Source organism: Schistocerca serialis, chromosome 4 (genome assembly GCF_023864345.2).
Source record: "Schistocerca serialis cubense isolate TAMUIC-IGC-003099 chromosome 4, iqSchSeri2.2, whole genome shotgun sequence".
NCBI lineage: Eukaryota > Metazoa > Arthropoda > Insecta > Orthoptera > Acrididae > Schistocerca > Schistocerca serialis.
The window spans coordinates 22688116-22760204 of NC_064641.1; the positions used below are offsets into that span (position 1 = coordinate 22688116).

Genomic DNA, 72089 nt, shown 5'->3' on the forward strand with positions numbered 1-72089 from the left:
ATAATCGCTAGTCTGTCTCTTTTTGTGCCAGCAGCCACTGGGACCAACGGAAGACCTTCATACCATAAACAAACAGCAAAGGGTAAACAGTGCTGACACCCCGATTCTGCAGAAGGGAGCTGTGCCGGCCGAAAAATGTCACACCGCATATTCGATGAAATGTCGCGTTGTTCCGAGCCGAGAAGGACCGAACGAAGCCGAGACAGGTGCGGCTTTGCCCCGCACGCCGTCCGCAAATACTGCGCGCGTGAATTTTGGCACGCCTTGATCTGCACAGAATCCTTTTATCGACTTAATGTCCTGCAGAGCTAGTTCGGAAACAACAGGAGTGGTAGTGTAAAAGGGAAAGAAAAACAGTAATCACATCTACAAAAATATCCTGACGTCTACCTAATGTTGCTGTTGAAACTGAAGGTTCCTCGCAGGCCCATCTCAGATAATGGGATGAGTTTTAACCCTGCCTTTAGCCTGTTTACAGCCAGCGGTCACGCAAGCTCGCTGGCGGTAGCGTAGCCTGGGAAACGGAGGCCATTGCAGCGCGCGGAGATGCGGTAAGGTCGGGTGCCAGATGAATCCCCGTCATCTGGACGGAGAACCACCATCCAACACTTAAACTTATATCAGTCAGGTTGCCCTCCATGGGGCGGGTGCACGCAACGGCTGTGGTTATATTGGGTCAGATAGAGCAGCAATCAGTCGTAGAATTAAGTTGCTTTAATATGACATATATAGTCACAACGATTTCGACCTGTGCCAGGTCATTATCAACGCTAAAACAAATACAAGAGTATATATTACAATGTGATTTACAAAAGTTATAAGTCCAGCACATCGTTGTCTTTTAATGTTAACATTACATACCAGTGCGGAATTGTAGCAGTTGTTCGTGCTCAAGCGAATGCTTACACAGTTCAACCATTACTGTCGTAAAATTATATGTTGGTTTCACAGTACACATCGGTTTTGCGTATGGCGCCCTCTATTAGCTGCACCTGAAGTTTACAGTTTTGACGACATTTTTTGTAATATTTATGTTGTATAGTAACTAAGTAGTAACATGAAATTATTATGAGTAAAACTATGAAAAATTACAATTCTTACTTTTTCTCATGTCTGTAATGTGCCAGATGTTTAAAATTACTATAGCACGTAACAATGACAGTAGCCATATCAGTTTTATAATTAATTTTAGCCCATGTGGCGTAAACTGTCATTGTTACGTGCTATAGTAATTTTAAACATCTAGCACATTACAGACATGAGAAAAAGTAAGAATTGAAATTTTACATAGTTTTATTCATAATAATTTCATGTTACTACTTAGTTACTATACAACATAAATATTACAAAAAATGTCGTCAAATCTGTAAACTTCAGGCGCAGCTCATAGAGGGCGCCATACGCAAAACCGATGTGTACTGTGAAACCAACATATAATTTTACGACAGTAATGGTTGAACTGTGTAAGCATTCGCTTGAGCACGAACACTGCTACAATTCCGCACCGGTATCTAATGTTAACATTAAAAGACAACGATGTGCTGGACTTATAACTTTTGTAAATCACTTTGTAATATATACTCTTGTATTTGTTTTAGCATGGATAATGACCTGACACAGGTCGAAATCTGATCTGCGTTGTGACTATAAATGTCATATTAAAGCAACTTAATTCTACGACTGATTGCTGCTCTATCTAACCCAACTTATATCAGTATTGTTATTTAGCCAGTCGACAAACAGTACTAAGTGGCGAAACGATTTATACACTACTGGCCATCAAAATTGCAACACCACGAAGATGACGCGCTACAGACGCGAAATTTAACCGCCGCGTGTGACAACCTTAGTGGTACTGCTATCAAATGAAATGTCACCCCAGACCATCACTCCTGGTTATCGGGTCGTATAGCTGGCGACAGTGTAGTTGGTATCCCAACACTGTACGAGGTCTGCAGACACCTCGTCGCTGGTCCCTCGCAACGCAACGGTACGTCGACGATATTGTGCTCCCTGTTTCTTGCCCCTCATCACAAGCCATTTTGGGCTTACATTTCAGCAACATCAAGCCCTTCCGCAAACAGCACTTGCCAAACCCTACCACGGTCGGCAGGGTCACCGGATATCTCCCCAATTGAGAACATTTGGAGCATAATGGGCAGAGCCTTCCAACCACCTCGAGATTTTTGGGCTCTCCTACCGGCTCGCGATGTTGACGATATAACTCGCCAATTGGACAGACGTTGGCACCATATCCCTCTGGACGACATCCGACAAACCTATCAAAGTCATGGACTGTGCGGCTGGTCCCGGCGGAGGTTCGAATCCTCCCTCGGGCATGGGTGTGTGTGTTTGTCCTTAGGATAATTTATGTTAAGTAGTGTGTAACCTTAGGGACTGATGACCTTAGCAGTTAAGTCCCATAAGATTTCACACACATTTGAACATTTTTTTTAAACCTATCAATCAATACAATGCCAACTGCCGACCGCTGTGGTCGAGCGGTTCTAGGCTCTTCAGTCAGGAACCACGCGGCTGCTACGGTGGCAGGTTCCAATCCTGCCTGGGGCATGGATCTGTGTGATGTCCTTAGGTTAGTTATGTTGAAGTAGTTCTAAGTTCTAGGGGAGTGATGACCTCAAATGTTAAGTCCCATAGTGCTTAGAGCCACTTTGAGCCAAATAACTGCTTACAGCCGGCCGAATTGGCCGTGCGGTTCTAGGCGCTGCAGTCTGGAACCGCGCGACCGCTACGGTCGCAGGTTCGAATCCTGTCTCGGGCATGGATGTTTGTGATGTCCTTAGGTTAGTTGGGTTTAACTAGTTCTAAGTTCTAGGGGACTGATGACCTCAGAAGTTGAGTCCCATAGTGCTCAGAGCCATTTGAACCATAACTGCTTACACAAGGGCAAGAGATGGACCAACCCTTTACTGAGTTACTCAGTTTGTGAAGTTCTTTCTCTTGAATAAATCATCCAATTTTTCTGAAATCGTTATCTATTGCTTGTCTGTACATGTGTACCACATCTACCGACTTCCATCCTTTTCGAAAAATTTCTTCGTTGTGCTACTTTTTTGGTCATATAGCGTATTTTCCGAGCGAGCAGCAGACGAAGATCTTGGCAGGAGAAAAAGCATTACAGAAATATCGGGCTAAAGCTACGGACCGCGGAAATCCAAACGGTTTTAAAAGAGAAACACGAAATACATTACACCACGCTAAGGAACAAATCAGCGCGAAACGAAGCTATATCCATAGCAAAAATGGACAGAACGAAGACGCTGACAAGATAAATAGTGATAAGAAAGCTCGCATACTTAATCTGCTGGCGTTCGAAATGCTGTATTGGGAGCTATAACTAACGGTCGACGAAGAGATGACATTAGTTCTACTAGTCCAGTGTAGTGGACAGCGACATGAGACCTATTTAACAGTAGAAACATTAGGCTTTCAGATCTATTTGTGACTTTTGAGCGGAGTGAAAGGAGCATACCTCATCAGTGCTGAGAACATGTCCGGTTTTGTAGCTACAAAACAGCACTTATTGGACGTGTTACTTTCCCACTTTCGTCTCAACAAATCTGTTGCGGGTAGTCTTCATTTGGTAGCCGAAGTGTACGGAGAACATGCTCTGTAGGGAACAGCGTGTATAGATTGCTTTCGACGATTTAAAAACAACGATTTTGAGATGAGCGACAAAATACGGCCTGATAAGTATAGTGTACCACGAGCTGCTAGAACCAGATGAAAAGATGAAAAATGGTTCAAATGGCTCTGAGCACTATGGGACTCAACTGCTGTGGTCATTAGTCCCCTAGAACTTAGAACTACTTAAACCTAACTAACCTAAGAGGCAGGATTCGAACCTGCAACCGTAGCAGCAGCGCAGCTCCGAACTGGAGCGCCTAGAACCGCACGGCCAGCGCGGCCGGCTGAAAAGATGACTCCTGCACGCAACGAAGCATGTTGTTGTTGTTGTGGTCTTCAGTCCTGTCACTGGTTTGATGCAGCTCTCCATGCTACTCTATCCTGTGCAAGCTTCTTCATCTCCAAGTACCTACTGCAACCTACATCCTTCTGAATCTGCTTGGTGTATTCATCTCTTGGTCTCCCTCTACGATTTTTACCCTCCACGCTGCCCTCTAATACTAAATTAGTGATCCCTTGATGCCTCAGAACATGTCCTACCAACCGATCCCTACTTCTAGTCAAGTTGTGCCAACAACGAAGCATAGTTGCTCAATTTGTAAAGCTCACTTGTAGACAAACTACCGCAATATGGTCAGAGAAATTACCAACTTGTTCTGTTTCATGACGATGGCAAACCACATGTTGCAAACAGAGTGAAGGAAACATTGAAGAGACTTCGATGGGCTGTCTTACTCCATCCACCATATACCGAGCGAGGTGGCGCAGTGGTTAGCACACTGGACTCGCATTCGGGAGGACGACGGTTCAATCCCGCGTCCGGCAATCCTGATTTAGGTTTTCCGTGATTTCCCTAAATCGCTCCAGGCAAATACCGCGATGGTTCATTTGAAAGGGCACGGCCGACTTCCTTACACGTCCTTCCCTAATCCTATGAGACCGATGACCTCGCTGTCTGGTTTCCTTCCCCCCAGAACTACCCAATAGCCATTCACCATATTGACGAGACATCGGCCATTCCGTTTACCATTTTGATCTGTGCAGTATGGCCAATCGGGACAACACTTCACATGTTTCAATGATCTAGGGAACTGGTTCCATAAGTGGATGGTCTCTAAAGAACATGAATTTTTTTATAGCGGACTCCATTTGTAGCCCGAAAAAGGAGAAAATGTTGTAGCTACGAAGGATACTACCTTCAGCAGATTACCTTGTACAGTTCCATTAAAATTAACATGTATTTCTGTTCAGGTGATAGCGGTGGACAATTCTGAATATGAGAAACATTAAAAAAGTTCTGATGCTATTAAAGTGAGAAATAGATACTCTAAGCTGCAGACGATACTGAAGATAACAGCGTAGACAGCACAAGAACTGATCACACTAAAAGCCAGCAAGGCTGCCGGTACAGGCTGGGTTACTTTACAACTCCTCAGTGATAACGATGGTATCTGTTCTTTTGGACATGTACGAAACAATAGATACCATCGGTGACCGTGCAGCTCTCTAGAATAAAATGATAATTAAGTCAAGACCCTAAGCTGCCGACAGGTGTTCATATACATCAACGGGGACAGTTGAAAACGTGTGCCCCGACCGGGACTCGAACCCGGAATCTCCTGCTTACATGGCAGACGCTCAATCCATCTGAGCCACCGAGGACACACATTTTAAACTATCGCCGTTGATGTACCGGGTGGTCAAAAAGTCAGTATAAATTTGAAAACTTGATGAACCACGGAATAATGTAGATAGAGAGGTAAAAATTGACACACATGCTTGGAAAGACATGGGGTTTTATCAGAACAAAAAAAAACAAAGTTCACAAAATGTCCGACAGATGGCGCTGGACAGCAAAAGGTCAATGACTGCGCATGACAATCGTGTATGAAAGGAGCTGTAATGAGAGAGAGAATCAGCTGCGCCAGCAGTCGCAGCATGTTGACGTTATCTGAAAAGACGCTTTTAGTGAAGCTGTATTATCAGAACGGGGAATGTGCTAGTTCAGAGTTACGATCCTATCACCATAGGAAGGGGATTCGAACGGGTAAAGGTCCGTTGACAAATGCAGCTGTGGCGAGAATGATTTCGAAGTTCGAAGCTACGGGTTGTTTAGACGATAGACCGCGTAGTGACCGACCGAGAACGAGGCGTAAAGCTGCTGAGACAGTTCAGGAAGAAATGGAGATTGTAGCGGGTTCGTCTATGCACAGGGAAGTCAGCGCTCGTGCATTCGCACGTCGCACCGGCATTCCATACACTACTGTTTGGTTGACATTGAGGCGTACCCTCCGATGCTATCCTTGCAAAATCCATCGGCATCATGAACTGTTACCTGGTGATTTAGTGAAGCGGAGGGCATTTGCGGTGTGGGCGTTTCAAAAGATGGCGGAAGATGACGATTGGGTGAGTAAAGTTTTGTGGATCGACGAAGCTCATTTCACGCTCCGAGGGTCTGTCAGCGCCCACAACTGCAGACTTTGGCCAACCGAAAATCCTAGAACTGTCGTGGAAACTCCATTGCACGACGAGAAAGTCACGGTGTGGGTTGGATTTACCACATCTACCGTAATCGGGCCTTTTTTCTTCAAGGAAATCCGTGATTCTGATTTTGTAACAGCTACCGTGACGGGTGAGAGGTACGCCGATATGTTACATAATCGCATCATCTCCAGCCTGGCTGATAAACACCTGCTGGAACGTACGATGTTTATTGCGGTCCACCCCGTATTGCTAGACGCGTGAAAGATCTCTTGCGCGCGTCGTTTGGTGATGATCGTGTGCTCAGCCGCCACTTTCGTCATGCTTGGCCTCCCAGGTCCCCAGACCTCAGTCCGTGCGATTATTGGCTTTAGGGTTACCTGAAGTCGCAAGTGTATCGTGATCGACCGACATCTCTAGGGATGCTGAAAGACAACATCCGACGCCAATGCCTCACCATAACTCCGGGCATGCTTTAGAGTGCTGTTCACAACATTATCCCACGACTATAGCTATTGTTGTGGAATGATGGTAGACATATTGAGCATTTCCTATAAAGAACATCATCTTTGCTTTGTCTTACTTTGTTATGCTAATTATTGCCATTCTGACCAGATGAAGCGCCATCTGTCGGACATTTTTTGAACTTTTGTATTTTTTTGGTTCTAATAAAACCTCATGTCATTCCAAGCATATGTCTCAATTTGTACCTCTCTATCTACATTATTCCGTGATTTATTCAGTTTTCAAATCCGTACGGACTTTTTGATCACCCGGTATATCAACGCCTGTCGGCAACTTAGGTTCTTCATTTGATTATCATTTCATTCTAGAGAGCTGCACGGTCACCGATCTGTTCTTTCGGACATGTCGGAAAGAACAGATACCATCTTCATATATAGTTAAGACTAACCGGCCATTGACCTTCTCCTCCTGTGCTGGATGCACACGCATTGCCCGAACTCTTACGGGACTCGGTAAGATTGTCTGCCGCCAGTAATGAGTATAATGGGCAGGGGCACTACGAACGTAGTGTGCGGACATTAAGCTGGGAATGTGGGTCTCACGGGGAGCGTGCAAGGGATAAATCCCTGTGCAGCCGCACCATCGTCTGTTCCCTCGGTGGCTCAGCGAGATGGCGCAGTGGTTAGCACACTGGACCCGCATTCGGGAGGACGACGGTTCAATCCCGCGTCCGGTCATCCTGATTTAGGTTTTCCGTGATTTCCCTAAATCGCTCCAGGCAAATGCCGGGATGGTTCCTTTGAAAGGTCACGGCCGACTTCCTTCCGCGTCCTTCCCTAATCCGCTGAGACCGATGAGCTTGCAACCCCCCCCCCCCCCCTTCCCCCTCGGTGGCTCAGATGGATACAGCGTCTACCTCGTCGCTATTGCATTAGCATTTTTTGCTGCATTATTTGTAATCAGTCTTCGTACACTTGGAGAAATACAAGTTAAATAAATCTGTTTACTGTGTTAACTTGTTGGTTAATCATTTCCCGCTCTCCTGTGCCGAAAGTTGCTGCACCATTTGCGGGGGCGCGCCCTTTCCGTCCCTTTACGACGAACCTGCACCTACCTGTGAACATTGTCTCAGCATATCATCAGTAGGGAAGCCGAGCGAAACCTACTGTACTTCGACGTGAACCAGGCTGCAATTAAGGTCACTAATCTACGTTTCGGGAGAAAGTTTTCACACGAAATGAAAAGTTGGAAATTTTGTCCTCAATTAATATATTCTGAAACTTAGGTGATCAAGTATCACTGCCAAGTCTGTGCTAGCCTTAACACAGTCACCCACAATCCCTTTCACTCACGTTAGCAAGTTTATGGTGTTGCATTTCCCGAAAACGTAATAGCTACAAAAATACGTATTGTTTTTGGTTGAGAATGCTCGCCAAATATTAAGTCTATCGGTACCTAATGCAGTCACAGTTTTTAGCCACCGACCTGCTCGATACGCCACGCGGAATTTATGTCACAAAATTCACTTAAAAATTCCGAAGTTTCTACACGCCCATCGGAATAATTATGCCGTCACTTTACAACACTTTTGATGTATGAAACACTGCTGGATCCGCCAACTTATCATTTCCATCGGAACTACCACTACAGACGTCGAACTGTTTCATGAATAGGCTCCGACTCTTCTCTAGAATATTCTAAGTCTTCTCTACCAGCTGAGGAAGGCGCGCGAAGAATATTGCTTTACCACTGGTCAGTTTACTCAACAGTCAATAACAAAACAACATTCTCCCTCGTTAGTCTGCGCTTTTCATCAACAACCAATCGCAAAACAGTAAACCTAACGACTACACTTTTTGCCGACGTAATTATCTAATACGCTGAAGTTTTGTTTATGCATAAAGTTATTTACTATTGTTATATGCACCTGAATTAACTTTCCCTTTACCATAAACTTACCTTACAAATCTGTTCTACAAAAATTCCCTTTGTCCACATCCATACTTCTTCGAAATGCTCCCACACTAAATCCCACTACATAACTCGCTAAACGATTATCTTCATATTAACCTTAAACCACACTCACGTATCATTCATATTGCTAAAACACATTTATAACATTTTACCTACACAAAAAGACATAATAACACTTTATGAAAATGCTAGAACAGTTTATGAAAAACATCGTAATACTTTAGTGCACTCTAGTGGGCACAATCGAAACTAAAATCACAGTCGCCCTATCCATTACTGTGCTCTATCGGCTGATACATAAACTACGTGCGCGTCCAGTCTCGCGTCACCATCTGTCACTATCCAGCTCTGAGACACATCTCCCACTTACCCGCCTCCAAGGCAGGATCGTTATACGGCGCTAGGCCTCACATTCTGTAGGTCTCCTCTTCGTACCTTTGCGTATGAAGGCCTACACAACAGTGGCATTTTATCAACAACAGAGAGGAAGTAAAGGGATTATATACATACAAGATCTCTGTAACAAGAAAAGAAAAAAAAGGTAGAACAGATATGTGAAGAGCTTACAACAGTAGCAGTCTAATGCTCTGCAACAATGGTACAATACTGAGACAGAAGTTTTTGTGTCAACAGCTGTTTGGAGCACACATCAACATACTAAAGTATATCACGCACAGTGCAGTGGGAATAGCGAGGAAGAGAAGCAAACGTTGTAACTTCGCTGCTTGTGAAGGCTGCATAAATTTAGTTGGTAAAGGGAGAAGTGTAAGATAAAATAAAAGATGAAAAAAGTGCACTAAATATTAACGCGAGGAAGAACAGCATACTTGCGCGTGTACCAAGTCTTCTACGAGGAGTTTGTTATACAGGGAGCAGCGTAATGGAACATCGTGTTTGGGCCTCGTACGCTTGACACTTACCGAAATTTGATTTGACGAAAAATGGTTCAAATGGCTCTGAGCACTATGGGACTTAACATCTGTGGTCATCAGTCCCCTAGAACTTAGAACTACTTAAACCTAACTAAACTAAGGACATCACACACATCCATGCCCGAGGCAGGATTCGAACCTGCGACCGTAGCTGTCACGCGGTTTGATTTGACAGTTGCGTAGAAACGGGAAGGGGCATGTAAGACAAAAAGGAGTCAGAGATAGTTATAGCCCAGTCGAAACATTTTTGTTCAAAGTTTTCAGCGGCGTCGGCGTTCCGTAAGTAAATGGCTTCCTCTAATCACCAATCTTGCTTGGCACTGGAATAATTACTCGTTTTATGTGGATGCAGTGGACAGTTTTTGCTCTCGCTGATACGCCTCGGAGCCAAGTGAGACAGACCTGTCTCCCATCCACGTGTTTTTCACGCTTTTAGCGGCCCTCTCCCCAGTTTCCAGTCCTTCCCTCGCAAACTCGCAGCTTTTTGAAAGCTCCTGCTTAGTCACACAAATTAATCCGGTTCGTCGGTTTCACAAAATTAAAGCGAGTCGTTCTTTGAGAGGGCGCAATCGAGTGGGGACCAGGAAAGTGGATATCATAAATTATGTTTTCGCTTTCTGTAATTAACTTTCCTCCCAATATTGCTTGCTCAGCTGCATCCACCTGGCTTTGCGACCAGCCTGACCCCGACAGTAACGACTTTTATTACATTCGCTCATCTGCTCATTTCCACTTCACGTGAGGGGATAACATTGTTTTAGAATTGATATACAAAAAATTCATCCTTCAAATCAGCTTTTTAAGTAAGTTCATTTCACATTATTAACACAGTTTCCTTTTAAATTAAATGGAAATGACAGGACTCTGAATTTTTGTTTGAACGTAAAAATGTCGTGCAATTTATGAGTAATTTACTAATGACCGACTAATAAAAAAACGGTAAGCAATGTTGAAGCGGAACTAGTTTTTCCTCAGACTTGTTCTTCCCGCCTGGGGAAAATACGTTTGGAAGCAATAGAACACATTCATATTTCTTCTTCTGCCTAATAAATCTGCCATAAACCGATACTTTTTTTACATATCACTCTACAATTTAAAAGGAATATCTGATTGTCCCATAACTAGCCACCTCCTAATTGGTTAAAAAAAATGGCTCTGAGCACTATGGGACTCAACTTCTGAGGTCATCAGTCCCCTAGAACTTTGAACTACTTAAGCCTAACCAACCTAAGGACATCTCGGCCAGCCCACCGCCTAACTGCTGCTCGTACGTTGGCGGGGTCAACTTTGTATTTTCAAATGGAAACCCCCCACCTTATTGCATACTCGGATTCTACGACAGAAAATACATACTGTTTGCTCAAACCATTGTTTCCTATTCATAGTGTGCCTATTTTTGCAATTAAGAACCGACGCATTTGATTGTACATTCCATTCACGATGTAAATTGAAACCTTTGTGTTCCAACGGTTGATACCCATGACCAAACGTTAGTTGAGTGTTGCAAATGTGATTGTACAGTACACTAATATGGCTGCACACTGACATTTCGGGTAAATAAGCTACTTGTGTGGTAACAATTTTCTGTTCCCTGCGGGTCGATTGTGGTGAGTCCGTAAGCCACCGGAATGCTTGATTTCGGTGGCCGTCCTCGAATCCCGCCATCATTGTAACTGATTTCGGTGTGTGTTTCCATCCAACCGTTGTAACTCCCGCGCTAGCCGCTATTTGGCGGCTGGCGGAACACAAAGCACAACGCTATAATAAGGGACACTGAAGAGCCAAAGAAACTGGTACACTTGCCTAATATCGTGTAGGGTCGCCGCAAGAGACTTGGCATGGACTCGACTAATGTCTGAAGTAGCGCTGGAGGGAACTGACACCATGAATCCTGCGGGGCTATCGATAAACCGGTAAGAGTACGAGGTATCCCAGATTCAGTCAATAATGTTCATGTATAGGGAGTTTGCCCGCCCGGTTAGCCGTGCGGTCTCACGTACGGCTTTCCGGAATGGGAAGGACCGCCTGGTCCCCGGCCAAAACCGTCCGGCGGACTTGTGTCGAGGTCCGGTGAGCCGACCAGTCTATGGATGGTTTTTAGGCGGTTTTCCATCGGCCTCGGCGAATGCGGGCTTGTTCCTCTTATTCCGCCTCAGCTACATTATGTCGGCGATTGCTGCGCAAACAAGTTCTCCACTTACGCGTACACCACCATTACTCTTCCACGCAAACATTGGGGCTACACTAGTCTGGTATGAGACGTTCCCTGGGAGGGGTTCCACCGGGTGCCGAACCGCGCAATAACCCTGAAGGAGTGGTTCGGTGTGGAGCAGCGGAGGGGTGAAGTGGACTGCGGTAGTCGTCGTGGACCACTGAGGATGCGGCGGGGACGGAGCCTCTCCGTCGTTTCTAGGCTCCCGGTTAACATACAGTACGGTAGAATGGGGAGTTTGGCGGGCAGCGGAAGTGTTTAAACTCAGAAGAGAGTTCCTGGAGCCGCTTGCAGTAATTCTGAACGTGTAGGGTGTCGCATTGTCCTGCAGGAGTTGCCCAAGTCCGTCGCAATGCACAATGGACATGAATGGATGCAGGTGATCAGACAGGATGCTTACGTACGTGTCACCTGTCAGAGTCGTATCCAGACGTATCAGGGGTCCGATATCAATCCCACTGCACACACCCCACACCATTACAGAGCCTTCACCAGCTTGACCAGTCCCCTGCTGACACGCAGGGTCCATGGATTCACGAGCTTGTCTCCATACCCGTACACATCTATCAGCTGGATACTATTTGAAACGAGGCTCGTCCTACCTGGCAACATGTTTCCAGTAATCAACAGTCCAATGTCGGTGTTGATGGGCCCAGGCGAGGCATATAGCTTTGTATCGTGTGTAGGGTCACCAAGGGTACACGAGTGGGCCTTCGGCTCTGAAAGCCCGTATCGATGATGTTTCGTTGAATGGTTCGCACGATGACACTTTTTGATGGCCCAGCATTGAAATCTGCAGCAATTTGCGGAAGGGTTGCACTTCTGTAACGTTGAACGATTCTCTTCATTCGTCGTTGGTCCAGTTCCAGCAGGATCTTTTTCCGGCCGCAGCGATGTCGGAGATTTAATGTTTTACCCGATTCCTGATATTCACGGTACACTCGTGAAATGGTCGTACGGGAAAATCTCCACTTGATTCCTACCTCGGAGATGCTGTGTCCCATCGCTCTTACGCCGACCGTAACACCAGTTCCAAACTCACTTAACTCTTGATAACCTGTCATTGTAGCAGCAGCAACGGACCTAACAACTGCGCCAGACACTTGTTGTCTTATATAGGCGTTGCCGACCGCAGCGCCGTATTCTGCCTGTTTACATATGTCTGTATTTGAATACGCGTGCCTAAACCAGTTTCTTTGGCGCTTCAGTGTAAAATGTAAATCAATTGATAGTGACAGGCGCACCTGCGATGGATAGTTACCGAAATCAAGCACCCCATGGTGAATGGCGAGGGGACTCATCGATATCGAGTGCCCCGATAGGAACAGAATATTATTACATCCACGCCGTTGTTCCTGGACCACACTAAACGTAGTTTCTAACAAGACATTGAAATGGCTAGCCATATAGTACTGTACAATCGAATTTTTTACAGTAAATCTCGAACATAAATATCAATCATCAGAACAGAAAGCTTTAAATTTACATCGCAAATGAACTGTAGAATCAAATGCGTCGGTTCTTCATTGCGAAAACAGACTGTAACCTCCCCTCCCTTACCGACCTTAATGACAGTGAAAAATTAAACCGCGTGTACCTAACGGAAATTTGGAAAAAGCAATCGTCACCGAAGTCAATTTCTCAGTAAAGAGGGAGGAAAGGGTTACATCTAAATGAAAGGAAAAATGCAAATGAAATTGGTGGAAATTAATTTTGAAAAGGGGTATAGTTAATAAAGAAAGTAAATGTGCGGCCGTTACATTAACAATTAACTAGCGGTAATTAGATATTTGAGATTTGGGGGGAAATTACGGTCGCCAGTCCTAAGGACAATTAATATAGTAACTGAAAAAAGAAAGGTTATTACACATATAATTAGCACTAGAAGCGCGGCAACTGAAGGATGACACGTGTAGTGTGAAAACTGAAAGTTTGTCAGAAGTAATAAATTTCGCTACACTCTGACTTAATTTAGCAAAAGAATTAATAAAACCGGAAAATCGAAAGTTAATTTAGTGACTGAAGTTAATCGTGAGCTTTCTTTCTGAAGCACATCGAAATTCAGTAAAATACGGTTAGTCTTGGACTACCTCAACAATCATTTTAAAAGCTACTTGAATCTACGCAATTTAGAAATAAGAGATTTAACTTTGAACTTGAATTAAATGACTCTGAACAATTAACAATAGTAAAATTTAGCACGTACCAAGCTGAGCTGCAGTCACAGGTAAGCTAAAATACGGTAACAAAACTCGCACTCTTAATTTGTGCTTGTGTAATCTAAATATTGTAGCCAGCTATGAATACCTTAACTGAACTTTGAAATTAAAGCAGTGAAATCGAATGATGCTGGCGTTTGAATTTCAACGACACTCGGGTTCATTTCGGAAAAGGAAGGGACCCGGCTTGGTAATGCAATTGTGACAATGAGCAACAAAGGTTCATGCTACGTTGTTGTAATTCTGTGATTTGAACAGTTTGAAAAGCTGAGGTCTGCCATACAGTTCTAAAACTGTACGTGCTTCCAGTCTTCCTTGTTGGTTGATTGAAGGCTTGAAGCCGTCGATCGAGGAGGTGGCGACAGTCACTCATTGTCGGCCGTCGCTGTTGCAGAAGCTGAGTGTTGGCGCGCCTTCTTCTCGATACGGTCACCAGGCGAAACGGGCTCTTGATGTGCGCCAGCTAATGCTTCCCGTCCGCGACACCGTGCCAGAAACTATCATAGCAAGTCGAGCGCAATTACATGCTGCCCAACCCCGAAAGCGCGGCAACTCGCGGTTGCGTCACACAACACACCTGCTCCACTGCACCACCCCAGCCAGACTCTCCCTCTGCCCGTGCTCCACGCGACAGAGTTAACACTACCAAAGATCCTAAACACCTTGGTTTTCCACACGACCTATCGATGTATTCGTTCGATAGCGTAGTTTTCCCTAGCCCAGACCCAGCGTAAAAATACAAATAATATTTACAAAACAAACCAATTATAAATCGACATAAATGCATGTATATACAAATAGTAAAACAATTACAATATACAAAGATACAGAAATGATATATATTCAGGTAACAAAATAAGGAAAAAATTTGCAGTGCAATAGATGGAAATAGGAGGATATGCATTTCCGGCGTTACAAGACGCACCTGGTATTTGTAGATTACAGCGTCATCTACTATGAATAGAAAAAATGGTTTGAGTAAACCATGCAATTGCCTTTGAAAATGAAAAATTTGACCCCACCCAAGCTTTGAGGTGGTTGGGAGGCGGCCAGTAGTAGCACAGAGCCATGTCACCTTTGCTAGTACGTATTACCGCCTCACTTAGAACGTTTGTGACACGGTTATATTACTTAATAGGTAAGCAGGGGTGCGTGCACAAAGTACCTGCTGCAGGCTGCCTATATAACGGCTCAAGGGCAACAAAAAATTAACATTCACTCTGTAATATAATTGTTGAGTGAAATTATAAATTTAAAATACTATAATAATCTACTCATTACGAAGTACAGACTTATCTTAAATGTTTAACGCCATAAGTCAAGTATTAAAGTTAGAAACTGTGTATACAGGGTGGTCCATAGATCGTGACCGGGCCAAATATCTGACGAAATAAGCCTCGAACGAAAAAACTACAAAGAACGAAACTTGTCTAGCTTAAAGGGGGAAACCAGATGGCGCTATGGTTGGCGCGCTAGATGGCGCTGTCATAAGTCAAACGGATATCAACTGCGTTTGTTTAAATAAGAACCCACATTTGTATTACATATTCGTTTAGTACGTAAAGAAATATGAATGTTTTAGTTGGACCACTTATTTCGCTTTGTGATAGATGGCGCTGTAATAGTCGAAAACATATGGCTCACAATGTTAGACGAACAGTTGGCAACAGATAGGTTTTTTAAATTAAAATACAGGACGTAGGTACGTTTGAACATTTTATTTCGGTTGTTCCAATGTGATACATGTACCTTTGTGAACTTAGCATTTCTGAGAACGCATGCTGTTACAGCGTGATTACCTGTAAATAGCACATTAATGCAATAAATGCTCAAAATGATGTCCGTCAACCTCAATGCATTTGGCAATACGTGTTATGACATTCCTCTCAACAGCGAGTAGTTCGCCTTCCCCAATGTTCGCACATGCGTTGACAAAGCGCTGACGCATGTTGTGAGGCGTTGTCGGTGGATCACGATAGCAAATATCCTTCAACCTTCCCCACAGAAAGAAATCCTGGGACGTCAGATCCGGTGAACGTGCGGGCCATGCTATGCTGCTTCGACAACCAACCCACCTGTCATGAAATATGCTATCCAATACCGCTTCAACCGCACGCGAGCTGTGTGCCGGACATCCATCATGTTGGAAGTACATCGCCATTCTGTCATGCAGTGAAACATGTTGTAGTAACAGCAGTAGAACATTACGGAAGAAATCAGCATAAATTGCACCATTTAGATTTCCATCGATAAAATGGGGACCAATTATCCATCCTCCCGTAATGCCGCGCCGGCCTGTGTGGCCGAGCGGTTCTAGGCGCTTCAGTTTGGAACCGCGCGTCCGCTACGGTCGCAGGTTCGAATCCTGCCCCGGGCATGGATGTGTGTGATGTCCTTAGGTTAGTTCGGTTTAAGTAGTTCTAAGTTCTAGGGGACTGATGACCTCAGATATTAAGTCCCATAGTGCTCACAGCCATTTTGAACTAATAATGCCGCACCATACATTAACCTGCCAAGGTCGCTGATGTTCCACTTGTCACAGCCATCGTGGATTTTCCGTTGCCCAATAGTGCATATTACGCCGGTTTACGTTACCGCTGTTGGTGAATGACGCTCCGTCGCTAAATAGAACGCGTGCAAAAAATCTGTCATCGTCCCGTAAATTCTCTTGTGCCCAGTGGCAGAACTGTACACGACGTTCAAAGTCGCCGCCATGCCATTCCTGGTGCACAGTAATATGGTACGGGTGCAATCGATGTTGATGTAGCATTCTCAACACCGTTGTTTTTGAGATTCCCGATTCTCACGCAATTTGTCTGCTACTGATGCGCGGATTAGCCGCGACAGCAGCTAAAACACCTACTTGGGCATCATCATTTGTTGCAGGTCGTGGTTGATGTTTCGCATGTGGCTGAACACTGCTGGTTCCTTAAAAAAGATAACTATCCGGCGAACGGTCCGGACACTTGGATGATGTCGTCCAGGATACCGAGCAGCTTACATAGCACACGCCCGTTGGGCGTTTTGATCACAGTAGCCATACATCAACACGATATCGACCTTTTCCGCAATTGGTAAACGGACCATTTTAACACGGGTAATGTATCACGAAGCAAATACCGTCAGCACTGGCGGAATGTTAAGTGATACCACGTACTTATACGTTTGTGACTATTACAGCACCATCTATCACAAAGCGAAAAAAGTGGTCCAACTAAAACATTCATATTTCTTGACGTACTACACGAATATGCAATAAAAAATGGGGGTTCCTATTTTTAAAAAAACGCAGTTGATATCCGTTTGACCTATGGCAGCGCCATCTAGCGGGCCAACCATAGCGCCATCTGGTTTCCCCCTAGACGAGTTTCGTTCTTTGTAGTTTTTTCATTTGATGCTTATTTCGTGAGATATTTGGCCCGGCCACTATAAATGGACCACCCTGTATATATCTTGAGTCAGCGTAAATTATGGCACGCAAATTACCCATATTTTATTCGTATTTGGGAATGAGGGCACTTGGTAGCTTCCAACAAACTTTACACGTAATTTCAAATGTTTGAGAAACTTTTTTGCTGACACGCCCCACAAAATGGTGAAAGGAAAAAGTTTATTGCTTACTTCATTTTCGCAGTAAAACTTTAGAATCACGGTAGAGATTTTAATTTTTTCCTTCTTTGTTAATGACACATTCTGCAAACAGCAGCCGCCTATACCACTTACCATACCTGCAAAATTACATCAGTTTACGAGACGTAGTTCAGGAGACGTCATAAACATTGAGATAAGTGGAAAACTAACTTTTGATTAAAATGGAGCGCAGTTCACCTAGACTATACTCACCCAGCTTTTGATAATAATAATACACAGTTTCAAACCTTTCCAAAATTTCTTCCCGCTTACATGCTTGGCGTCAAATATGTAACACATTAAGTCGTCAGCAAAGTAATATAACGTTTGAAGGCGTTTTATTCTATGGAAATTCGATTCTTTAAAGAATCAGGGTTTAATCATAGCAGTAAGAAAATCATGGACGCTAGCTTTTGTTGTCTACGTACAAATGCATTATGCAAGCATAAAAACAGTTAATTGTGTGTGTGTGTGTGTGTGTGTGTGTGTGAGAGGGCGTGCGCACTTGCCTCTGAGCGTCGAATGGAAAATAAAAAAGCAGTGTCTTCAACGACTGCAAGATTGTTCGTCTTCAAAACCGATAACGGGTGCGTAGCTCTCTCCCGTCTGTACTAGGCAAATTGGCTCCTACTTTTTTTAAACTTTTATGTTTACTAAATATAGAGGGAGTTTCAAATAGGACTTTGCAACTTTAAAAATTCATATAAATTTATTGAAAGGAGACATAGAGCTGGATTTAGTGTTATTATTTTGTAGGGAAACACATCAAGTTTTTTAAATTTTTATATATATATATATTTTTTACCTTAAACTGTCCGCCCTTAGTAGCTGAGTGGTCAGCGCGACTGTGGAGCTACTTGATTGAGAAGTAGCGGCTCCAGTCTCGTAAACTGACATACGGCCGGGAGAGCGGTGTGCAGACCACATGCCCCTCCATGTCCGCATCCAGTGACGCCTGTGAGTTGAGGATGATACGGCGGCCGGTCGGTACCGTTGGGCCTTCATGGCCTATTCAGGAGGAGTTCAGTTTAGTGTATGTATAGGATAATTCAGTTGGCCTTACCGCTGTCGTTTTATGCAACTCGCAGTGTGTAAGTAGGCTGTTTAGATTTTTTTATTGGTAACGCCACCTCTGTATGAAAATCACTGGCTGTGCTGTGTGCAGTCTGTGGCTGCTTTGCATTGTTGTAATACTCGCCATTGTAGTGTTAGGCAGCTGGCTGTGAACAGCGCGTAGCGTTGCGCAGTTGGAGGTGAGCCGCCAGCAGTGGTGGATGTGGGGAGAGAGATGGCGGAGTTTTGAAATTTGTCATGAACTGCTATATTTATATATGATGATATCAAGGTAAATACATTGTTTGTTCTCTATTAATATCTTTCATTTGCTAACTATCCCTATCAGTAGTTAGTGCCTTCAGTAGTTTGAATCTTTTATTAGCTGGCAGTAGTGGCGCTCGCTGTATTGCAGTAGCTTGAGTAGCGAAGATTTTTGTGAGGTAAGTGATTTGTGAAAGGTATAGTTTACTGTTTGTCAGGGCCCATTCTTTTGTAGGGATTATTGAAAGTCAGATTGCGTTGCGCTAACAAAATATTGTGTGTCAGTTTAAGGACAGTCTTGTATAATTGTTCTAAGGGGACGTTTCAAGTGTTACACTTGGGCTTCAAAAACCACGCACGAGAATTTCACATTCTCTCGCTCACTTCGCGCAAGCTATTTGTCCTACAGAAAAAAATAAGAAGGTCTTTTTATGTAGGAAGTTTAATGTAGTTATATTTCGTACTGCGATACATTTTCGCTAGAGGCCGCGGTTTTCGAGTTATTCAAGATTAACATACAAAAGTTACTTTCAAACTCATCTGCATCACCAGACTCGTCTCTCACCAGCCAGGATTTCTGTTATGTTTTTCGCGGCACTCCCTTCTATATTTGTACAAAAATTTCCGTCTGCACGAGCTATTCTCGGTGTTCGATCTTTTTTTGGTCTCTATTGACTGGGCTGTCACGCCTCCAGTACAGTTGGTTATTTCGTTAACATTATTAATTTAAACATGCCCGTGAGGCTAGTGAAAGGAAAATAGCTTTCGTAATGCTAAGCTAAAACTAATTACGTTGTCAGTTCGATCCATGCTTAACACTTATAATCACAGTAGTTTCGTAATCAGACGACCTGGGGAATACAACCATATAATTATTTTATGCTGCTGAAATTCACAAAATTGTTAGGTAAAATTATGCAATCGTTAGTTTTAGAATTTCTAAGTGCTCGACTAAGCCGGTGGTGTAATAAGACTATTCAATGGACACCAAAAAAGGTGGGAAATAATACGCGCAGTCGCAAATTTTGGTACAGTGGTAAGAGGGAGTGCCTTGAACACCATACTAGAAATCCTGACCGGTGGACAGAGGCGATGGCAGGGGGGGGGGGGGGGGGATGGGGGGCTATGGGGGTTACAAAGCCCCCCCTCATGGAGTATCATATTACACTGTATAAAATGACTTCAGAAATCAGCGAATATATTACTCCAACAGCCGGCCGAAGTGGCAGTGCGGTTAAAGGCGCTGCAGACTGGAACCGCAAGACCGCTACGGTCGCAGGTTCGAATCCTGCCTCGGGCATGGATGTTTGTGATGTCTTCAGGTTAGTTAGGTTTAACTAGTTCTAAGTTCTAGGGGACTAATGACCTCAGAAGTTGAGTCCCATAGTGCTCAGAGCCATTTGAACCATTACTCCAACAGATTCAATCATATTGTTAAATAATTATGTACCAACATAGGTTACAATGTATTTCAAACACATTTTAACAAAAGAATAAGAGTGGAAAATAGCTCACTATCTAACCCAATAAATATTATCTAACTTAAAATAGGTGTCTTATTATTTTTTACCCTGAACTCCAAAACAGTTACCAAAAACTACATTAAGCAACACTAAATTTTACCATTTTGTCGGTAGAGGAACCAAACTTTCCTTTTGTTAAGCGATATTCCATTCCCCCCAAAACCCCTCCCCCCCCATTAGCCCCCCCCCCCCCTTGATCGACTTCTAGAATCGCCCCTGCCGGTGGGGGCTGAATGGGGGAGTAGAGGTCCGTTTGATGTTCAGTTTTACACGTTTTATAGAATGGCGTGTTCATTTTTTATGTAGGACTAATACTTGTGCTTGTTATTGTTGTTGTGGTCTTCAGTCCTGAGACTGGTTTGATGCAGCTCTCCATGCTACTCTATCCTGTGCAAACTTCTTCATCTCCCAGTACCTACGGCAACCCACATCCTTCTGAATCTGCTTGGTGAACTCATCTCTTGGTCTCCCTCTACGATTTTTACCCTCCACGCTGCCCTCCAATACTAAATCGGTGATCCCTTGATGCCTCAGAACATGTCCTACCAACCGATCCCTTCTTCTAGTCAAGTTGTGTCACAAACTTCTCTTCTCCCCAATCCCATTCAACACCTCCTCATTAGTTATGTTATCTACCCATCTAATATTCAGCATTCTTCTGTAGCACCACATTTCGAAAGCTTCTATTCTCTTCTTCTCTAAACTATTTATCGTCCATGTTTCACTTCCATACATGGCTACACTCCATACAAATACTTGCAGAAACGACTTCCTGACACTTAAATGTATACTCGATGTTAACAAATTTCTCTTCTTCAGAAACGCTTTTCTTGCCATTGCCAGTCTACATTTTATATCCTCTCTACTTCGACCATCATCAGTTATTTTGCTTCCCAAATAGCAAAACTCCTTTACTACTTTAAGTGTCTCATTTCCTAAACTAATTCCCTGAGCATCACCCGACTTAGTTCGACTACATTCCATTATCCTCGTTTTGCTTTTGTTGATGTTCGTCTTATATCCTCCTTTCATGACACTATCCATTCCATTCAACTGCTCTTCTAAGACCTTTGCTGTCTCTGACAGAATTACAATGTCATCGGCGAACCTCAAAGTTTTTATTTCTTCTCCATGGATTTTAATACCGACTCCGAATTTTTCTTTTGTTTCCTTCAAATGGTTCAAATGGCTCTGAGTACTATGGGACTCAACTGCTGTGGTCATCAGTCCCCTAGAACTTAGAACTACTTAAACCTAACTAACCTAAGGACATCACACACATCCATGCCCGAGGCAGGATTCGAACCTGCGACCGTAGCAGTCGCACGGTTCCGGACTGCGCGCCTAGAACCGCGAGACCACCACGGCCGGCCTTGTTTCCTTCAGTGCTCGCTCAATATACAGATTGAATAACATCGGGGACAGGCTACAACCCTGTCTCACTCCCTTCCCAACCACTGCTTCCCTTTCATGCCCCTCGACTCTTATAACTGCCATCTGGTTTCTATACAAATTGTAAATAGCCTTTCGCTCCCTATATTTTACCCCTGCTACCTTCAGAATTTGAAAGAGAGTATTCCAGTCAACATTGTCAAAAGCTGTCTCTAAGTCTACAAATGCTAGAAACGTAGGTTTGCATTTCCTTAATCTAGCTTCTAAGATAAGTCGTAGGGTCAGTATTGCCTCACGTGTTCCAATATTTCTACGGAATTCAAACTGATCTTCCCCTAGGTCGACTTCTACTAGTTTTTCCATTCGTCTGTAAAGAATCCGCGTTAGGATTTTGCAGCCGTGACTTATTAAACTGATAGTTCGGTAATTTTCACATCTGTGAACACCTGCTTTCTTTGGGATTAGAATTATTATATTCTTTTTGATGTCTGAGGGTATTTCGCCTGTCTCATACATCTTGCTCACCAGACTGTAGAGTTTTGTCAGCACTGGCTCTCCCAAGGCCGTCAGTAGTTCTAATGGAATGTTGTCTACTCCGGGGGCCTTGTTTCGACTCAGGTCTTTCAGTGCTCTGTCAAGCTCTTCACGCAGTATCATATCTCCCCTTTCATCTTCATCTACATCCTCTTCCATTTCCATAATATTTTCCTCAAGTACATCGCCCTTGTATAGACCGTCTATATACTCCTTCCACCTTTCTGCTTTCCCTTCTTTGCTTAGAACTGGGTTTGCATCTGAGCTCTTAATATTCATACAAGTGGTTCTCTTTTCTCCGAAAGGAACCACTTGTGCTTAGCGCTTGAGATAATATGAAAATCTCAAGCGTACTTTTTGAGGGCCAAGTACAACGTTGCATGTTGCGTAGAACGAGAGCGGTAAGCTGCCAGCTGAACCATCCTATATGCGGGGTGGAGAAAAATTGTGTCACGAAATTTTAACCCTGGAGGAGCTGATTCCAGTAGGAACCAAAATTATTGAAGCTGTGTAGGTCGACAACGCAGCATTTTTAAACTACGGAAACTTGGTACCACGTCCTCCGATTGTCCACGGGATTGCCCTGTTGCCGGATCCTCTGAACAACACACGAATGAGAATGCGCTGCCAATCGGAGCAAGTTTCCATAGTTTAAACGAACATTAGTAATTTTGGTTTCTACTGGCATCAGGGTTAAAATTTCGTTACGCAATTTTTCTCCACTATATATATATAAAATGCAACGCATGTTTTTTCTCGGCCGATTTCAGTTGAAAAAAGCTGAATTTGTTGTATAACATAGTGAAATAATATTCCCGCTTCAGCTGCTGTAGCTTCATGATGTTCCGATCGGTGGATGCACTTACTAACCTTCAAAATGGCGTCTGCAACCTAGGTGCGTTCCAGGCACAGAGCTGTCATTGCGCTTATTTTGTCGGAAAACCAGAACATCGCAGATATTCTCGTCATCGATTTGTATTTCATTGACCGGCTGTGTAGGGCACGTGTAGGATTTCAACATACGTAAATAGCAAAATTCAGTTGTCGCCGTTTTCAGAAAATCGAGTTTGAATATTTTACGTGTGCTTACATACTTCCTATGGGCAACGGCCTTGCCGCAGTGGAGACACCGGTTCCCGTGAGATCACCGAAGTTAAGCGCTGTCGGGCGTGGCCGGTACTTGGATGGGTGACCATCCGGGCCGCCATGTGCTGTTGCTACTTTTCGGAGTGCACTCGGCCTCGTGATGCCAATTGAGGAGCTAATCGATCTGCTCACCGCCCGCTGCCGAGAGAGAGCCCTCTGCCCGTAATTCCGCGACTGTTGCAAGTTCTCTGCCGGGCCCGGCTAGCTAGGGTTTATGTTGACACTGGCTGGCTACAGTGGCAGCGCCGGCTGTTCCTGCACTCACAAGGGAACTTCCCCATCGCACCCCCCTCAGATTTAGTTATAAGTTGGCACAGTGGATAGGCCTCGAAAAACTGAACACAGATCAATCGAGAAAACAGGAAGAAGTTGTGTGGCACTATGAAAAAATAAGCAAAATATTCAAACTGAGTAGTCTAAAAATGGCTCTGAGCACGATGGGGCTTAACATCTGTGGTCATCAGTCCCCTAGAACTTAGAACTACTTAAACCTAACTAACCTAAGGACATCACACACATCCATGCCCGAGGCAGGATTCGAACCTGCGACCGTAGCGGTCACGCGGTACCAGACTGAAGCGCCTACAACCACACGGCCACATCGGCCGGCACTGAGTGGTCTATTTCAATATATGCAATATCAAGGATACTCTGAGCTCAGTAGCGCCGTGGTCCCGTGGTTAGCGTGAACACCTGCGGAACGAAATCTCGTTGATTCAAGTCTACCCTCGCGTGAAAAATTTAATTTTTTATTTTCAGACAATTATTATCTGTCACCAGTGTCGTGTAGAATATATCAGACGTGTTTTCCTGTGGAGGAATCGGTTGACCTATGACCTTGCGATCAAATGTTTTCGGTTGCAATGGGAGAAGCACGTCCTTTCGTCTACTAATCGCACGGTCTTGCGGTGCGGTTGCAAAACACAGACACTAAACTAGACTTATTACAGTGAACAGAGACGTCAATGAACGAACGGACAGATCATAACTTTGCGAAAATAAATAAAGTAAACTTTTCACTCGAGGGAAGATTTGAACCAAGAACCTCTCGTTTCGCAACTGCTCACGCTAACCACGGGACCACGGCGCTCCTGAGCTCAGAGAATCCTAGATGTTGCCTATCTTACACATGGACTACTCAGTTTGTATATTTTGCTTATTTTTTTCATAGTTCTACACAGCTTCGTCCTGTTTTCTCAATTGATCTGTGTTCAGTTTTTCAAGGCCTATCCACTGTGCCAACTTATAACTAAATCTGAGGGGGGTGCGATGGGGAGGTTCCCTTGTCAGAGGGAGAACTGAAAGCCGCCGGAAATACAGAACAGTCCAGCTCCACTGAGGGACCTACCCATTATAGAAACTGGGACGTCTCAAATTCCCGTGCTCTGTCGTTAATGGCAGAAAAAAAGAGCCTCTACGCACGTTTGTTTAACATCGACAGCATTCTGTGGAAAATCTGCAGCTACATAGGTCTGTATACAGCGAAAGCCACCATACGGTGCGCTGCTGAGGGTACCAAGTCCTACAACTATCCACTCACTTTCTTGTTACCCACGCAAATAGAACAAGGGGAAAGCAACGGCCTGTATCCTTCCTTATCATCATCATCATCATCATCATCAGTGTTCTGCCTATAGGCAGGTTTTCACATGGTAGTTCTCCAGGCTGTCCGGTCTTCTGCCATCCTCTTCAGGTCTGAGTAATATCATCTTCCCTTTATGTCGTCTATCATCTTGTATCTCGTTCTTCCTCTCAGTCTTCTCCCACAAACCAATCCTTCCAAAGCATCTACCAGCAAGCACTTCCTTCGCAATGAATGTCCCAACCAGTACCTTTTCCTTTCTCTTACAACCTTCAGCAGACATCTTCTCTCACCGACCCTTTCCAATACTCTTTCATTACTCACTCTTTTCGTCCAGCTTATTCTCTCCATTTCCCTCCATATCCACATCTCAAATGCTTCTAACCTTTTTTCGTCCTCTCGTCTCAGCGTCCATGTTTCTGCCCCATATAGTGCCACACTGCAGAGGAAACATTTGCCAAGCCTTTTCCTTTGTTCTTTATCTAATTTGCCACACAAGAGTCTTTTCTTTCTGTTGAATGCCTCCTTTGCTATGGCAATTCGAGTTTTCACCTCCTCACATCTCAAGTCTTCAGTTATTGTGCTTCCAAGATATTTAAAATGGTTCAAATGGCTCTGAGCACTATGGGGCTTAATATCTGTGGTCATCAGTCCCGTAGAACTTAGAACTACTTAAACCTGACTAACCTAAGGACATCACACACATCCATGCCCGAGGCAGGATTCGAACCTGCCACTCTAGCGGTCACGCGCTTCCATACTGAACCGCCTAGAACCGCACGGCCACACGGGCCTGCTCCAAGATATTTAAATGCACTTACTTGGATAATGGTAGATTGTCCTATTTTAATATTGGACAGACTGCTTCCTTAAGAGCCCTATTAATATTATCTTGTCTTCGCTATCCTTACGCGAGATATACACTAAAGAGCCAAGGAAACTGGTACACCTGCCTAATATCGTGTAGGGCCCCCGCGAGCACGCTCTAGTGCCGCAAAACGACGCTGCATGGTCTTGACTAATGTCTGAAGTAGTGCTGGAGGGAATTGACACCATGAATCCTGCAGGGCTATCCATAAATCCGTAAGAGTACGTTAGAGGTGGTGATCTTTACTGAACAATACGTTGCAAGGCATCCCAGGCATGCTCTATAATGTTCGTGCCTGGGGAGTTTGGTGGCCAGCGAAAGTGTTTAAACGCAGAACAGTGTTCCTAGCAATTCTGGACGTGTAGGCTGTCCCATTGTCCTGGTGGAATTGCCGTAATCCCTCGGAATGCACAATGGACATGAATGGATGCAGGTGATCAGACAGGATGCTTACGTACGTGTCACCAGTCAAGAGTCGTATCTAGACGTATCAGGGGCCCCATACCAATCCCACTGCACGCGCCCCACACCATTACAGAGCCTTCACCAGCTTGAACAGTCCCCTGCTGACATGCAGGGTCCATGGATTCATGAGGTTGCCTCCATACCCGTACACGTCCATCATCTTGATACCATTTGAAACGAGACTCGTCCGACCGGGCAACATGTTTCCAGTCATCAACAGTCCAGTGTCGGTGTTGATGGGCCCAGGCGAGGCGTAAAGCTTTGTGTCGTGCAGTCATCAAGGGTACACGAGTGGGCCTTCGGCTACGAAAGCCCATATCGATGATGTTTCGTTGAATGGTTCGCACGCTGACACTTGTTGATGGCCCAGCATTGAAATCTGCAGCAGTTTGCGGAAGGGTCGCACTTCTGCCACGTTGAACGATTCTCTTCGGTCGTCGTTGATCCCGTTCTTGCAGGGTCTTTTTGCTGCCGCAGCGATGCAGGAGATTTGATGTTTTACCGGATTCCTGACATCCACGGTATACACGTGAAATGGCCGTACGGGAGAATCCCCACTTCATCGCTACCTCGGAGACGCTGTGTCCCATCGCTCGTGCGCCGACTGTAACACCGACTTCAAACTCACTTGAATCTTGATAACCTGTCATTACATCAGCATTAACCGACGTAAAACTGCGCCAGACACTTGTTGTCTTATATAGGCGTAGCCAACCGCCGCGGCTTATTTTGTCTGTTTACGTACACTCCTGGAAATTGAAATAAGAACACCGTGAATTCATTGTCCCAGGAAGGGGAAACTTTATTGACACATTCCTGGGTTCAGATACATCACATGATCACACTGACAGAACAACAGGCACATAGACACAGGCAACAGAGCATGCACAATGTCGGCACTAGTACAGTGTATATCCACCTTTCGCAGCAATGCAGGCTGCTATTCTCCCATGGAGACGATCGTAGAGATGCTGGATGTAGTCCTGTGGAACGGCTTGCCATGCCATTTCCACCTGGCGCCTCAGTTGGACCAGCGTTCGTGCTGGACGTGCAGACCGCGTGAGACGACGCTTCATCCAGTCCCAAACATGCTCAATGGGGGACAGATCCGGAGATCTTGCTGGCCAGGGTAGTTGACTTACACCTTCTAGAGCACGTTGGGTGGCACGGGATACATGCGGACGTGCATTGTCCTGTTGGAACAGCAAGTTCCCTTGCCGGTCTAGGAATGGTAGAACGATGGGTTCGATGACGGTTTGGATGTACCGTGCACTATTCAGTGTCCCCTCGACGATCACCAGTGGTGTACGGCCAGTGTAGGAGATCGCTCCCCACACCATGATGCCGGGTGTTGGCCCTGTGTGCCTCGGTCGTATGCAGTCCTGATTGTGGCGCTCACCTGCACGGCGCCAAACACGCATACGACCATCATTGGCACCAAGGCAGAAGCGACTCTCATCGCTGAAGACGACACGCCTCCATTCGTCCCTCCATTCACGCCTGTCGCGAGACCACTGGAGGCGGGCTGCACGATGTTGGGGCGTGAGCGGAAGACGGCCTAACGGTGTGCGGGACCGTAGCCCTGCTTCACGGAGACGGTTGCGAATGGTCCTCGCCGATACCCCAGGAGCAACAGTGTCCCTAATTTGCTGGGAAGTGGCGGTGCGGTCCCCTACGGCACTGCGTAGGATCCTACGTTCTTGGCGTGCATCCGTACGTCGCTGAGGTCCGGTCCCAGGTCGACGGGCACGTGCACCTTCCGCCGACCACTGGCGACAACATCGATGTACTGTGGAGACCTCACGCCCCACGTGTTGAGCAATTCGGCGGTACGTCCACCCGGCCTCCCGCATGCCCACTATACGCCCTCGCTCAAAGTCCGTCAACTGCACATACGGTTCACGTCCACGCTGTCGCGGCATGCTACCAGTGTTAAAGACTGCGATGGAGCTCCGTATGCCACGGCAAACTGGCTGACACTGACGGCGGCGGTGCACAAATGCTGCGCAGCTAGCGCCATTCGACGGCCAACACCGCGGTTCCTGGTGTGTCCGCTGTGCCGTGCGTGTGATCATTGCTTGTACAGCCCTCTCGCAGTGTCCGGAGCAAGTATGGTGGGTCTGACACATCGGTGTCAATGTGTTCTTTTTTCCATTTCCAGGAGTGTATTTCTGTATTTGAATACGCATGCCTACACCAGTTTCTTTGGCACTTTTGTGTACGTTGGTAGTTTGCAAAAAGAATGTCTTTTACCCTCACGCGGTTGGTATTTGAGTACACATAGCATTTCCGAAATACTCGCGTGCTGATCAAACCTACCGTAACAAATGTAGCAGCAGTGCTCTGAACTGTTTCGACGTTTTCCTGTAACTGGTGGAGGTCCCTCAGTACTCAAGAACGGATCGTACTTTAGTTCTGTACGCAGTCTCCTTTATACACGTGCTACACTTTCCTAGAACTATCGCAACAAATTAAAGTCGACCTTTCGTCATCGCTGCAAACGATGTTACGTGCTACTTACAATTCTTATCTCTTTGCAAAGTTACACCTGGATATTTAAACGGCGTGACTGTGTCAAAGGAGCAAACCACTATCGCTATAATCGAACAATACGGGATTATTTTTCCTACTTATCTGCATTAATTTAGATTTTTCCGCTTTCAGTGCAAGTTGATGTTCGCCACACCAAACAGAGCTTCTACTAAAGTCATCTTGTATAACTCTCCTGAATACATATTCGGATCTTTTTTGACAGTCTGTAGTGCGCCACTGTGTAAAATGTTTTCCGGTCCGGAACATAAGGAATGTGGAGTCTGCCTCTTGCCCTTCGCCCGTTTTCACAGGATATCGTGCGAGAATAGGCTGAGATAGTTTCACACGACCAATGGTTTCTCAGTCCGTGTTGATTTGTGGAAGGAAACTTTTTTCTCTCAAGGAACGTTTTGTATCCTGCTAGACAGCGTTGGGGAGAGAGAAATGTGCATCAGTTATCGGGAAACCGCACCAAAAATTGCCTGCCCAGAAACGCGCGCTCGCATAGATTAAGTTCTAAAACATTCAAAAAATGTTAATCTCGTAGCTCTAGTGAGCGACTTGGTAATTTACCTTTTCTCCCCAACGACGTACAACAATGCGGCGTGATTGCGGCGACTATTCCTTCTTCGAGCCAACTTCCTCTCCGAAGAGCGAAATTTTAAAATGCAAGTCCTCGTCGTTTCGGGAGAAGGAAATCAGGACGTAGCTTGGTAATAAAATGAAAAACTTTTGACTCCCGCACATTAGAACTTTTACTTAACACAATATTGAGACAACTCGATTACATAGGTCTTTCTCGCACCAGCTCAGAAGACCGAAAGATACCGCGATCGGTGGAGAAAGACAAATGAGTTACATAAAATGATTGCTATTTCTGTTCTTCAGTTTTCTGTCAGCGTAGATATAGGCATACATCCCTACGATATCTTTGCTGTACGGGGACGGCGCGTATATTTATTTATGTGCGTAGGCCACATAAAGAACCTACACAAATACTAGTATCGCAAACTGTAACGCTGCGCTGGGGCACACGATACTGATTAAAGCCTGTACTATGGTAAGTTGACGGGCTTCACCTTAAGAGTAAGGATTTTAGTATTGAAATTGACCGAGTGTACCTGAATGGAGGCAAATCAGACTTACACCCACTCTGCAAAAACAATGATACGTCAAGCAAATCCGAAATGCAGTTACACGTCAGGACAGACAAGAAACAACACAGAAGATGCTACCAATTTGTTAATAATACGGTCGCCAGCCTAATTAGGCATTAACTGAGTTTCTTCGCTGTACAAGTTGATGTACGTTCGAGCAAAACAACACGTAGTAACACTGCATAATATGGTAAATTTTAGAACCAGAAAATCTACTGAACTGATAATTTCACTTTCTGTACTAATATGGATAAACCATAAATACATAACATTACACTATAATGTTTACTATAAAACTTCGTACTGTCTATTTATCTGATTAAAATCGGGCATAGGTTACCCTAGATATAGCACTTTCGAAACACACACACACAATGTCAATTTTGATAAAGGTAAAACGCTGATAAATTTTGGACTTTATATTTGCTTTAACTTTGCTGGTCAAATCAGTTTAGAACACTTCAGAATTCAAATGAATAAAAAAGAAGGGGGGGGGGACCCTGAAACTGTTATGATCACTGTATAAAAAAAAAATTAATTACTGAAATCATTGTGTGCTCAAAATTTCCACTATATGAGTTACTACTCTTTTTATCTTATTTCCTGCTCATTTAAATACCATTATATCTGTCTCGAAATAATTAAGCTTCATTACTAAATCAATATCAAAATTATCTTCCAACTTTGTCAGACCTTGTTATTCGTCTATTGATTCATTAGCAAAAAAGTTCTTCAAACATCATTCTAACATAGCTAGGTCTGCCGGTAATTATTATTAACATAAACTTTAATTCTTCATTTCGGGACACTCGGATTGCACAACATTTGGAAAGGACCCTGTCTAGATTAGTTGTGAGGATAATTAAATGATAGGACAGTTCTGGTAAAATTTAAGTTGTTATTGAACAGTATGGAACAAAAGCAACACTGGTCCACACGAATACAGTACTAAAAGTTTCAACCTGTTTGTATCGATGTGGCGGTTGGCGGGCGGCGAGATGGCGAGGCACAGAGCACACATACAATCACAGCAATGGCTCTTGATGTATCGGCACTTTACTTCTTCATAGCGTCGCAATACTTTTCCATTTAGTGCCTATGGAATATTGCCATGCTGTATAGGCGTCGGAAACGGCACATCCGAGGCTCAACGAAAACACGTTTTCCAGCAGAGCCTCCTCGATCCAGAACGTGTTTCTCAGACCGATGCCCAACTCCGACTACTACTGCTGAGCCCGTTATGCCGTGCAGCGCCCGTGTGCATTTTCCCGCGCTCGCCTGCCATCCACCTTTTACCGCTCCCCATCCACCTTTTACCGCTCCCCTACAGACAGGGTATTCACCCGAGGTTTTGCATTCTACATATCCTAATACATTGCCTATGTATGGACCAGACGCACAATTACAATTTTAACATCTTACAATAGTTTCAACGTTTCTTACATTTCAATTCTTTTATAATATTGCTTGAATTTTGACATAAACATTAATATTCACATCGAAAATTGTTTACAGTTTCTTTAACATAATGACACGAAAAGAAAAAAGAAATGAAATCAGAACATCGATTACAGTAATTTATCGAAAATCAGAAGAAAAAATTATTATTTGTACAATAGTACAGTGTTGTTGTTATTACAAAACGTTTATAGGAATTCCTGACTCTGACAGTCATGTCCGTTCTGTGTTCTGGTCTTCAATCTAATGGTTCAAATGGCTCTGAGCATTATGGTACTTAACGTCTGAGGTCATCAGTCCCCTAGACTAAGAACTACTTAAACCTAACTAACCTAAGGACATCACACGCATCCATGCCCGAGGCAGGACTCGAACCTGCGACCGTGGCAGCAGCGCGGTTCCGGACTGAAGCGCCTAGAACCACACGGCCACAACGGCTGGCTCTTCAATCTGAAGACTGGTTTGATACTGCTCTGCAAACTTGTCTATCTATCCAGAGTGAGATTTTCACTCTGCAGCGGAGTGTGCGCTGTTATGAAACTTCCTGGCAGATTAAAACTGTGTGCCCGACCGAGACTCGAACTCGGGACCTTTGCCTTGCGCGGGCAAGTGCTCTACCATCTGAGCTACCGAAGCACGACTCACGCCCGGTACTCACAGCTTTACTTCTGTCAGTATCTCGTCTCCTACCTTCCAAACTGGCAGAAGTAAAGCTGTGAGTACCGGGCGTGAGTCGTGCTTCGGTAGCTCAGATGGTAGAGCACTTGCCCGCGCAAGGCAAAGGTCCCGAGCTCGAGTCTCGGTCGGGCACACAGTTTTAATCTGCCAGAAAGTGGTCTACCTATATCTTCATATACGTGACTACTCTACAATTCGTCCTTAAGGGCCTGGCAGAAGGTTCATCGAAACACCTTCAGAGTATTTCTTTACCGTTGAATTCTGGAACAGCGCGTGGGAGAAACGAACACGTAAATCTTGCCGTGAGAGCTCTTGGTACGCTTATTTTGCTACGATGATCATTTATCCGTATGTAGATCGCAGTCAATTAAATGTTTCAGCATTCGGAGGCCCGCCTCCGGTTGCTGAGTGCTCAGCGCGATAGAATGTCAATCCTAAGGGCCTGGGTTCGATTCCCAGCTGGGTCGGAGATTTTCTGCGCTCAGGGACTAGGTGTTGTGTTGTCCTAATGATCATCATTTCATCCCCATCGCCGCGCAAGTCGCCGACGTGGCGTCATATCGAAATATTTGCACCCGGCGAACGGTCTACCCGACGGGAGGCCCTAGCCACACGACATTTACATTAGAATTCGGAGGAGAAAATTGGTGATTGAAATTTGGGATTCCTGTGTAATAATTATCTTCATCTTGCGTAACTACAGCAACCTGCGTCCTATTGAATCTACTTTGAAATTTGGGATTCCTGTGTAATAATTATCTTCATCTTGCGTAACTACAGCAACCTGCGTCCTATCGAACCTACTTGCTGTATTCTAAGCATTGTCTTTGCATGTAGAATGTTTACCCCTCGTGTAATATCCTCTATTATCAAAGTGACCATTCCTAGATGCCTGTCCGTTGTACGTTGTACGGTAAAGCTGTTATCTCCCAGACTGGACTGGTATAACTGCACTCTGGTTTCTGTAAAGTTGCATAAATTTTCGTATTGTGCAAGTTACAATTACCAACAACGTAACATCACAATTTTAAGTTGATTACCATGGTCAAGTGATAACATAATTATATGCATGTTGTCAACAAATATCTTTGCCATATCAATTGAAACTGCACGTTTACTGTTTACTCGTATTTTATTTCCACTATGCATTTCAGAGAGTTGTGATTTGTAATAGTAACTGTCAGGTGGACGTATCTGAATTAATATGAGATGAATGTATTGCGTGTACGACTTTGGGGTAACCTGTGGTACTGTTTCAAGTGATCATACGCATTTTCTGTCGTTAAGGCATCGCACGTGTCACGTACACTTTCGTAAATCGCTTGAGGCTTTTCGCAGATGATACTGTTGTATACAAAGAAGTTGTAAAACTCGAAAATTACTACCAAAACGTACGAGGGCCTGCAAAGGATCGATGCTTGGTGCAAGGATTTGCATTTCACCCTCAAAATAAACAAATGCAATGTAATGCGCATAAATAGGCACCGAGTCTATTGTTGTATGGTTACACAACTGCAGAGAACTCACTGGAAGCAATCACATCCATAAAATAAGCTAGGAGTATGCGTACGGAGCGACCACATAAGACTAATCGCAGGTAAGGCAGATGCCAGACTGAGATTCATTGAAATAATCCTCAGGAACTGTAGTCGACCGACAAAGGAGGCGTTCTCGCTTCCCACGCCCGGGTTTCCGGGTTCGATTCCCGGCGGGGTCAGGGATTTTCTCTGCCTCGTGATGACTGGGTGTTGTGTGATGTCCTTACGTTAGTTAGGTTTAAGTAGTTCTACGTTCTATGATGACGATAGCTGTTAAGTCCCATAGTGCTCAGAGCCATTTGAACCATTTGACAAAGGAGGCAGCTTTAAAAAGCCACGTTCGATCAATACTTGCATATTGCTTGTCAGTCTGTGATCTGTTGCAGGTAGACGAAATAGAAGAGATTCAAAGAAGTGGAGCGCGTTTCGTTACAGGTTCATTCAGTAGCCACGAAAACGTCACGGGATGCTCAGCTAGTGGCAGGCGCTGCAAGAGAGGCGCTGTGCATCACAGTATCGTTTGCTGTTGAAATTCCGAGTGCGTATGATCCTAGAATAGTGAACCAAGACATCCCTTCCTCCTGTGTATATCTTGTGGAAAGATTATGAAGGTTGTAAGGTGGCTATAACTCGCCCCTTACAGGCACTCATCCACATACTTTACCGTGATCCACGAACAAAATTAGGTCTCATGTAATAGATTGTGCATCGTATATATGAATATATAAAGGAGACAGCCGCTGTGGCCGAGCGGTTCTAGGCGTTTCAGTCCGGTACCGCGCTGCTGCTACGGTCGCAGGTTCAAATCCTTCCTCGGACATGGATGTGTGTGATGTATTTAGGTTAGTTAGGTTTAAGTACTTCTAAGTCTAGGGGACTGATGACTTTAGATGCTAAGTCCTATAGTGCTTAGAGCCATTTGAACCATCTTTTTAACTGTTCACAGTAAGACACTCTCTTCCCCACCTACCTGTTATTACTAATCCTACTCCCGTTATCCCATTTCCTGCTGCTGTTGATATTACCCTACTCTCATTTAACCAGAAATCCTTGTCTTCTTTCTATTTCATTCCACTGACCCCTACTATATCTGATCTGAGCCTTTGCATTTCCCTTTTAAAATACACTCCTGGAAATGGAAAAAAGAACACATTGACACCGGTGTGTCGCACCCACCATACTTGCTCCGGACACTGCGAGAGGGCTGTACAAGCAATGATCACACGCACGGCACAGCGGACACACCAGGAACTGCGGTGTTGGCCGTCGAATGGCGCTAGCTGCGCAGCATTTGTGCACCGCCGCCGTCAGTGTCAGCCAGTTTGCCGTGGCATACGGAGCTCCAACGCAGTCTTTAACTCTGGTAGCATGCCGCGACAGCGTGGACGTGAATCGTATGTGCAGTTGACGGACTTTGAGCGAGGGCGTATAGTGGGCATGCGGGAGGCCGGGTGGACGTACCGCCGAATTGCTCAACACGTGGGGCGTGAGGTCTCCACAGTACATCGATGTTGTCGCCAGTGGTCGGCGGAAGGTGCACGTGCCCGTCGACCTGGGACCGGACCGCAGCGACGCACGGATGCACGCCAAGACCGTAGGATCCTACGCAGTGCCGTAGGGGACCGCACCGCCACTTCCCAGCAAATTAGGGACACTGTTGCTCCTGGGGTATCGGCGAGGACCATTCGCAACCGTCTCCATGAAGCTGGGCTACGGTCCCGCACACCGTTAGGCCGTCTTCCGCTCACGCCCCAACATCGTGCAGCCCGCCTCCAGTGGTGTCGCGACAGGCGTGAATGGAGGGACGAATGGAGACGTGTCGTCTTCAGCGATGAGAGTCGCTTCTGCCTTGGTGCCAATGATGGTCGTATGCGTGTTTGGCGCCGTGCAGGTGAGCGCCACAATCAGGACTGCATACGACCGAGGCACACAGGGCCAACACCCGGCATCATGGTGTGGGGAGCGATCTCCTACACTGGCCGTACACCACTGGTGATCGTCGAGGGGACACTGAATAGTGCACGGTACATCCAAACCGTCATCGAACCCATCGTTCTACCATTCCTAGGCCGGCAAGGGGACTTGCTGTTCCAACAGGACAATGCACGTCCGCATGTATCCCGTGCCACCCAACGTGCTCTAAAAGGTGTAAGTCAACTACCCTGGCCAGCAAGATCTCCGGATCTGTCCCCCATTGAGCATGTTTGGGACTGGATGAAGCGTCGTCTCACGCGGTCTGCACGTCCAGCACGAACGCTGGTCCAACTGAGGCGCCAGGTGGAAATGGCATGGCAAGCCGTTCCACAGGACTACATCCAGCATCTCTACGATCGTCTCCATGGGAGAATAGCAGCCTGCATTGCTGCGAAAGGTTGATATACACTGTACTAGTGCCGACATTGTGCATGCTCTGTTGCCTGTGTCTATGTGCCTGTGGTTCTGTCAGTGTGATCATGTGATGTATGTGACCCCAGGAATGTGTCAATAAAGTTTCCCCTTCCTGGGACAATCAATTCACGGTGTTCTTATTTCAATTTGCAGGAGTGTATCTTTGACCTTGGTCTATAAGCTGCTTCTAGTCCAAACGGCGCATCGATGCAACTGCTTAGTCGTGAGTTGTGCTGTAGTAAGTTAACATGTGTTCGTGTCTCTCGTCACGGAAATGGAACCGCGCAATATTGCGCAACGGTATGCCATTTCTTTTTGCGTTAAATTGGGTGAAAACGCGACGACAACTTACGCCAAGCTCAAGAAGGCTTTTGGAGAGGAGGTTACATCAAGATCTTAAGTTTTTCATGGGCATAAAATGTTTAGTGAAGGTAGAACGAGGGTTGAAGATGAAGACCGCAGTGGAGAACCCAACCTCACGGACGGATGTCAACTTGGCCAGGATGCATGGACTCGTACGATCTGATCGAAGATTATCCGTGAAAATGATTGCAGAAGAACTAAACATCAATCGAGAAACGGTTCGTCTAATAATAACTGAAGATCTTGGTATGAGAAAGATTTGTGCAAAAATGGACCCCCAAAAATCTCACACCATAACAGCGAGAAACACGGAAAAATGTGGCAACCGATCTGTTAGAGCAAACGGAATTCAATCTAGAATTGTTGAGCCGTGTTATCACTAGTGATGAAAGTTGGTTTTTTCAGTACGATCCAGAGACAAAACGCCAAAGTTCGCAATGGTGCTCAAAGGTGTCACCCAGACCAACAAAAGCTCGCACGTCAAAGTCAAAAGTGAAATGCATGCTTGTGTGCTTCTTTGATTCCAAGGGAATTGTTCATAAAGAGTGGGTGCCTCCTGGACAAACAGTTAACCAATATTACTACAAAGAAATTTTAGAAAGACTTCGTAAAAGAGATATTCGTGTCCTTGCCGGCATTGCTGATAATTGGATCCTGCATCACGATAATGCGCCATCCCATACTGCTTTGTCAGTACAGCAATTTTTAACCTCAAATCAAATTTCAGTACTACCACAGCCACCTTATTCACCAGATATCGCTCCATGCGACTTTTTTTCTATTTCCAAGAGTCAAAATGGCGACCAAGGGACACCATTTTCAAACAACAATTACATCTACATCTACATCTACATCCATACTCCGCAAGCCACCTGACGGTGTGTGGCGGAGGGTACCCTCAGTACCTCTATCGGTTCTCCCTTCTATTCCAGTCTCGTATTGTTCGTGGAAAGAAGGATTGTCGATATGCCTCTGTGTGGGCTCTAATCTCTCTTCGCCAGATATACGCAGGAGGGAGCAATGTACTGCTGGACTCTTCGGTGAAGGTATGTTCTCGAAACTTTAACAAAAGCCTGTACCGAGCTACTGAGCGTCTCTCCTGCAGAGTCTTCCACTGCAGTTTATCTATCATCTCCGTAACGCTTTCGCGATTACTAAATGATCCTGTAACGAAGCGCGCTGCTCTCCGTTGGATCTTCTCTCTCTCTTCTGTCAACCCTATGTGGTACGGATCCCACACCGCTGAGCAGTATTCAAGCAGTGGGCGAACGAGTGTACTGTAACCTACTTCCTTTGTTTTCGGATTGCATTTCCTTAGGATTTTTCCAATGAATCTCAGTCTGGCATCTGCTTTACCGACGATCAACTTTATATGATCATTCCATTTTAAATCACTCCTAATGCGTACTCCCAGATAATTTATGGAATTAACTGCTTCCAGTTGCTGACCTGCTATTTTGTAGCTAAATGATAAGGGATCTATCTTTCTATGTATTCGCAGCACATTACACTTGTCTACATTGAGATTCAATTGCCATTCCCTGCACCATGCGTCAATTCGCTGCAGATCCTCCTGCATTTCAGTACAATGTTCCATTGTTACAACCTCTCGATACACCACAGCATCATCTGCAAAAAGCCTCAGTGAGCTTCCGATGTCATCCACCAACTCATTTATGTATATTGTGAATAGCAACGGTCCCATGACACTGCCCTGTGGCACACCCGAAATCACTCTTACTTCGGAAGACTTCTCTCCATTGAGAATGACATGCTGCGTTCTGTTATCTAGGAACTCCTCAATCCAATCACACAATTGGTCTGATAGTCCATATGCTCTTACTTTGTTCATTAAACGACTGTGGGGAACTGTATCGAAGGCCTTGCAGAAGTCAAGAAACACGGCATCTACCTGGGAACCCGTGTCTATGGTCCTCTGTGGACGAATAGCGCGAGCTGGGTTTCACACGATCGTCTTTTTCGAAACCCATGCTGATTCCTACAGAATAGATTTCTAGTCTCCAGAAAAGTCATTATACTCGAACATAATACGTGTTTCAAAATTCTACAACTGATCGACGTTAGAGATACAGGTCTATAGTTCTGCACATCTGTTCGACGTCCCTTCTTGAAAACGGGGATGACCTGTGCCCTTTTCCAATCCTTTGGAACGCTACGCTCTTCTAAAGACCTACGATCCACCGCTGCAAGAAGGGGGGCAAGTTCCATTGCGTATTCTGTGTAAAATCGAACTGGTAACCGATCAGGTCCAGCGGCCTTCCCTCTTTTGAGCGATTTTAACTGTTTCTCTATCCCTGTGTCGTCTATTTCGATATCTACCATTTTGTCATCTGTGAGACAATCTAGAGAAGGAATTACAGTGCAGTCTTCCTCTGTGAAACAGCTTTGGAAAAAGACATTTAGTATGTTTCTGTACCATTTTGGTCACAGAGTGTCTGGAGATTTTGTTTTGATCCACCTACCGCTTTGACATAAGACCAGAATTTCTTAGGATTTTCTGCCAAGTCAGTACATAGAACTTTACTTTCGAATTCATTGAACGCCTCTCGCATAGCCCTCCTCACACTACATTTCGCTTCGCGTAATTTTTATTTGTCTGCAAGGTTTTGACTATGTTTATGTTTGCTGTGAAGTTCCCTTTGCTTCCGCAGCAGTTTTCTGACTCGGTTGTTGTACCACGGTGGCTCTTTTCCATCTCTTCCGATCTTGCTTGGCACATACTCATCCAGCGCATATTGTACGATGGTTTTGAACTTTGTCCACTGATCCTGAACACTATCTGTACTTGAGACAAAACTTATGTGTTGAGCCGTCAGGTACTCTGTAATATGCTTTTTGTCACTTTTGCTAAACAGAAAAATCTTTCTACGCTTTTTAATATTTCTATTTACGGCTGAAATCATCGATGCCGTAACCGCTTTATGATCGCTGATTCCCTGTTCTGCGTTAACTGTTTCAAATAGCTCGGGTCTGTTTGTCACCAGAAGGTCTAATATGTTATCGCCACGAGTCGGTTCTCTGTTTAACTGCTCAAGGTAGTTTTCAGATAAAGCACTTAAAAAAATTTCACTGGATTCTTTGTCCCTGCCAACCGTTATGAACGTTTGAGTCTCCCAGTCTATATCCGGCAAATTCAAATCTCCACCCAGAACTACAACATCGTGGGGAAATCTACTCGAAATATTTTCCAAATTATCCTTCAGGTGCTCAGCCACAACAGCTGCAGAGCCAGGGGACCTATAAAGACATCCAATTATTATGTCTGACCTGCTTTAACCGTGACCTTCACCCAAATCATTTCACATTTCGGATCTCCGTCAATTTCCTTCGATACTATTGCACTTCTTATCGCTATAAACACGCCTCCCCCTTCACTGTTCAGCCTGTCTCTGCGGTATACATTCCAATCAGAGTTTATGATTTCATTACTGTTTACGTCTGGTTTCAGCCAACTTTCTGTCCCTAGTACTATATGGGCGTTATGACCGTTTATTAATGAGAGCAGTTCTGGGACCTTTCTATAGACGCTCCTGCAGTTTACTATTAGCACATTAATATTGTTATTGACTGTTGAATTTTGCCTACTCCTACCTTGCCGCGTCTCAGGAGGCGTCTTGTCGGGCCTAGGGAGGGAATTCTGTAACCTAAAAAACCCCCATGTGCACTCCACACGTACTCCGCTACCCTTGTAGCCGCTTCCGACGTGTAGTGCACGCCTGACCTATTCAGGGGGACCCTACATTTCTCCACCCGATAGCGGAGGGCGAGAAATTTGCATCCCAGATCTCCGCAGAATCGTCTGAGCCTCTGGTTTAAGCCTTCCACTCGGCTCCAAACCAGAGGACCGCGATCGGTTCTGGGAGCGATACTACAAGTAGTTAGCTCTGATTCCACCCCGCGAGCGAGGCTACATCTACATCTACATCTACATTGATACTCCGCAAGCCACCCAACGGTGTGTGGCGGAGGGCACTTTACGTGCCACTGTCATTACCTCCCTTTCCTGTTCCAGTCGCGTATGGTTCGCGGGAAGAACGACTGTCTGAAAGCCTCCGTGCGCGCTCTAATCTCTCTAATTTTACATTCGTGATCTCCTCGGGAAATATAAGTAGGGGGAAGCAATATATTCGATACCTCATCCAGAAACGCACCCTCTCGAAACCTGGCGAGCAAGCTACACCGCGATGCAGAGCGCCTCTCTTGCAGAGTCTGCCACTTGAGTTTATTAAACATCTCCGTAACGCTATCACGGTTACCAAATAACCCAGTGACGAAACGCGCCGCTCTTCTTTGGATCTTCTCTATCTCCTCCGTCAACCCGACCTGGTACGGATCCCACACTGATGAGCAATAGTCAAGTATAGGTCGAACGAGTGTTTTGTAAGCCACCTCCTTTGTTGATGGACTACATTTTCTAAGCACTCTCCCAATGAATCTCAACCTGGTACCCGCCTTACCAACAATTAGTTTTATATGATCATTCCACTTCAAATCGTTCCGTACGCATACTCCCAGATATTTTACAGAAGTAACTGCTACCAGTGTTTGTTCCGCTATCATATAATCACACAATAAAGGATCCTTCTTTCTATGTATTCGCAATACATTACATTTGTCTATGTTAAGGGTCAGTTGCCACTCCCTGCACCAAGTGCCTATCCGCTGCAGATCTTCCTGTATTTCGCTACAATTTTCTAATGCAGCAACTTCTCTGTATACTACAGCATCATCCGCGAAAAGCCGCATGGAACTTCCGACACTATCTACTAAGTCATTTATATATATTGTGAAAAGCAATGGTCCCATAACACTCCCCTGTGGCACGCCAGAGGTTACTTTAACGTCTGTAGACGTCTCTCCATTGATAACAACATGCTGTGTTCTGTTTGCTAAAAACTCTTCAATCCAGCCACACAGCTGGTCTGATATTCCGTAGGCTCTTACTTTGTTTATCAGGCGACAGTGCGGAACTGTATCGAACGCCTTCCGGAAGTCAAGAAAAATAGCATCTACCTGGGAGCCTGTATCTAATATTTTTTGGGTCTCATGAACAAATAAGGCGAGTTGGGTCTCACACGATCGCTGTTTCCGGAATCCATGTTGATTCCTACATAGTAGATTCTGGGTTTCCAGAAATGACATGATACGCGAGCAAAAAACATGTTCTAAAATTCTACAAGAGATCGACGTAAGAGATATAGGTCTATAGTTTTGCGCATCTGCTCGACGTCCCTTCTTGAAGACTGGGACTATCTGTGCTCTTTTCCAATCATTTGGAACCCTCCGTTCCTCTAGAGACTTGCGGTACACGGCTGTTAGAAGGGGGGCAAGTTCTTTCGCGTACTCTGTGTAGAATCGAATTGGTATCCCGTCAGGTCCAGTGGACTTTCCTCTATTGAGTGATTCCAGTTGCTTTTCTATTCCTTGGACACTTATTTCGATGTCAGCCATTTTTTCGTTTGTGCGAGGATTTAGAGAAGGAACTGCAGTGCGGTCTTCCTCTGTGAAACAGCTTTGGAAAAAGGTGTTTAGTATTTCAGCTTTACGCGTGTCATCCTCTGTTTCAATGCCATCGTCATCCCGTAGTGTCTGGATATGCTGTTTCGAGCCACTTACTGATTTAACGTAAGACCAGAACTTCCTAGGATTTTCTGCCAAGTCGGTACATAGAATTTTACTTTCCGCCTTCACCAATTCCGCCAACCGCCTGTACGAACTGAGGATGACCACTGAACCCAGACGGCAGGAGTCATTGGTGCCGACATGAGCAACAATTTGCAGATGTCCAAAAAGCTGTGACGAGGGTCTTGGAGGATATTACAGAAGATGAGTTCCAGAAATGTCACCATCAATGGCAGAAGCGCTGGAAAAAGTGTGTGCAATCAGAAGGGAACTACTTTGAAGGAGACAACACTAAACTTGACTAAAACGGTAAGCAACATTTTTTTTTCACATCAGTCTCATTACTTTGTTATCGCACCTCGTATACTGCCACAGCGTAGTTTTGTAATTTGCCGATAGTCAGCGCTAGTCGCAAACATGGCGAGTTCAGGTGCGGAGCGAGCGTTTTGTGTGACAATAACAAGCGTGCCACAGCTTTTCAACGGATGTTTAGAACCAAGTACGCTAAGAAGCTACCAACAAGAAAGGCCATTTACCACTGGTACAACAAATTCGTTACGACGGGTTGCTTGTGCCCGGCAAAGAGAAGCGGACGTCCCAGTGTGAGTGAAGTGAATATGGAGCGCGTACGAGAGACATTCATAAGGAGTCAAAAGAAATCGGTGCGTCATGCATTCCGAAATGGCTCCAATGACAGTGTGGAAAGTCCTGCGACAGAAGCTGTCAATGAAACCATTCAAATTGGAGCTAGTGCACAAGCTCAATGACGACGACAAAGACAAGCGTTTTGAGTTTTGTTGGCAGTTGCAACAACTGAATGAGGATGGGGATGGCATTGTTGATTGTAAAACAAACTTTCAGAGTTTCTCTTCAAAATTACGGCGAGAAAGGAAGAATGAATTGATTGTTGGTGTTAAAAACGACCATCCTCCTTTACCTCCTCTGCATTACTGCAGATGACGTGTCACTGAGCACATTTGTTCTGTGCATGCAGTACACGTGAGGCGCCTAGTTGTTTCCACTGCACTGTGGGGAATGGAAGGTTCTGTTATAGTTCACTAACCTGCTGTCTTCAAGTTGATGTCCCCAGCGCAGAAAACAGCACGCAGGTCGTAGGTTCTGTATCTTGAGGCTGAAACTGACTTTTAGCGAGGTTCTGTTCTGAAATAATGTATCACTTCTTTGGGATGCCACTCGCGTATTTTAATATAGCCACACGAGAAGACTACATGATCTTAATACAACACCTTCTGATACAGCAAAGTACAAGATCAAACACAATGTTTACGAAAATGTATCTTTACACTATTTGTGCCACGTGTCTGTGCCTCATGACTACCGAAGTGAATCTTTTAATACTGAATACTGACAAACACGTCCTGCCACAGACAACATGACTGTACATCTCGACTGCCTAATCCAGAGTGACAAACAGGAACTTGAATAAAAATTGGAAACACATCTACGAGGACTTTGACCTCAGATGTTAAGTCCCATAGTCCTGAGAGCCACATCCTACGACAGACAACTTGTCTGTTCTTCTCGACTTCCTAATCCAGAGTTACGAACAGCCCGAAACACTTCGCGCGCCATACCCGAACGCATCCGAAGTGCTTCGTCTGCAATTCCGTCAGTCTTTTGTTTTTGATTTAAATTGTTTTTAATAATTTTAAAATGACTGATTGATAGTCAGCTGTTGAGAGATATTTATATTAAAAAGTGACGTCATTCCAATGAGTAGTTTAACTAACAATAATAACTATACTTTAACGTTTTCGCACCCTTGCTCCGAACACAGCAGCCAATCACAGAGCAGTAGCATCATGCAGGCGGTCTTTCTCACGGGAATGGTAAAGAATCTGACGTCTGTCACAGGTACCTCACACCACATTTCGTCATCTAGTAAGGTCATCCGAAGACCAGTATCAGTTGCAAAGCGATTCAGAACAGATTGCTGTATGGTGTGGCAGATGGCAGTTGACGCTAAATAACGAAAAGTGTGAGGTGATCCACATAAGTTCCAAAAGAAATCCGTTGGAATTCCATTACTCGATAAATAGTACAAGTCTCAAGGCTGTCAATTCAACGAAGTACCTGGGTGTTAAAATTACGAAAGACTTTAGTTGGGAAGACCACATAGATAATATTGTGGAGAAGGCGAGCCAAAGGTTGCGTTTCGTTGGCAGGACACTTAGAAGATGCAACAAGTCCACTAAAGAGACAGCTTACACTACACTCGTTCGTCCTCTGTTAGAATATTGCTGCGCGGTGTGGGATCCTTACCAGGTGGGATTGACGGAGGACATCGAAAGGATGCAAAAAAGGGCCGCTGGTTTTGTATTATCACGTAATAGGGGAGAGAGTGTGGCAGATATGATACGCGAGTTGGAATGGAAGTCATTAAAGAAAAGAGGTTTTTCGTCACGGCGAGATCTATTTACGAAATTTCAGTCGCCAACTTTCTCTTCCGAATGCGAAAATATTTTGTTGAGCCCAACCTACATAGGTAGGAATGATCATCAAAATAAAATAAGAGAAATCAGAGCTCGAACAGAAAGGTTTAGGTGTACGTTTTTCCCGCGCGCTGTTCGGGACTGGAATGGTAGAGACATAGTATGATTGTGGTTCAATGAACCCTCTGCCAAGCACTTAAATGTGAATTGCAGAGTAATCATGTAGATGTAGATGTAGATGTACTTATTGCATCTCCACTGCTCTGTGAACAGCTTCTTGGAGCCTGGTATGATCGCTGACGAAGCCAGAAACATTACAAAATGCAATATGTATGACATTTGTACAATGTTTAGTTCTTGTGCAATAAATAATAGAAAGTGTTCCTGGACTTTATGTACACCCTGTACATTGGCAGGTACGTTTAGTGTTACATAGCGATAACGTCTGAAAAATGCGTCGCCGTTAGAATTTGTAGTCAAAAAGTAATAAATTAAAATAATATGTTGGACGATGACGTATTATTCCATGAACAGTGAGAATGCAGTAAGCCATAAACATTTTGATTATTTTATGTGGTGTGAGCAAGGAAAAGTTTTGAAGAGGTTTGAAATTGTGTGTGAAGTTTGTTAGAAGGCGCTAACTGTTCTCATTCTGAAATGTCGGATGAGTATTAACCACTTCGTCTTCAGGCCACGAGTGGCCCATCGGGACCATCCGACCGCCGTGTCATCCTCAGTTGAGGATGCGGATAGGAGGGGCGTGGGGTCAGCACACTGCTCTCCCGGTAGTTATCATGGTATTCTTGACCGAAGCCGCTATTATTCGGTCGAGTACCTCCTCAATTGGCATCACGAGGCTGAGTGCACCCCGAAAAATGCCAACAGCGCATGGCGGCCCGGATGGTCACCCATCCAAGTGCCGACCACGCCCGAAAGTGCTTAACTTCAGCGATCTCACGGGAACCGGTGTAGCCACTGCGGCAAGGCCGGGGAAATTTGCGCGTCTTGCGTTAAGCTACAGCTAAATACCGGGTGATCAAAAAGTCAGTATAAATTTGAAAACTTAATAAACCACGGAATAATATAGATAGAAAGGTAAAAATTGATACACATGCATGGAATGACTTGGGGTTTTATTAGAACAAAAAAAAAAATTGCTAGACGCGTGAAAGATCTCTTGTGCGCGTCGTTTGGTGATGATTGTGTGCCGGCCGGAGTGGCCGTGCGGTTCTAGGCGCTACAGTCTGGAACCGCGCGACTGCTACGGTCGCAGGTTGGAATCCTGTCTCGGGCATGGATGTGTGTGATCTCCTTTGGTTAGGTAATTTTAAGTAGTTCTAAGTTCTAGGGCACTGATGACCTCAGAAGTTAATTCCCATAGTGCTCAGAGCCTTTTGAACCATTTGATGATCGTGTGCTCAGCCGCCACTTTCGTCATGCTTGGCCTCCCAGGTCCCCAGAGCTCAGTCCGTGCGATTATTGGCTTTGGGGTTACCTGAAGTCGCAAGTGTATCGTGATCGACCGACATCTCTAGGGATGCTGAAAGACAACATCCGACGCCAATGCCTCACCATAACTCCTGACATGCTTCACAGTGCTGTTCACAACATTATTCCTCGACTACATGTATTGTTTAGGAATGATGGTGGACATATTGAGCATTTCCTGTAAAGAACATCATGTTTGCTTCGTCTTACTTTGTTATGCTAATTATTGCTATTCTGATCAGATGAAGCGCCATGTGTCGGACATTTTTTGAACGTTTGTGTTTTTTTGGTTCTAATAAAACCGCATGTCATTCCAAGCATGTGTCCCCCAAGTCCTTTTGTATTCCCCTCCTCTGCCTACCCAACTCCCTGTCGCGTCTGCCCCCCACCCCTCTTATGGGTCCTCATTCTCCATCAGCTCCTTTCCCGGTTCCCCCCTTCGCTTTTACTCTCCTTTCCCCCCTTTTTTGTTTTCCCATCATCTGTCCAGTTTCCCCCCACCTGCTCTCGGCTGTGGTCTGTCACATTTGCCAACTTTTTAGTGCAGTGTTCCAGTGACTATTCAGTGTTGTTCGTCTTTCTCGTGTTGCGAACAGAAACCATGCTGTCGCTAGGTGTGAATTTTATGTCTTTTGCGAACAGAATCCAGACTGTCGCCGTGTTTTTTAATTGTCTGTCTATTGTTTTACCTGTCTGCTTCGTATGAATTTTATTAGCATCCTCATCCCTCTGTTCTTTGTTTTAAGTTCCACGATTTCTTTTCGCCATGTTACTCTTTAAGTCTCCGATTTTATCGCCTGTTTTTATTATTTATTCTCTTCATCTTTCTCACAAAGTCTATAGGCTGAAGAGCGGCATACTAAGCTGCTGCCAGCCCGCCCCCTTCGGGGGGAATTGAAATTCAATAAAGAAAAAAAAAAAAGCATGTGTGTCAATTTGTACCTGTCTATCTACATTATTCCGTGATTTATTCACTTTTCAAATTTCTACTGACTTTTTGATCACCCAGTATATACACAGTTTGCAACTTCAATACTTGACTTATCGTGTTAAACCTTTAACGTAAGGTTATAGCTCTTAATGAGTTGATTATGAGAGCATTTTAAATTTTTAGAATCGGTCAATAAGTATGTGAGATACTGAAAATCAAGAAATTGTTGCCCCTGGAAGCCTTAGGTAGGCAACCTGCAATCGAGGATTTGTCACCGCTTTAGCTTTTTAGGAATGCAGATTGTCGAGCAGGTAATGGAAAAGTAGAACTTTGAATTTACACGCGTCTGTCTTGTCTACTTTGACTAGCGAGCACTAGGGGTAGATATAGTCCTTACATTCGCCACCGAGACACGGCTCGATATTTGCCGACGACGAGCGAGTATCCGGGAAAGCGCGCGGGGTTTGCACAAGTGATAAAGCCGAGTCCGGATCCCGGCCTGGCTTAACAGTTCGGCCCTGCTGACTCAGGCGGATTGCAAGCGGTCTGTGGTGGCGGAGTTTGTTTAGGCGGCGCGGCCGCCGCTCGGGGAAGGGCAGTTTGAGGCCGGCGAGCCGCTGGGGTGGACGACGACCATGTGGAGTCGTAACTCGTGCGCACTCCCCACGATCACGGTCCGGTGAGTACGCAAGGAGCAGTTCGCGATGCGTCTGTGGTGCGTGAACAATGAGCGTGTACGTCTGAGAGAGAGAGAGAGAGCGCTCGTTGAAAACAATAACACTGAAACTCTTGTCGATAATTTATTGATCTTTCGGTGAAACGGCTATGTGATGAACATTCTGGGTTATCGATCTACAAGCAGTAAAGTTTGAGACGTGACTGAAAAATAAACATACTATATGTTACTCAACTAATGTTTATCACGAAACGATTTTCGTCTTAGAAGTTCATCATCAATGGATAAATGACTAGCGACCACAACATACCCTAGTGTGCAAGAAGCAAACCTGGAAAAGTAAAGATATTACCGCCACATTGAATCTTTGGTCATGGGATTCCGTGGAAATTGTTATACCGAGTGCCCGTCTCTTGTGTTATGTATGAGACATGTGGTAAAACTTACGTGTACACCCCCCCCCCTCCCCCCCCCCCCCCCCCCCCCCCCCCCGGTCCGCCGTTTTTGTATTTTTCGTAGTTTGTGTAATATATATTCATAATATACACAAAATACTGTTCAGAAACTTGTTTATTATCTAATATGCGTTTTCTGAATTTTCCTTGTAGTTTTTACGACGAAAAGTACGTTAAATATAGCAAGTGCGTTTAAATATGGCGCCAACTCAGATATTGGGCTACGCTGCAGGTTAGTCTGTTACCGCAATGTTTATTTGAATATCACGTTCGTTGGTTTCGCCAGCCCATAGCCAAATCATCACCTTTCAGCATAACGTAGAACTCGTAGGGTCTAGTGCAGCAGGGGATACAACCCGTCGGCTTTGGACAAGGACGTCACAAGCCGCCAGAGAGCAGTTTACCATTTTCGCTTTTGCTGTTATGTTTCAGTTTCGTTTTTTTACTGATTGCTTAATAAAGTGGATCTGTTTATTCTATCTCGTGAGATTTTTTTTTTAAAAAGCCAAAAAACACTTATCAGCCACTGAAGGGAGCCACAACACTAAGAAGAATCGCTTCTCGATTGGCCGCTTGTGACGTCATTGTCCAAAGCCGACGGGTTGTATCCCCTGCTGCACTAGACCCAACTCGTACGCTACAAATAAGCTGTCACCACAACCAAGATTTTAAAAGGAAGTGGCGGGGAAGGGATGCGTGTTCAGTATCATATTCTAGCGAAATACTTTACAGTAGTTGGAGGCTTAGCATGGAGCAACTATAAAACGAAAGAAGTTGAGCGTGTAAATAATATATTTGATTAGACAACCGTTGTCCGCAGTAGCTAAAATATACGTAACTTACTTATTTATTCGAATAACTCTGTTAGGGTACGACAAATCAACTTTGCTTTTGCTCCTCTATTTAATTTCTATTGTTCCCAGACTTCCTTCATCCTATGGGGGAGTCATCCCTTTTCTTCCTGGGTCTACTTGTATTTGCAGACGTCTTTCCTTTCTGAAAGCCTACGTTTTTGTTGCTTCTCTGACATCGTATTCTGTTACCTGCTATGTACATAGTAATTTCACTGTTTTCCATGTCTTTTTTTTTTTTCACTGAACGATGTGGCTGATATCCGATCAGTATGTGTGTCCATAAAACTCTAGTCTTCTTTTCCTCGTTACATCAGTTAGTTTTCAATTTTCTAATACAGCTCTCTTTGATCTTAATTTGTATTCAGCATTACCATTGCTTTCATGTATTAATAATTTTCTTAGATTTCTTGGTTCAAGTATTACCAGTTTTTAAAGGTACACAAATCTTGTTTGTTTGATTCTACTGCGTTCCCGGCCTTATCACTGTCTGACAGTGTCTTAGTTCTCAGTTTCAGGAAAAAGATTTTTTGCTATATACGTGTTTTGTCATATACAATACTATTTCTCTTGTACGTACTCTATTTTGTATTTCTATCTTTTCTTTTGCATTACTCGTCGCCCATTCTCCCGGGTCCTTAAAACAGTTTAGATATTGTTAGGAATTTTAAGATTTTTGGGAGCATCATTCATCAGTACTGTTTCCAAATTTTTTCTGTTTATAGATTAAAAACAATTTTTCTTATGAATTTCGAGTACCCTTTACATACGGTGTTATTAATAATGTAAACATGTTCGGAAGTAGGAAGCTCTTTCCTTCCTTGTTACCAGAGGGTGAAGAAACACAGTCGCAATTTCACCCTGTGCGATTTTGTGGCTTTTTCTGGATTTGCGTTCTTTGCTCTTCACTTGTCCAAAAGAGCAAAGATGCACCAAAGGAAAAAAAGGTGGTTTCCTAAAAGAAAAATCGCGAAGGCTGAAACTACAACAAAGTTTCCGTTTCCTAAATGGAAGTGAAACGTGTCCAGTGTAAAACGCTCTTAAACTGCAGTACGCTTAAGAGAATAACAATAATAATAGAGATAACAAACTGATACATTGTAACTGCCCATGAAGGAGGGGCTCTAACTGCTAATACTGCGCGCGCGCTCCTTCTACTTCGCCCGTACACACACGTTCACGCACACGGATACGGACACTGAATAGTTATTTTTACTTCAGAACGGCACTAGTTGCAGTAGCCTATATGATTTTGTATTGAATGAGAACTTTTGCTATATGACAACATTTACCCTATTCAGTTACACCATGCTAAGCCACTTAACTATTGTAAGATATGTGACACAAAACACTAATGATGTTCACTCGATTGGACGCCTCCTGCCTAGACATACCGAAAGATGCTGCGTTCTGGCAATGTATTCAGCTTCATAGGTTTGGTTGCTTGTGCATGGTAAAAACGCGTTACACGATGACTACCTAATGAACCGGAAATTTTTTCGTAATAAGAAAAAAATAGTGGAGGAAATGCAATTTCTTCGGTTTTCAGCCTTAAATATGGACTAGATTACATGAAATATTTCTTTATCGAAGACAGGAGGTTTCTGCGGACTTTTCTGTCATGTATTTTAGTTACTACAGATCTGTTATAATATCATGATTCCTATGGACATGAAACTTGGCGTGAGGTCCAACATAAAACGTTTCACAATAAAAAAAAAATTTAAGTTATGTAAATGTACACTTCCATTTCAGTGTTTTTTGTAATGCCAAACTATAACGTTTATCTCAGATATTACGTATTAACTCATGTTACGAGACATAATCGATCTTTACTCCTTAAAAATCTGAAAATGACAGCAAAATCTGTCGAAAATAGTTTTCTTAAATAAAGAAATATTTTAAGCGATCTAAGCAGCTGACTGTTTTTAGCAGGTAAAACAGACCGCTCCTTCAGTATTCTCAAAATGAGAAAATTCAAGCACTTAAATAAGGAATTGTTATACCAGAAGTGATGGAAAATTCATTATCATGTATTTTTTGGATTTAACTCATTTCTTTACAATTTCAGTGCACAGATCACGGGCTGAATGGAACTTCCGATTGCGCTTACTTGGAGTGTAGGCCATGGTCTACACTGTATGTAACGTATCCCGGGATCTAGGTTACATTGAAAGGTGACAGTCCGACTGTAACTTTGCAAAGTCAACGAACGTGATGCATTCCATTCACGTCGTCGTGACTATACGAGTGTGATGATACAAAACCATAATCCCCGGATGTTTGCAGGACATTAGCCATAACATCCATCTCTAGCACTTCATATAGAGCGAAAAGTTGGAATTCAGAGCAATATGATTCGTTCATACCTTCTGCACGTTGTCTCACGAATCAATACTTGAACTTTTCAGGAGCTGTAGCCGACCTCCTTAGTATGATATGTTTGTCGTAGTTGTCATGCCACAACCAAATATCAGCTCCAGGCTTAACTTAAACCTCGGGGTACATACAAAATCGCTCTCATCACTATACCACGGATTTTTAGGTCGTAAAAAAGTGTGTATTAGGCACCTAAAATAGGCTCCTTCAGTAGTTCATTTAGGCTATATAAAACCTAAAATAGGCTCTAATGAAAATGATGCAGAGAAAATAAAAATAAATTGAAATACACAGTGTTGACAGTATGAACATCTTATTAGTCATTAAAACAAGGAGAATGAATATTTACACAGTTACAGAGCACAGCAATCTACAACATTAATGTTGAACATAACTCCAAATATTTTTGAGTTCCTGCAAGATAAAGATCTCCGTAAAAAAGATGTGGCAATGGTTTAATTAATACATTCGTAGTTTCACATATTCTGACCATAGTTGGCTTCACAATAAATAACCAAAATCTTTTCTAGGTTTTTCCAGTGAAAAACTTTGGCGAATGTCAGTCAGAATCAATTTATACGCTGAAAAAGAACGTTCTACATCAACAGATGTGATAGGGGCGTACTTCATTTTCGGCACATGTTGGACAGGAATGCTGCAGTCAGGAGTGCTGGATTTTCCACTAAGTATGTCGGCAGCTGCACACAACTCCTTCAGGCCAGTTTTCTTCTGCAAAACCGTTTGCATTTTTGCCCGTACTTTTTCCCCTACTTCACCTGGCACTTCATTAATTTTCATTTTGACTTCTTCAAGCAAAGAAATATTGTCGTAGATAGGTCTCCCTGTGCCTTCTAATTGTGAAATTATTCTTGCCATAAATGTGTAGTGGGCCATAACGTAAGATAAGTCACGTTTTAAAGAAGAACCTTTGAGTAACTTCATTGCTCCTCCGGTATATTTTCAACCGCCTTCTGGACAGTTGAGAGATGCGTACTATAGTATTCTGCTGCCATCAGCCACGTGCCCCAGCGGGTGGCAACAGGCTCTGGCGGCAGTGGGACATCTGGAAGCTGTTCTTTGAATGCCTGTATTCTTGACGGCGCCTTAACAAAAATTTTCTTCACCATAGATATTACTTTATTTACTTTAGGAAATTGTAGCCTTACTTGCTGTGCTATGCGGTTGATCCCATGCACTACACAAGTTACTTGCAGCATCAATGGGTGGAATACTTTTAATAGTTGAAACGCTGCTATCATATAAACAGCAGCATAGTGACGGCCAGAAGCATCTTATTCTCATTCTCCGTTTGGGTGTAGCACCTTAAGCCCATTGTTCACAAACTGTGCTATTGTTTGTTGGTTAGTTTTTGCAAGCTGTTTGAGTAAATCAAATGAGCCCTGGGTGGAGCATCTGGATCTAGCTTGCCAATAATCAGGTTTGCAATGTAACGGCCAAGACTGTCAGTGGTTTCATCCACAGAAATCCATATACATGATTCTCCAACATCTTCTAGGATTCTGTGCAATGCAGCATTGTAAGCTGAATCCACATAATTCTTACGTAAAGTTGACTCTGCAGGAATAGACTGATGGCAGTACTTCTCAAGAAAACCTCTGAAAATAGGGTTTTCTAGTTTCCGAAAGGGGATGTTTGCTGCAACAAGTACATGACACAAATCACTGCAGAACTTGTTTTTTTTTCGGAGGATTCATCAGATTTATTGGTTAAAAGAGTTTGCTTCAAATTTGACTTTCGTTCAACATTAGCTTTATGTGCGATTCCATCTGCATGCTGAGTTAAGTGAGATTTCTTACCACTCGAAACCTAATACGAGAGAAAAGGGAAATGCAGTTTAGAATCGCATATAAAGAGTATTTCGTATTACTAAAGGATAGCGATAAAAAAGAATCCTAAGTGACAGGAAAATAAGAAGTCTAAGAAAAACATCAACTAACCTCCTTGTTGCATGCTTAGCAGAAAATAATTTTCCCATCTGTTGTATAATGCGGAAAATCTTGCAGCCACTGCCTTATATGAGCAGACTTCGAACTAGCTGTTTTCGGCATGGCGTAGTATTCTCACACAGAAACTAGAATTTGTTTTGCACTTAGAACGTCAGTAACACTTATCACGTCGGTCGCTACATAGTGTACTGATTTGGTTTCGCTGGGAAAAAGTGAACGATGACCTGTTTTTTTTTCCCCTTTCCCCTTCCTTTTACTGCGGTGCATGGGAGCGGTAGGGGAAGTACCGTACTCGTTGGTGGACGTAGGGCACCTGACAGATAAACGCCCCTTCTGAACAAGCGAATGGAATCTAAAAGTGCTTCTGATGAAAACATCTCACTACTGGCAAATTATTTTTCGAACCGGAAAATTCTCGTATAATACCTTTCACGAAACAGAGTAGTTTGATAGGACTGCCTGTAGACAGCAGCGAGAAAATGCGCGAAGGGCAGTAATTTAGCTATAGAGGGTGTCTACGGTTAACATTGCGATTTTTTAATCCGTGCTCAGCTTAAGGCCTATGAAACCGCTTCTTTGCGAAACTACACAGCTGGCCAGAATCCTACGAACGAAATATTTTCAAATGTAACATTTAGTGCTCCCACGTTCGATTCTAATGTGTAACTCAAATCGTTGACCGGTTCCCATTCGCTCACAGAAGTTAAGAACTGTCGCGCTCGGCGCGTACTTGGATGGGTGACCATTCAACAGTGTCGAGTGCTGTTGGTAGTATGGCAAGCAAAGGAATTGTCTCTAACAGTCTCTAACGACCTTCGCCTTCGACGAGACGTTAAGCCCTAAGTTTACTTCCTTTTTTTTTAATCTTTGAAAACACAAGAACTGTCAGATTAACGAAATAGGTACTTTTTAGGATTTTGATGCCGAAATAGACAAAATTAGGCATCAACGGCGAAATACGCCATTTTAGGTCCTATAGAACTAACGGTATTCAGTTTAGTTAGTCGTGAAACGCGTAAGTACCAACTTGTATGCAAATTGGAGTTTAGGAAAAAAATAGGTTTTAACCTAAAGAGCCGTTGTCTATTTTTTACATATGAATAATGAAACGCCTATAAAGAGTATTTGGTATTAACAGTGATAGCGATATAAAAAAATAAAAAAAGATCAAAGTGTTAGGCAAATACGAAGCATGAGCGCATATCAACTAGCCACCTTGCTGCACGCTGGGCAGAAAATATTTTTTTCCATCTGTCGTATAGTGTGGAAAAACTAGGAGCCACTGTCTTACATGATGAAATAGGCACTTTTTAGGATATTAAAGCCGAAATAGGCAAAAATAGGCACTGACGTCGAAATAGGCTTTTTTAGGTCCTATAGAATTAGCGCTATTAAGTGTAAATAGTCATGAAACGCATAAGTACAAATTTTTATGCAAATAGGAACTCAAGGAACAAAATAGGTTTTTACCTAAAATCCGCGGTCTAGTCATCACACCCCCCATTCGACTAAGTAATACCAAACGAAAATAAAGATTTTGTATATTTTTCGCTATCTGTAAGTTTTCGAATACCCATTTGCAAAAAGACGAAAGAATTTCTATCGCATATAGACTCTCTCTTCTGGCCTGCACACTACCCAATACAGGCTCCACCACTGCCCCTAGATACAGCTGCCGTTTCGTTCCGCCTGAACTAATACTTGTATTTGTGGCTGTATCTATTTATGACATCAGGTGTATTCCAGACCACAATGGTCAATAAGGAAAGACTAAGTAAATGCAGAAAATGCAGGGAAATGTGATTGTGAGCATTTGATTTCATTTACTTAATGCTTGAAATTATCAGATTGTACATTTTAAGGTTGGTGAAGGCAGGTGAATGTTATGTCTACAGTTATTTTGTACACTTGTAAATTTACACATGTTAAGTGTGATAGAAACTATCCGCTACCGATATGACTTTGTTTTATGGTAAACACGACCGGTTTCTGGAAACCATACCACACCGTCACGTCCCTCCGTTCCATACTACAGTCTGGTGTCTATGGCATTGACCACCTCGTAGGTGACTACTAAATTTGTACACTTGAAGATGGAAATACGTAGGTTGGTACTTAAATAGTGGCAACTACTTATTCACAACCGATACAAAGGAGTTACATGTTTGCACCTGTTACTGTCCTTCAAAGTAGTCACCAGCGTTGTGTAGAGTTCGTTGCCAGCGATGTGAAAGGCGTTGTATACCGTTAGCAGAGCCTGTTCTGTTGACGGTGCGAATGGAGCGGTCTACTGCCTGTTGAATCCCTGTAACAGTTCTGAAGCGAATGCCACGAAGTGATCCCTTCGTCTTCGGAATCAAATCAGTCACAAGGACTGAAGTCGTATTACTGTTCGTTTTTGGAGCATCACCAGCGACCAGCTATGCGAAGCAAGTGGCGACGCTTTCCGCGCAACCCACCCATCATTTTGCACGACAATGCGCGGGCACATACAGCGCAAGCTGTGGCTGCTCTGTTCGGTCGATGGGACTGGGAAGTATTGTACCATCCACCATACTCCCCGGACTTAGGTCCTTGTGACTTTGATTTGATTCCGAAGATGATGGAATCTAAATTATCCTAAGGACAAACACATACACCGATGCCCGAGGGAGGATTCGAACCTCCGCCGGGACCAGCCGGATACGTCTGTTCGCCGTATTCAAATTTGTGACTGTGTCGTGATGCAACTTACGTTTGTGATAGCGAGTTGTACGGAAGGGACCTCCAGATGTACATACCTCCTATACGTTTTACACAAATACCACATGTAATGACTCCTCGTTCCATTTTGGTAAATTTAACTCTTGAATTACTCTGTTGTAACACATTCACATCCGTTTATTTGTTGTTTCCATTTCTGTGAGAGGCCTATGAGGCACCTCGCATGCTCTCATTATTCTTGACGTTTTCCTACGATGGTAACATATTCTCACCACATGAATCTTACTCTATTACAGCGTATAGTATGACAGTTGCGAAGGAGAACTGACACGTCACTGACGGAACGGAAAGTTCATAATTTTGTGAAGAAGAGAGAAAAAAAGAAAAGAAATTGGGCTCGAGGGAGATTTGAACACGGGTCCCCCACTTTGCAGTCCAGTACCATGGCCACACACAGCGGCTGTTGCAATGCGATTGACGTTGCACATTTTGAGCGTGGAGCGTTCTACTTTGCTTCTTTTTTTACAGTTCAGTTTTCAACAGTTTCCTTAATAACACTATCCCAATAGCTGGACGTGCAAGCCAGAATCTCCGTGTTGTTGTATTCCATAGGATGACCGGTGTCAAGGCAATGTTCTGCAATAGCGGATTTGCTCGGCTGTTGTAAGCGTGTGTGACGCTTATGTTCAATACACCGGTCTTCCACAGTCCTGATTGTCTGACCAATATATGACATGCCACAACTGCAAGGAATACGATAGACGCCAGCCTTACGCAAACCAAGATCATCTTTTACGGACGCCAACAGGGCCTTAACCTTAGAAGGTGGTCGAAAAACACATTTCACATCATATTTCCGCAAAATACGGCCAATCCTGTTGGAAATGCTTCCTGCGTAAGGCAAAAAGGCCGCAGACTCAGGTGCCACTTCGTTGCTATCGTCACTCACCCGTTGCACAGAAGGCTGTTGGCGTAACGCACGTTTGATCTGCCTCTCACTATAACCATTCTGACGAAAGGTGACTTCGAGATGTGATAGCTCAGCTGCTAAAATTTCAGGGTCTGAGATAACGTGGGCCCTGTGAACCAAGGTGCGAAGTACTCCTTCACGGTGAGCTGGATGGTGACAACTATCAGCTCGCAGATACAAGTCAGTGTGGGTGGACTTCCTATAAACAGAATGTCCCAACGTACCATCAGTCTTCCTTTTGACCAACACATCAAGGAAGGGAAGGCATCCATTCTTTATCACCTCCATAGTGAACTGAATATTCGGGTGGACTGAATTCAGATGTCCCAAAAACCGGTTTAAATTCTCTCTACCATGAGGCCAAACAACAAAAGTATCGTCTACATACATGAAACAACACGCAGGTTTGTCTCGTCAAAAACAGAGGGACAGAATTAGTGCTACCTCACCTGTTGATACTGCGTGAAGAGTTTGACAGAGCACTGAAAGACCTGAGTCGGAACAAGGCCCCCGGAGTAGACAACATTCCATTAGAACTACTGACGGTCTTGGGAGAGCCAGTCCTGTCAAAACTTTACCATCTGGTGAGCAAGATGCATGAAACAGGCGAAGTACCCTCAGACTTCAAGAAGAATATAATAATTCCAATCCCAAAGAAAGCAGGTGTTGACAGATGTGAAAATTACCGAACTGTCAGTTTAATAAATCACGGCTGCAAAATACTAACACGAATTCTTTACAGACGAATGGAAAAACTAGTAGAAGCCGACCTCGGGGAAGATCAGTTTGGATTCCGTAGACACACTGGAACACGTGAGGCAATACTGACCTTACGACTTATCTTAGAAGAAAGATTAAGGAAAGGCAAACCTACGTTTCTAGCATTTGTAGATTTAGAGAAAGCTTTTGACAATGTTGACTGGAATACTCTCTTTCAAATTCTAAAGGTGGCAGGGGTAAAATACAGGGAGCGAAAGGCTATTTACAATTTGTACAGAAACCAGATGGCAGTTATAAGAGTCGAGGGACGTGAAAGGGAAGCAGTGGTTGGGAAGGGAGTAAGACGGGGTTGTAGCCTCTCCCCGATGTTATTCAATCTGTGTATTGAGCAAGCAGTAAAGAAAACAAAAGAAAAATTCGGAGTAGGTATTAAAATCCATGGAGAAGAAATAAAAACTTTGAGGTTCGCCGATGACATTGTAATTCTGTCAGAGACATCAAAGGACTTGGAAGAGCAGTTGAATGGAATGAACAGTGTCTTGAAAGGAGGATATAAGATGAACATCAACAAAAGCAAAACGAGGATAATGGAATGTAGTCGAATTAAGTCGGGTGATGCTGACGGAATTAGATTAGGAAATGAGATACTTAAAGTAGTAAAAGAGTTTTGCTATTTGGGGAGTAAAATAACTGATGATGGTCGAAGTAGAGAGGATACAAAATGCAGACTGGCAATGGCAAGGAAAGCGTTTCTGAAGAAGAGAAATTTGTTAACATCGAGTAGAGATTTGTGTGTCAGGAAGTCGTTTCTGAAAGTATTTGTATGGAGTGTAGCCATGTATGAAAGTGAAACATGGACGATAAATAGTTTAGACAAGAAGAGAATAGAAGTTTTCGATATGTGGTGGTGCAGAAGAATGCTGAAGATTAGATGGGTAGATCACATAACTAATGAGGAAGTATTGAATAGGATTGGGGAGAAGATAAGTTTGTGGCACAACTTGACCAGAAGAAGGGATCGGTTGGTAGGACATGTTCTGAGGCATCAAGGGATCACCAATTTAGCATTGGAGGGCAGCGTGAAGGGTAAAAATCGTAGAGGGGGAGACCAAGAGATGAATACACTAAGCAGATTCGGAAGGATGTAGGTGGCAGTAGGTACTGGGAGATGAAGTTTGCACAGGATAGAGTAGCATGGAGAGCTGCATCAAACCGGTCTCAGGACTGAAGATCGCTACAACAACACCTGTTAATTAATAGTAACTATCGATATTTCTGATGTTGGTTATCTTTGGTTGTGTTGACACTTGTTCTGTGTGTGGTGTCTTCCTTGTTTCTCCTCTGTGAACCGAGGTATTAAATTTGCTTTCACACTTTTTCTTCCTTGCATTTGTGCCTTGAGAATGGCAGCGTGTGAGCCCGCATCTCGTGGTCGTGCGGTAGCGTTCTCGCTTCCCACGCCCGGGTTCCCGGGTTCGATTCCCGGCGGGGTCAGGGATTTTCTCTGCCTCGTGATGGCTGGGTGTTGTGTGCTGTCCCTAGGTTAGTTAGGTTTAAGTAGTTCTAAGTTCTAGGGGACTGATGACCATAGATGTTAAGTCCCATAGTGCTCAGAGCCATTTTGGCAGCGTGTGCTCCTGTCGAAATATCGGCGGTGTTCGACAACGTCACCCGGCAGCAAACCCGTAAGTTATTTGAACATTAGATTCGCCGGGAAACGTTAAGGTCTCACATTTACTTACTTATTTACGACACCCCAGAGACTCCTAAGATATAACGCTAAGATATAACTTAAACATGGATTTATACTGTCATACGGCAAATCAGCAGTTCAGGGCTCCAGCACAGGACATGGAAATTAGGAACAGTGTACACCAACTGGCCAGCAATGTCGCGCGTACGACCTCAAAAATGCGGCTGCGACGGCCAGCCAGGCAGCAGGAATTCGGGTGAAAGCGATACGCGAGTCGTGTCTCGGGTGACGCTACACTACCGTCTCGACAAACCGCGACACCGCTCTGGTCGTGTCTGGAGGGGAGGGGGGGTCTCCCTTTTGTGGCGGGGTTTAACGTTTCGTCGCCGACGAGGTCATTACCGCACGAGTAACTAGGTTCGGCTCCCGAAAGTTTCGCGAACGTAATGTGGCGCTGAAACCTTTCTCCCCTCCGCCTGTTGCGAGCCTCGGCGGTTCCTCGGTTGCGGATTGTAGGCTGAGCAGCAATGCTGAAGTGACTGGCGCCAGGGAACAAATTTAGAAATTTGAAACTTCGCCTGTTCCTTCTCATCCTCCCGATATACCCCTACCTTTCTTTGTTTGTAGTTCGTCACTGTTTGGCCTGTGTATGGTTCCGGGAGATCACCACGATGTTACAATGACGTAAAAGGTACATACATCGATAATTTTTTTGTGCCTGATACATTTTCGAACTTGATATGACACACAGTTCATGGCTGCATTGGGTTCCGATTCATTTTCGCTGTTTCATTGCCGATCAGTGAAAAGACTAACAAACAAAACAACGAGCGGAAAACATACTGTATGTCGTAGCGCCAAGAGATGCAAAGATTGTCACCTAAGTGTCGGTATATTCTTAGGTGTTGCTGTGACGTAGCCCTCTACATCTTTAAACGTCTAGGAGTAGAAAGACAGCTGTATCGTTGGCCGGCCGGAGTTGCCGTGCGGTTCTAGGCGCTACAGTCTGGAGCCGAGCGACCGCTACGGTCGCAGGTTCGAATCCTGCCTCGGGCATGGATGTGTGTGATGTCCTTAGGTTAGTTAGGTTTAATTAGTTCTGAGTTCTAGGCGACTGATGACCTCAGAAGTTAAGTCGCATAGTGCTCAGAGCCATTTTGAGCTGTATCGTTGGTTAGCACTGATGTATACGAAACAGGATATTACAGACTGTCAGGTGAATGACTTTCGTTAATCAGCGAAAATGACATAGGAGGGCATTGTAATGTAGTAATATGTATACACTCCTGGAAATGGAAAAAAGAACACATTGACACCGGTGTGTCAGACCCACCATACTTGCTCCGGACACTGCGAGAGGGCTGTACAAGCAATGATCACACGCACGGCACAGCGGACACACCAGGAACCGCGATGTTGGCCGTCGAATGGCGCTAGCTGCGCAGCATTTGTGCACCGCCGCCGTCAGTGTCAGCCAGTTTGCCGTGGCATACGGAGCTCCATCGCAGTCTTTAACACTGGTAGCATGCCGCGACAGCGTAGACGTGAACCGTATGTGCAGTTGACGGACTTTGAGCGAGGGCGTATAGTGGGCATGCGGGAGGCCGGGTGGACGTACCGCCGAATTGCTCAACACGTGGGGCGTGAGGTCTCCACAGTACATCGATGTTGTCGCCAGTGGTCGGCGGAAGGTGCACGTGCCCGTCGACCTGGGACCGGACCGCAGCGACGCACGGATGCACGCCAAGACCGTAGGATCCTACGCAGTGCCGTAGGGGACCGCACCGCCACTTCCCAGCAAATTAGGGACACTGTTGCTGCTGGGGTATCGGCGAGGACCATTCGCAACCGTCTCCATGAAGCTGGGCTACGGTCCCGCACACCGTTAGGCCGTCTTCCGCTCACGCCCCAACATCGTGCAGCCCGCCTCCAGTGGTGTCGCGACAGGCGTGAATGGAGGGACGAATGGAGACGTGTCGTCTTCAGCGATGAGAGTCGCTTCTGCCTTGGTGCCAATGATGGTCGTATGCGTGTTTGGCGCCGTGCAGGTGAGCGCCACAACAGGACTGCATACGACCGAGGCACACAGGGCCAACACCCGGCATCATGGTGTGGGGAGCGATCTCCTACACTGGCCGTACACCACTGGTGATCGTCGAGGGGACACTGAATAGTGCACGGTACATCCAAACCGTCATCGAACCCATCGTTCTACCATTCCTAGACCGGCAAGGGAACTTGCTGTTCCAACAGGACAATGCACGTCCGCATGTATCCCGTGCCACCCAACGTGCTCTAGAAGGCGTAAGTCAACTACCCTGGCCAGCAATATCTCCGGATCTGTTCCCCATTGAGCATGTTTGGGACTGGATGAAGCGTCGTCTCACGCGGTCTGCACGTCCAGCACGAACGCTGGTCCAACTGAGGCGCCAGGTGGAAATGGCATGGCAAGCCGTTCCACAGGACTACATCCAGCATCTCTACTATCGTCTCCATGGGAGAATAGCAGCCTGCATTTCTGCGAAAGGTGGATATACACTGTACTAGTGCCGACATTGTGCATGCTCTGTTGCCTGTGTCTATGTGCCTGTGGTTCTGTCAGTGTGATCATGTGATGTATCTGACCCCAGGAATGTGTCAATAAAGTTTCCCCTTCCTGGGACAATGAATTCACGGTGTTCTTATTTCAATTTCCAGGAGTGTAGATATCAAAGAGAGAATATTTCTTTCGTGTTGAAAATAGTATTAGGAAGTAAGCACTATTAATTTGTTTTCGTGATGTATATAGTATTTTGCCTCAAACGAACCTTACTAAAAAGTGGTATCGATTTAAATACTAGCACTCATTGAGTTAAGTTGAGGCAATATTTTTTCTTCTACAGAAGGTCGAGTTGACTCTTGCGTCAGTGATAGATACGTCATTTATGCGAATATATTGAGATTTAAAGAAGCGAAATATGCTTACTGCCGTAAAAGAAACCTCTGGCAGATTGCCACGCGCGATATGAAAAAGCACAGTGAACATTTTCATCCAACACCCAGTAAAAGTGTAAACAAAATATTGAAAAGCTCAATATATGTGAGGAAAATGCATCTGTTTTGTCGACATACTTCTTCAGATATTAGCTCACTTTTTGTACATGTCACCTTTCAGATAAATAAATTTTCGAAAACGATTCTGCTTTAAGCAAATAATTCTCTTCCACCCATATATGTTTCGGTGAAGTTCAACCATCGTCAGTGGGTTCTTTTCATTTCATTAATAGCACATACTGATGATCTTGCATTTGCCTGTCGTCTGGAGTACTTCTTACATTTTGCAACAGTTTCTCATCTGAGATTTTTGTAGTTTCCGCGTTGTCATTACTTCGTGAAAACTATATTCAGTAGAATATTTTGAAACCTTTGACACATTTTTCGTTCGTGAGTAGAACATTGTCATGACACCGTGAAAACCACACAAATTGCAGATAACAAAGTACACTAGAATATCAGCTGTACTCCAGATGACACAATTATATGAAGATGACTGTGATATTAAGAGAATGAAATCAACCAACTGGTGGTGGTGGTGGTGGTGGTGGTGGTGGTGGTGGTGATACTTCACCGAAATACGTATGGTCGAAAGATAATAAAACTGCGTTTCCACAAGACAGAATGTTTTCCAAAACATAGCTATCATCCATACATCTACAGTATAAAAACGATGTATGAGTGTCGACAGTGTACAAGGTATCGATTTTTTTTTAAAATTCTTTATTCAATCATTATAGTTATACATGTTAACCTACTACCTAAATACATGAGTAGGTCATAATTCCAACTATTAACAATTGGCAATTCTGCAGCTTTAATTTCTAACACAACAGGTTAATACTACAATTCCTTGACCACTATGGGGACTAATCTACTGTTATTTATTATACATGTTAAGAAACTTCCTGGCAGATTAAAACTGTGTGCCGGACCGAAACTCGAACTCGGGACCTTTGCCTCTCGCGAACAAGTGCTCTGCCAACTGAGCTACCCAAGCACGACTCAAGCCCGGTCCTCACAGCTTTACTTCTGCCAGTACTTCGTCTCCTACCTTCCAAACTTAACAGAAGCTCTCCTGCGAACCTTGCAGAACTAGTACTCCTGAAAGAAAGGATAGCTTCTGTTAAGTTTGGAAGGTAGGAGACGAGGTACTGGCAGAAGTAAAGCTGTGAGGACGGAGCGTGAGTCGTGCTTGGGTAGCTCAATTGGCAGAGCACTTGCCCGCGAAAGGCAAAGGTCCCGAGTTCGAGTCTCGGTCCGGTACACAGTTTTAATCTACCAGGAAGTTTCATATCAGCGCACACTCCGCTGCAGAGTGAAAATCTCATTCTCGATTATACATGTTGTTTATGATGATTGAATTATAACTTCCTCTACAACTGTTAGACTAGAATACTGCTTCTAGTATGTTACTGTGATTACTCTACCTGCAGAGTTACTGGTGTGCCAGTAGAAACAAACCTAATTTTGCTGGCCTTTCCCACCGAGTCAACACCAATGAGAGTGCCCCTGGGCTCGCCGATGACCTTTTCGCTGCAGTTCTATACTAGTTTTTATTCCTATTTCTAATCCTACAACTAGTCTATCTCTACTGTCGTGACCGGTGCGTTCTCAAGTCCGGTGATGTACAACCCCCCCCCCCCTCCTAATCCAAAAATATTCCCCATATGTCTTCGCCACCTTTAGCTGTGGCTGCCATGTCAGAGCAAGAAGGAGCGCCGGACAGGTGGACCGGATTCGTTGCTCGCGAAGGAACGGTACGGCAGGGCAGGGCAGGGCGTGGCCTTGTACCGGCCCGAGCTCCAGACGCCGACGAGTTGCCGCAAAAGAACGGCCAGCACAGACCAGACAATGCGCGGCAGCAGGGGCTCATTATGGCCGGGCTGCGGGAGCGCGCCCTGCCCCGCCGTCGAATTCGGGTCGATTGTCGCGTCGATACGCGACAGGTGAGCCGGTGTTTTGGCCAGGTGCGCGGGCCGGCGCTGGAGGCCGTTCCCCGCTCGCCGCCCTGCCTTTCCCACCTGTTTTGGAGAACGCCGAGGCGCTCAAGGACCGCATTTGCCGCGCTGTACAATGTGGCTCGCTGGGTCCCGCGGTCTGATTGGTGCTACAGGTCACCCGTACTTCACTGGTTATGGCCATACTGGAGGTCTGCGGTTGTACTAATCATCATCCACATGATTGCTAAAAGGAACTCAAACTTCGGTTACACGATAAATCAGTCCAATCTAAAAGCCGTGAATTCAACCAAATACCTAAGTATTACAGTATAACAGTTACGAAGAACTTCAGAAATGGCTCTGAGCACTATGCGACTTAACTTCTGAGGTCATCAGTCGCCTACAACTTCAGAACTAATTAAACCTAACTAACCTTCTTCTTCTTTTTCTTTTTCTTCTTCTTCCGTGTCCGGATGCACCAATTATATCTTTCCTTCCCAGTAGTTAGCAACGTAGATTGCTCTGTCATTGACTTTAAAAATATCATCTTTAGTGCATGTTATAGACATATCTCTCTTTCAAATTCTGAAGGTGGCAGGGGTAAAATACAGGGAGCGAAAGGCTATTTACAATCTGTACAGAAACCAGATGGCAGTTATAAGAGTCGAGGGGCATGAAAGGGAAGCAGTGGTTGGGAAGGGAGTGAGGCAAGGTTGTGGCCTGCCCCCGATGTTATTCAATCTGTATATTGAGCAAGCAGTAAAGGAAACAGAAGAAAAATTCGGAGTAAGTATTAAAATTCATGGAGAAGAAATAAAAACTTTGAGGTTCGCCGATGACATTTTAATTCTGTCGGAGACAGCAAAGGACTTGGAAGAGCAGTTGAACGGAATGAACAGTGTCTTTAAAGGAGGATATAAGATGAACATCAACAAAAGCAAAACGAGGATAATGGAATGTAGTCAAATTAAATCGGGTGATGCTGAGGGAATTAAATTAGGAAATGAGACACTTAAAGTAGTAAAGGAGATTTGCTATTTGGGGAGTAAAATAACTGATGATGGTCGAAGTAGAGAGGATATAAAATGTAGACTGGCAATGGCAAGGAAAGCGTTTCTGAAGAAGAGAAATTTGTTAACATCGAGTATAGATTTAAGTGTCAGGAAGTCGTTTCTGAAAGTATTTGTATGGAGTGTAGCCATGTATGGAAGTGAAACATGAACGATAGCCAGTTTGGACAAGAAGAGAATAGAATCTTTCGAAATGTGGTGCTACAGAAGAGTGCTGAAGATAAGGTGGGTAGATCACGTAACTAATGAGGAGGTATTGAATAGGATTGGGGAGAAGAGAAGTTTGTGGCACAACTTGACTAGAAGAAGGGATTGGTTGGTAGGACATGTTTTGAGCCATCAAGGGATCACAAATTTAGCATTGGAGGGCAGCGTGGAGGGTAAAAATCGTAGAGGGAGACCAAGAGATGAATACACTAAGCAGATTCAGGAGAATGCAGGTTGCAGTAGGTACTGGGAGATGAAGCAGCTTGCAGAGGATAGAGTAGCATGGAGAGCTGCATCAAACCAGTCTCAGGACTGAAGACCACAACAACAACATAGACATATCTGGGCAAATCAGTAGGTGGTCCAAGTCGTGTATTGCTCCGCATTCACACCTATCGCTATCACTGTAACCCCATTTAAATAGGTTTGATTTGCACCCAGTTACTCCAGTGTGCAGCCGGTTTAATGACCTTCAAGTTGTAAAAGGTAGTTGAAATCCTGCAGATCCGTCCTGAAGTAATACCATTGTGGAGTGTGGCATCATTTCTTCCCAAAGAGATAGCCGCCTTGCGGCGGGCTTGGTGGCGAGCTCTTCAGTAGTTTCAGTGAAACTCCTGCGGGATTTCAGCCGGACACGTTGTTCTCGGTGCATATGCATCGGGTGTCGAGGATCATTCTTTTGTTTTGATCTTTCCATCTCGGCGGATACTTGTCTGCGAGTGGTGCTATGCCTATGATGGGGTAAATGATGTCTGTGGGAGTTGGTTTGAGGCATCCTGTGGCAATACGAACAGTTTCGTTTACGGCGACGTCAACTTGGTTAGTGTGAGCAGAGTTCCTCCAAACTGGCGCCGCATATTCCGCTGCTGAGATACTAACCTAAGGACATGACACACATCCATGCCCGAGGCAGGATTCGAACCTGCGACCGTAGCGGTCGCTCGGCACCAGACTGTAGCGCCTAGAACCGCGCGGCCACTCCGGCCGGCTCAGTTGGAAGGAACACACAGAAAATGTTGTGGGGGAAGGCTAACAAAAGGCTGCGTTTTACTGGCAGGACACTTAGAAAATGTAACAGACCTACTAAGGAGACTGCCTACACTACGCTTGTCCGTCCTCTTTTTGGAATACTGCTCCGCGGTGTGGGATCCTTACCAGATAGGACTGACGGAGTACATCGAAAAACTTCGAAGAAAGGCAGCACGTTTTGTATTATCGCCAAATATGGGAGAGTGTGTCACAAAAATGATACAGGATTTGGGTTGGAAATCATTAAAAGTAAGGCGTTTTTCGTTGCGACGGAATCTTCTCACGAAATTCCAATCACCGACTTTCTCCTCCGAATGCGAAAATATTTCGTTGACACCGACCTACATAGGGAGGAACGAACACCAGGATAAAATAAGGGAAATACGGAAAGATATAGGCGTTCATTCTTTCCGCGCGCTATACGAGATTGGAATAATAGAAAATTGTGAAGATGGTTCGATGAACCCTCTGCCAGGCACTTAAATGTGATTTGCAGAGTATCCATGTAGATGTAGATCATCGATGGCAGCAGTGCCAAGTAACACACACATCAGTGTTACTTTATCCATGATCGTTTGAGAATACCTGTTTCCATAAACATCGCTGAGGAACACATTGCAACCAGTCACACTTTCTATATGAAGCATTTATTCCGCCATAACATGTTCCATGTCCGGGGACTACTGTCAGACTGCAGCGATAACTTTCCGTACAAATTGCACGTTTTTGAACTATCTCTATTTCTAAAGGGGACCCTCCATACTGTAAATCACGGATTTTGATGCGCTTCAGATATGTTGTAGAGGCACTTACCCCGTTTTTTTTTAGCGACGGGCTTTGATTTTTGAGAAAATAGATTTTGAAGTTCATTGCGCGCTTTGTATACCCGTAACATTACACACATTCTGAACAAGTCAGCGTAGCGCAGCGGTAAAGGTTCATTGCTACCGTGCTGGAGGTACTGTGTTTGAATCCTGCTTGTGTATTTTTTTGTTTTGTTTTCAAAATCTACCTAATTTTTTAATACTATTTCAAAGAATATCAACAAACAGTGTAAAGTGTGCGAAATTATAAAGATTTATTTAGTTATTATTTTTTTCTGTCGTACAGTATTACAAAACCTTATTTTTCATCGTCCACATTGCTTGATGTGCCAGAGCAATATTGTGGGTGATACTTATCGTAGAAACCAACGAAGCACAAATTTTAGCAGCACCACGCGCGTTTTATGAAAGCAACCGCCTTGCAGGCGCACGGTTTCATCAGCGATACCGAGAAACACAATTATTTTCATTTCAAAAATATTTCTCTTTCATCCGCTAATTTCGATGCGAACCATGCTTGTCTAATCATGCTTTCAAAATTAGGTGCGCTGAATTGATGTAGGATTAGCAAATGTAATTTTATCGAATCTTCCCTAGAAGCGACCTCTCTATCGTCTTTCATCAAGTCGGGAGCATTCTGAATAATTTTCGTAAAGATTTTTCACCTGTCGGTAAAAATAAACATGGCAGTGCTGGCAATAACGCGTGCACTTTGGTGGGACCAGTTTGAAGGTACAAGGTGCTCGCTTTCCTTTCATCAGTGAATAGATGATCGTATAAAGTTGAATCGGTTGGCCTTCCCCACGAATCGATAGTGTACAAAAAAAAAAAAAAAATTCTGTCCCACGTACGGAAGAATTACAGAACGCAAAAATTCATCGTACACCAGTTTCGTGAACTTCACGGATTTCGTGGAGGACACGACTTCATTTCTGTATTTCCCAGTTAATTCGTTTACTCGTTTTTGAACGTTAGGATCAAATTTTGCGGACGGTCCTTGCGTACATAAAAAAAACATATGGGAGCAGCATTCGAATACGGTACCTCAAGCGCAGTAGGCTATAACTACTTCACAGTTACACGAAAAAAACGGTAACATCATGCTTATAAATATATCTAATCATCTATGTCTTTGTTTATATTCTATATATGCTATTCATGAAGCAATTGGTCAAATATTTACCGTGTTTTAGAAAGCACAGAGGCGTTAGGCTACTGGCATACTTTTGCTTGCTATTCCTTTGATATACAGGGTGATTCAAAAAGAATACCACAACTTTAGGAATTTAAAACTCTGCAACGACAAAAGGCAGAGCTAAGCACTATCTGTCGGCGAATTAAGGGATCTATAAAGTTTCATTTAGTTGTACATTTGTTCGCCATTTCAGCCAATAAAGTTTTTGGTCCCTTTTTCTTCGAAGGTGCTACTGTAACTGGATTACAGTATCTGGAGATGTTAGAGAATTGGCTGTTCCCTCAGCTCGAACAAGAAGCACAACAATTCATATTTCAGCAGGATGGAGCGCCACCACATTGGCACTTACCTGTCCGTAACTACCTGAACGTCAACTACCCGAGGCGATGGATCGGCCGCCAGGCAGCCCGTGACAGAGCACTTCATCACTGGCCTCCAAGAAGCCCTGATCTTACCCCTGCGATTTTTTCTAATGGGGGTATGTTAAGGATATGGTGTTTCGGCCACCTCTCCCAGCCACCATTGTTGATTTGAAACGAGAAATAACAGCAGCTATCCAAACTGTTACGCCTGATATGCTACAGAGAGTGTGGAACGAGTTGGAGTATCGGCTTGATATTGCTCGAGTGTCTGGAGGGGGCCATATTGAACATCTCTGAACTTGTTTTTGAGTGAAAAAAAAACCTTTTTAAATACTCTTTGTAATGATGTATAACAGAAGTTTGTATTATGTTTCTTTCATTAAATACACATTTTTAAAGTTGTGGTATTCTTTTTGAATCACCCTGTATTTCGTAGTGCCAACTCATGCACTTGCGAGGCTTCCGTGGTTTCTGTAGTGAAAACGTAGTATGCGTTTAGAAGTGAATATCTCGTGAGCTACGTTGTTGTTCATAACTAATTACGTGAAGCAGGAATCTATTGTTGCCCTCTTAATCAACTTACGCCGTCGGGAGTGACCGAGCGGTTCTAGGCACTACAGTCTGGAGCCGAGCGACCGCTACGGTCGCAGGTTCGAATCCTGCCTCGGGCATGGATGTGTGTGATATCCTTAGGTTAGTTCGGTTTAATTAGTTCTAAGTTCTGGGCGACTGATGACCTCAGTAGTTAAGTCGCATAGTGCACAGAGCCATTTGTTAATCAACTTATATTTAATTTAATTGCTGGACCATCGACACCAACAAGTGTTTCACAGTAATAAATGGCATTCTTTAAGATACTTCTGCTATTGTACTCATAATTTTAAGTCGTTGAATTAGTACCTGCAGATTTTATTTAATTGCAATCTTTCATTCATAAATTTCTATGTTACATTCGTAATTCGCTATTGCCGAGTGATGGGAACCTTCGACCATTCGATTGATGTTAATATTCATGTTGTATACTGTAGACTCATCAGTATTTGGTTTGTAATGCAGCAACTACGTTTCCCAGCACCTAGACAACGAAAGCAGCCAAAACTTTTAATATTTCAACCCTGAGTCTGAGGGTACAGAGTTGAGGGCCACCACCACATCATTTCATATATTTTTGAAAGCCCGCAAACGAGACAGGATAAACTCAACTTAAAATTACAGGGTAAACGTTCCTCGAAGAGTCAATCAGCATAGTTTGTCCTCCTATGCATGACTCGCAAAACACCGTGAAGGTAACATTAATGCTTACGTGAAGAGTTACTAACAATTGTTATTCCCGTATTCCCGGACACCATTCGCGACTGGAACAAGGCAGTATGTCACTTTTTGGGTGTGTAAGTACGGGACTAAATACGGGCGTTCCGGGTTCAGTGCTCAGTTGATGCTGAGATCTGTTTACCCCCACACTTCCCGCTTCTTTCCCTTCTGACTGTAGTTTGTATAACGTAACATGCATAGTAAACGACGAGAGAGATTATTGTAAAATTTTCTTAGGCATCAAAATTGTTAATGAACAGGTAGAGCGCAACTTTCACATCTATAGGAATCGTGGCTACGCTGAGGTCACAATACGCAACTTATCGCACTGGACAAGCTTGCTGCATTTATGTCCATCTTACGTAAACTCCAGTGCAAGCACTGCCATTGGAAAGGAACACAGGTGATTAATAACTGTCCAAACTGCTGCAGGAAACGACGAGTACTCAGCGAAATCACTTGGAGTAATATTCAAGGAGAATACAATCACGGATTAGAAATGAGACTATCTATAGGAAAGATAAAAGAATCGTTTGCATTCTTAGGTGCAGTGCCACGAAGACAATGTCGATTGCTTGAAAATTGTACTGTTAAGTTCTTCTCCTTTACGAAGAAATAACTAATCCACTGCGTAACTCACACACCAAATACAACCCATAACAGATGGCAGTTGTACGAGTCGAGGGGCATGAAAGGGAAGCAGTGGTTGGGAAGCGAGTGAGACAGGGTTGTAGCCTCTCCCCGACGTTATTCAATTCAGCAAGCAGTAAAGGAAATAAAAGAAAAATTCGGAGTAGGTATTAAAATCCACGGAGAAGAAATAAAAACTTTCAGGTTCGCCGATGACATTGTAATTCTGTCAGAGACAGCAAAGGACTTGGAAGAGCAGTTGAACGGAATGGACAGTGCATTGAAAGGAGGATATAAGATGGACATCAACAAAAGCACGACGAGGATAATGCAATGTAGAGGAATTAAACCGGGTGATGCTGAGGGAATTACATTAGGAAATGAGACACTTAAAGTAGTAAAGGAGTTTTGCTATTTGGGGAGCAAAGTAACTGATGATGGTCAAAGTAGAGGGGATATAAAATGTAGACTGGCAATGGCAAGGAAAGCGTTTCTGAAGAAGAGAAATTTGTTAACATCGAGTTTAGATTTAAATGTCCGGAAGTCGTTTCTGAAAGTAGTTGTATCGAGTGTAGCCATGTATGGAAGTGAAACGTGGACGATAAATAGTTTAGACAAGAAGAGAATAGAAGCTTTAGAAATGTGGTGCTACAGAAGAATGCTGAAGATTAGATGGGTAGATCACATAACTAATGAGGAGGTATTGAATAGAATTGGAGAGCACAGAAACTTGTGTCAGAACTTCACTAGAAGAAGAGATCGGTTGGTAGGGCATATTCTGAGGCATCAAGGGATCACCAATTTAGTATTGGAGGGCAGCGTGGAGGGTAAAAATCGTAGAGAGAGACCAAGGGATGAATACACTAAAGAGATTCAGAAGCATGTAGGTTGCAGTAAGTACTGGGAGATGAAGAAGCTTGCACAGGATAGAGTAGCATGGAGAGCTGCATCAAACCAGTCTCAGGACTGAAGACCTCAAAAACAACAACCGAGTCACTGCGTGTGGAGGCGTGGGGGAAGGGGGGGGGGGTGAGAGAGAGGGGGTGGGGGGAGA

At 44.2% G+C, this 72089-nt stretch overlaps 1 pseudogene; it reads left to right on the forward strand.

Moving 5' to 3' along the window:
• The first annotated feature begins 23429 nt into the window (after positions 1-23429).
• On the forward strand, positions 23430-23547 carry LOC126475899 (5S ribosomal RNA; annotated as a pseudogene).
• Positions 23548-72089: the final 48542 nt, after the last annotated feature.